General features: G+C 38.8%; 3 protein-coding genes and 1 non-coding gene across 4 annotated transcripts; 1 reads left to right on the plus strand and 3 right to left on the minus strand.

Moving 5' to 3' along the window:
• Nucleotides 1–19,302: 19,302 nt before the first annotated feature.
• Nucleotides 19,303–19,375, minus strand: Trnar-ucg. The gene has a single exon. It is a non-coding gene; the product is annotated as a tRNA-Arg (tRNA).
• Nucleotides 19,376–22,901: 3,526 nt separating this feature from the next.
• On the plus strand, nucleotides 22,902–44,710 carry LOC121377603 (MFS-type transporter SLC18B1-like). Its single transcript, XM_041505665.1, has 13 exons — nucleotides 22,902–23,219; nucleotides 24,088–24,183; nucleotides 27,271–27,344; nucleotides 27,746–27,905; nucleotides 29,040–29,108; nucleotides 30,386–30,476; nucleotides 31,301–31,464; nucleotides 32,726–32,824; nucleotides 33,667–33,767; nucleotides 35,471–35,566; nucleotides 40,049–40,123; nucleotides 41,870–41,963; nucleotides 43,706–44,710. Exons 1-13 carry the CDS (start codon nucleotides 22,935–22,937, stop codon nucleotides 43,886–43,888), a joined length of 1,587 nt encoding a protein of 528 aa, XP_041361599.1. The 5' UTR covers nucleotides 22,902–22,934; the 3' UTR covers nucleotides 43,889–44,710.
• A 9,425-nt stretch (nucleotides 44,711–54,135) lies between these two features.
• On the minus strand, nucleotides 54,136–55,332 carry LOC121377149 (neuronal acetylcholine receptor subunit alpha-4-like). The gene has a single exon (XM_041505047.1). The coding sequence runs from the start codon at nucleotides 55,330–55,332 to the stop codon at nucleotides 54,136–54,138; it is 1,197 nt and encodes a 398-aa protein (XP_041360981.1).
• Nucleotides 55,333–58,943: 3,611 nt separating this feature from the next.
• Nucleotides 58,944–60,137, minus strand: LOC121377150 (neuronal acetylcholine receptor subunit alpha-2-like). Its single transcript, XM_041505048.1, has one exon. It carries the CDS (start codon nucleotides 60,135–60,137, stop codon nucleotides 58,944–58,946), a length of 1,194 nt encoding a protein of 397 aa, XP_041360982.1.
• Between the last annotated feature and the right edge of the window lie 2,165 nt (nucleotides 60,138–62,302).

Consider the following 62,302-nt stretch of genomic DNA (forward strand, 5'->3'; position numbering starts at 1 on the left):
ACAATGGAGTGCCTTTAAGTGATTCCTGAACTGGACAATATACACATGTGCATGCATAACATTTTCACGAATGTCACATTTAGTCATACAGTCTGGTCGATGTTCATTCATTAATTAGTTATTATATAGAAAGTACAAGTATATATTTACTCATTTTTCAACGATATACATTGATATGAGGTTTAAATATTCAACTTTGAGGAGTCCAAAAATAGTTTAGACATTAACTCGTTTGAATATTTTGAAGAAAAAAAAACACGAATATCTGTAAAATCTAACGGTGGTATTATATTCTACTTCAAAAATAAAAACTGAAGCAGTATGTTCATATCATCTAAACAAAGTGTCCGTATTGTCTCTGGGTAAACATATCAGGAAAGCTGCTTCAGCTGCAAACAGATGTCTTGCTGGGATCAGTATATATACCACCAAGCAATTCTAGCTACAGTTTGACATGTATCACAGACCCTTTCTTACAAATAGAACATGATATCAATAGTTTAACAAGTAATGACTGTCACATTATTTTAGGTGGAGAGTTCAATGCTCACACTGCAGAGTCATCTAACTATAAACCCCAAGATGATGACTGGTATATTTCGGTTTCAGAAGACTACGTAGTAGACTCATGTTGTAACCGAAATAACAAAGATGCAATAATTAATTCAAATGGCACAAAACTTACCAATCTTTGTATGTCGACAAAAATTAGAATACTTAATGGTCGGACATACGGTGACACATTAGGCGCCTACGCTTGTTACACATACAATGGCGTTAGTACGATCGATTACATGATTGATTCAGAAGATTTTGTTGAAACTATATTGTATATGTGTGTTAAACCATTATCATTACTATCAGACCATTGTCAGGTAGTTGTCCATCCAGTTTCTAAAACAAACTGTACAAAATGAATGTAGAAATAAATATGATAAATGTAAGTGGATTGAAGAGAGTCAAGCAAGGGCTATATCTTCCGTTCAGTATCCAGATGTTGATTCTCTACTAAAATCCTTTACAATGAATAACTATAGCAATGATAAGGAAAGTGTTAATAAAAAGAAGCTCACCGCCATAATCCTAAAGTCCATGACATTTGTTAAATCTTCAAATAAACCAAACCGTAAGCGAAAATGGTTTGATCAGGCATGCAAAGAATACAATTTCTCTGCCCTTACTGCTTGTAAAAACAACATGCACGAATATCCCAATAACAGAATATTTCTTGAAAAAGTTTACTCAGCAAAAAAGGTATTAAGACGTCTATATAAATATAAAGCTCGTCAATATAAACACAATATAATATCACAAATTGAAAATCATATAAATAGTGATCAACAAACATGTTGGTATCTAATAAAACAACTGCAATTATCTGATAATAATACAAACATTCTACCTGATCCTGATAGTTGTTACGAACATTTAAAAAAAGTCATTTCAGATTATTCAAATGAAAGCCACATTAAAATGCCGCCTAAATGGAACATTCCTAAATAGTCACTAAATATGCCTATAACAACTACAGAGATTATGACAAGCACTAAATTATTAAAGAATGGCAAGTCCAGTGGAAAAGATTGTATTGCCAATGAATTACTAAAATCAATTATGAGGCCTATGATAGACTACTTTGTTAAATTATTTAACTTGGTATTACAAAATTCGTCATTCCCAGTAAAGTGAAATGAATCAAGCTTAAAAATGCTACATAAAAAAGGAACCAATACAGAACCTAACAATTATACAGGAATTGCAATAAGTTCATGTGTATTAACAAATATGTTGGCAATAAGACTCAAATATTATTTCGAACAATATACTTAGTTGTTTTCGTGAAAACCACAGAACTACTGACAGTGTGTTCAGTCTGCAACCCATAGTACAAAAATATCTCTCTGTTAACCAACCTGTATATGCAGCTTTCGTAAACTTTAAAAAAGCTTTTGATATAATCAACAGAAAAACTATTAATTAAATTAGTGAACACTGGCATACTGGCGACTTTGTAAAATTAATTCATTATATGTATATAGGTGACTGATGTCAGATTAAAACGTCAGCAGATACATCACCCATGTCCATCCTAGCCGTGCATGTTCCATCCTAGCCGTGCATGTTCATTCCTAGCCGTGCATGTTCCATCCTAGCCGTGGTGTACGACAGGGTTGTAATTTATCCCCTTTACTTTTTAATATTTTTACAGATGGCATTGTTAAGTATTTTGATGCACGATGTGAACCTATCGATGTGAATAATTTGAAAATCAATCTCTTATTCGCAGATGATTTGCTTCTTCTGTCCCCTTCAGCGCGAGGGCTCCAGAGTACGCTGAATGCTGTCAACCAATCGGCTGTGTGTAATGATATTCCCATTAATGTTGAACAATCCAACCTGTCCCCTTCAGCGCGAGGGCTCCAGAGTACGCTGAATGCTGTCAACCAATCGGCTGTGTGTAATGATATTCCCATTAATGTTGAACAATCTAACATTACTGTCTACAATAAGCGTTCAAAAACACACAGATCACCTTAAATGTACTATAGGGTCCTCCAAAATTAGCATCTCTAGTGACCACACATATTTGGGTATCACTATAGACAGCCATGGTAAATTCAACATTGGTGTAAAGTGTTTAAAAAAAACACAAAGGTCTTAAATCTTTAAATCATTTGTTAAAATCCATTCTCAAACACAATCCACCTATCAATATTTGTACTACGTCCACATACAGATATGCAAATGGTCCATTCTCAAACACAATCCACCTATCAATATTTGTACTACGTCCACATACAGATATGCAAATGGTCCATTCTCAAACACAATCCACCTCATTTGTACTACGTCCACATACAGATTGTCCATTCTCAAACACAATCCACCTATCAATATTTGTACTACGTCCACATACAGATATGCAAATGGTCCATTCTCAAACACAATCCACCTATCAATATTTGTACTACGTCCACATACAGATATGCACATGGATTCTGGGAGTCAATAAAGATACCAGTAATGCTGCAGCATTAGCAGAATTATGAAGATTGCCACTGACGTATGATATAATTATTAATGCCTTTAAATATGTATGACACATCCAGACTTCAAACAACCCACTGTTAACTGCTGCGTTTATTGATAGCTCAAAGTCAGCTCAGAACAACAAACCGTCGTGGGTAGCTAAACTTGTTAATGCTGCAAACCTAATTGGAATTCATACGCATCTATTTTCAACTCCAGAGTTACCGACTGCATGCACTTTAGGTGAAATCGTAATTAAATGGCAGCAGTACTTTATGCAGTATGCAATATACTAACATCAAACAATAATTCTAATAAATATGGGGGGGGGGGGGGGGGGGAGGGGTTAAAATGCGCACTTATATGTCAGTCAAACAAATTTCGAGTTCTGTTGAGACCTATTTATTACATACCAAAGACTATGACAGCAGGCTTCGTTTGAGTTCACATTCACTTATGATTGAAAAGGGAAGACACAAGAGACCACCTGTCCCTGCGAATGAGAGATATTGTCCCAACTGTTCCCTAGAAGTTGAAGACGAATATAATTTCATTATCAAGTGCCCTATATATAATGCTTTTAGAAATGAGTTACACCATAAAATAATAAAACAAGAATCACATTTTTCTTTTCTGACTAATAATTAAACATTCTTATTCCTTATACGCAACAATATTCCGGAGTTATGCCCTATTTTTGCAACTTTGTAAAGAAATGATTTAAGTTGTGTGAAAGCATATGAGTTGGAAATAATTTCAAAGTGTTTGCATTTTACATCTGTATTAACTAATGGAGAATGTACGAGGGTGTGTGGATTAGTGAACAATAATTTACGAACCCCGTAGGGGCGAATTGATGGTTTTTTATGGGTCTACACTTCCGAGTGCATTCTGCAACTTAATCCATTATTCATTAAAACATATTACGTGATTGTTAAATTAACTTCTTCTTTCTTCTTTTAAAAAAATGATAGGATCCTTTCGGACCTCATCAGTGGATGGATGGCTCGTGCTAAACATGCAATCTGAGATTTCCGATTTAGTTTCCGACAATGTTCGCGGTGTTCCGCCAGAATATACTACTATCACTAGTGTCAGGTTTATAAGGCTTAAATTACATGTGTATTTGTTGATGCAGATGTTTGTTCGTGTAATCAATGTATATTTATGTTATTGTTACTGTAGATAAATGTATATTTTGTTGTTGTTTTTGCTCTCCCCCCCCCCCCCCCCCCCCCCCCCCCCACAAATCCGCCTCTGATTATCAGGCGCGTGTTTATGGTTTTGTGAGGGGCAGGGCGCCGGGCAGGATAAGACGTGTTTGAACAGGCTGCTATTTATTTATTTTGTGACATCGGCGGAAAAAAAGGGCGCACCCTTGGATCTGACCATTATTATTGTCATCATCATCATCGTCATCATTATTATATAATTCCAATCTCTAAAAATCCCTTTATTATAAACCCTTGGATTGGTCAAATTCGTATCACGTGATGATAAAAACTGGCATGCATAGCACCATGAATCTCAGTTTAGCACTATTTTTGGCTATATAGCCGGAACTACTTTATGAATTATGTCAACAAAGGAATCCCCGAGGAATTTCCTTGAGATTCTATTTTTAGACATCAAACAGTAATCGTCTGCTGTCAAACTTCTAAACATATTCACATATAAATTATACCATACAAAATAGGTCGCTTCAGACATTTTTATTAAAGGTTAAAAGTTATTGAAATTACTTACGTTATATGTTTATAGTGAATTCAAAATCCCACAGCTAAAAATCTATTTTGCCGATTCAAAAAAAGTATATAATTCCAGTGGAATTTGGTATTTTACAAAAGCGATTTCAAAAACAAAATTCAGTCAGTTCATGCCAACCATTAGCAGTAACGCGCATTCAACGGCATTGTAGTATGACGTACACAACACATAGTTTCTAAGTTTGCGCGCCACTGCGATCCAATCTTTAAACGAGTCGGGTTTTGAAACTAGGCATATCATGTACATTTCGAGACACAGGAACGAAGCTTCAATTCGAAGCTACAACAGAGAATGTTCCACTTTCCAAAAACGAAACATGAGCATGGCACTGTCAAATCTCACGAATACTTGTGTCGCACCACTTGAAGTCACACATGCCAAAACCATCCTGTGTTGCCACTTCCACAATTACAAGGCCAGTAAACACAGAAACTCGCGACACACCTGTTTCATCCATTTCCGGAAACATTGAAACCACTTTCTCCATGTCAAATCTATCAACACATGGAATTATCACGCACTCAAAATTTTATAACTGTAATTTCAACGTCGTAATTGGTAAATCTGGACAGTAATCAAAAAATGGCGCCCATCCACAGTTCGTAGTTAAATATTCATACACCAACCGCTTCACATATAAATTATAGCATACAAAATAGGTCGCTTCAGACATTTTTATTACAGGTTAAAAGTTATTAAAATTACTTACGTTATATGTTTCTAGTGAATTCAAAATGTTTTTAGTTGGTATTGACATTTAATGCAAAAAATTAATATGAATTGTTTTAATGATTGTAACACTGTCATTCTCTCATTCGGCTATTGACGGAAAAAGCCGAACCACCATAGGGATTCCGCTAATGTTGAATATGAATTTCGTGTTAATAAAATAGTAAATAGTTGGAAAATAGAGCTCACTTTTTATTTTAAAGAGCTTTACAATAATGACATGGTTATGTGTTTGCAATTATAAGAATTGAACGTGAAATTGTTTGAGTTTCATGCTAGTATGAAACGCAAAACCGCTTTACACACTTTAGTATGAATGGCTTCGCGCTAACGCGCTACGCCATTGTTACAGTGTGTAAAGCGGTTTTGCGTTTCATACTAGCATGAAACTCAAACATTTTCACGTTCAATTCTTAAATATAGGACGATGTTAGTAGGGCTTCCAACTAGGCCGACGTCACTGAAATACTATGACGTCATCCGCAACATCAACGTTACTTGTATTTGCAAAGGTAAGTGAACTATTTAGCACACTACGACACCCACAGGTATTCCCAAAACACAGTCCGTGGAGACGAGCGCACAACTATACCGTGAAATACCGACCCATATTTCTTTTTTTTTTTTTTCTTTTTTTCATCATCATCTTCAATCTATAGTAACATCCCCCCCCCCCCCCCCCCCCCCCCCCCCCCCCGCTGAAGCAAATGGTCCGCTTTCGGAACTAAAACATACAGGTTTATACATATGGAGTTTCTGGTGGTGCAAAAACAAAATAGAAAAAGGGTCTACTTGGTTCATATTCGAACACACCCCCCCCCCCCCCCCCCCCCCCGGTCCAGGTCACGCTACGCCCCTGATTGCGTCTTTAAATGAAATACTTTCAAAAGCGGTGGTATGTACTGGCTGAGTATGGGAAAATGCATGTAAGATTAAATAAATAAAATATTAATTGCTGCTTTAGTATTCGGAGTAGCCTGTCGCTGTGTCTGTTCGGCTGTACTACAGGCATTTAACACAGATCAGTATACTTGAATACAATTATATAGTAGGGATCGATTTTTTTGTTTTTTGTTATATGTAAATACACGTTAAGTGGCAATACATTTGTCATGTATGAAGAGAGTATAAGCAAAATATTGCGGAAATATATCAAATTTACCGATATACAACAAATTTCCGAATTTGATTCATGTATACGAATCTGTGTCAGTGCCTGTGGGCTGTATGTCCGTATCTTTACCATCTTGTTTGGCAGAGGGGCGGGACGTAGTCCAGTGGTCAAGAGCTCGCTTGATGCGCAGTGTGTCTAGGATCGATCCCTGTCGGACTATTTCTCGTTCTAACCACTGCACCACGACTGGTATATGAAGGCCCGTAGCCCTGTGGCAAAGCGCTTGACTGTCAAAAGGCGGTCGGTCTAGGATCGATCCCCGTCGGTGGTCCCATTGGGTTATTTCTCGTTCTAACCACTGCACCACGTCGGTGGGCCCACTGGGCTATTTCTCGTTTCAAACAGTGCACCACGTCGGTGGACCATTGGGCTATTTCTCGTTCCAGCTAGGTTTCCACGACTGCAGGGGGTAGGAAGGTGCCAAAACGTGGGGGCGCGCGCGCGCACACACAAACACACACACACACGGATCAAGAAAAGAATATGTGTCTGTCCAACTATGTATTTCCATAACTTTCTTTCGTTCTATGAAATGTGTGTCTGTCCAGCTATGTATGTCCGTAACTTTCTTTCGTTCTATGAAATGTGTGTCTGTCCAACTATGTATGTCCGTAACTTTCGTTCTATGAAATATGTGTCTGTCCAACTATGTATTTCCATAACTTTCTTTCGTTCTATGAAATGTGTGTCTGTCCAGCTATGTATGTCCGTAACTTTCTTTCGTTCTATGAAATGTGTGTCTGTCCAACTATGTATGTCCGTAACTTTCGTTCTATGAAATATGTGTCTGTCCAACTATGTATTTCCATAACTTTCTTTCGTTCTATGAAATGTGTGTCTGTCCAGCTATGTATGCCCGTAACTTTCTTTCGTTCTATGAAATGTGTGTCTGTCCAACTATGTATATCCATAACTTTCTTTCGTTCTATGAAATGTGTGTCTGTCCAACTATGTATGTCCGTAACTTTCTTTTGTTCTATGAAATATGTGTTTGTCCAACTATGTATGTCCAGCTATGTATGCCCATAACTTTCTTTCGTTCTATGAAATATGTGTTTGTCCAACTATGTATGTCCAGCTATGTATGCTCGTAACTTTCTTTCGTTCTATGAAATGTGTGTCTGTCCAGCTATGTATGCCCGTAACTTTCTTTCGTTCTATGAAATGTGTGTCTGTCCAGCTATGTATGCCCGTAACTTTCTTTCGTTCTATGAAATGTGTGTCTGTCCAGCTATGTATGTCCGTAACTTTCTTTCGTTCTATGAAATGTGTGTCTGTCCAGCTATGTATGCCCGTAACTTTCTTTCGTTCTATGAAATGTGTGTCTGTCCAGCTATGTATGCCCGTAACTTTCTTTCATTCTATGAAATGTGTGTCTGTCCAGCTATGTATGCCCGTAACTTTCTTTCGTTCTATGAAATGTGTGTCTGTCCAGCTATGTATGTCCATAACTTTCTTTCGTTCTATGAAATGTGTGTCTGTCCAACTATGTATGTCCGTAACTTTCTTTTGTTCTATGAAATATGTGTTTGTCCAACTATGTATGTCCAGCTATGTATGCCCATAACTTTCTTTCGTTCTATGAAATATGTGTTTGTCCAACTATGTATGTCCAGCTATGTATGCCCGTAACTTTCTTTCATTCTATGAAATGTGTGTCTGTCCAGCTATGTATGCCCGTAACTTTCTTTCGTTCTATGAAATGTGTGTCTGTCCAGCTATGTATGCCCGTAACTTTCTTTCGTTTTATGAAATGTGTGTCTGTCCAGCTATGTATGCCCGTAACTTTCTTTCGTTCTATGAAATGTGTGTCTGTCCAGCTATGTATGCCCGTAACTTTCTTTCGTTCTATGAAATGTGTGTCTGTCCAGCTATGTATGCCCGTAACTTTCTTTCGTTCTATGAAATGTGTGTCTGTCCAGCTATGTATGTCCGTAACTTTCTTTCGTTCTATGAAATGTGTGTCTGTCCAGCTATGTATGCCCGTAACTTTCTTTCGTTCTATGAAATGTGTGTCTGTCCAGCTACGAATGCCCGTAACGTTCCGTCTTACTTGGCAGAGTTCACAGTGTTTCAAGAAGACAATATCACCCGCCTCGATATGTTGATGGATGACGTAGACGTTGTTGTCGTCAGCGCGCTGTCGTCACTCATAGCGATCACAGTGTTGCTGGGCACGATATCCGTAACACTGTACGTCCAGTACAAACTCCAGAGACAGAAATTCCAGAACAGACGGCGGACATGCCCGTTCTCAGACTACTCCGGACCATCGAAAAAAAACTATAGTTGTTCCGAGCTGTTGCAAACAGCTGGATCCTCCGACATTATTACGGCATGTAGCGGGGCGAAATATCATCAAAGACTGAGTCCGAGAAAGACATGCCTGGCTTGGCGACACAAGCGGTGAAGAAATCTAAATGTCCCGCCCACAGCCACGCCCACTGCCCTGAAAACGGGGTCCACAAACCAGTGGGTTTTCTGAGCATCACGACCTTGACCCGAGATCACGACTCAAAAATTCCTCGGTTGCTACGGCAGTCGTACGTCGGCAAAGAGGCCGTGACGAGTACAGCAGCTACAACAGCGGTATCAACAAGTTAGGCAGGCAATAACCGCGGCGTCAGTGACGTCATCAGAACAAAGATGTGAGCACATGGCAATGGCGTCCTTGGAGGAAAGCTGCGAGAACACGACAATAACGTCATCGGAAGAAAGCTGCGAACACATGACAATGACGTCATCGGAAGAAAGCTGCGAACACATGACAATGACGTCATCGGAAGAAAGCTGCGAACACATGACAATGACGTCATCGGAAGAAAGCTGCGAGAACATGGATAGTGTTTAGAGGTTTTGTTCCTGGGTCCGTGCTTATAAAACGCTTACAGTCCAGACTCAATCTCTAATGACGTCACATGCATACAATTCGTATAGGGTTGTCATGACATTAGTGTCTCAGACTATATTAGTCTCGAGTCCAGACTCAATCTCTAATGACGTCACACGCATACAGTTTGTATGGCGTTGTCATGACATTACTGTCTCAGTCTCTATTAGTCTCGAGTCTAGACTCTAAAGCTTTATAAGCACCAGGCCTGGACCCCGTTTTACGAAGCGATCTCAGCGCTAAGATCAACTAAGGAACATTAGGTAGTTATAAACTTAAGGTGATCGTAGACCTAAGATCACTTCGTAACAATATCCGGACAAGGAATTCCCTTTATTCTGTCGTTAAATACATTTACAAAGAATCAAACTGCGGGTGGGTGGATCATTAAAGTGACACTGTCATTGATGGATTTCAATGGGTTTTCTTTTCATTCGTTTCTTTCTTGTTGCTTTTTTTTGTTTTGTTTTGTTTTTGTTTTTTTGTTGTTAGGTTTTTGGGGGTTTTTTTGCTTGAATGTTCAATCTACAAGGCCACACACTAGAGTGGTCTCTCCATTTGGTCAACCAAAAAGGAAAAAAAAAACGCATGCGAGGAAATGTTGTTTTATTGTGATTCTTGGCTTGTGTGCCGTTGTGTATTTTGATTCTTTCCTTGACCTAACGAAACTGTACACATAGCAAAGCCGCGGCTAGGGTTTTATATCAGGGCCGTACCCTGAAAAATAGCATACACATCTCGGGATTTAATTTGTTTAGTATTTCATTTGTTTATAAAACGTACTGTCCCCTAGGATTTTGATCAGGGTACGGCCTTGTATATGGAGAGTGGGCAGCTGCATTGTTAAGGAAAGAACATGCAAGGTACGAGTCCGAGGCAGGTGTGTGTATAGGAAATAGTGCGGTCCAGACGGGTGGGCTGATATCGTGCGCAGTCAGAGGCAGGTGTGTGTATAGGAAATAGTGCGGTCCAGACAGGTGGGCTGAGATCGTGCGCAGTCAGAGGCAGGTGTGTGTATAGGAAATAGTGCGGTTCAGACGGGTGGGCTGAGATCGTGCGCAGTCAGAGGCAGGTGTGTGTATAGGAAATAGTGCGGTCCAGACGGGTGGGCTGAGATCGTACGCAGTCAGAGGCAGGTGTGTGTATAGGAAATAGTGCGGTCCAGACGGGTGGGCTGAGATCAGGTGTGGGTATAGGAAATAGTGCGGTCCAGACGGGTGGGCTGAGATCGTGCGCAGTCAGAGGCAGGTGTGTGTATAGGAAATAGTGCGGTCCAGACGGGTGGGCTGAGATCGTGCGCAGTCAGAGGCAGGTGTGTGTATAGGAAATAGTGCTGTCCAGACGGGTGGGCTGAGATCGTGCGCAGTCAGAGGCAGGTGTGTGTATAGGAAATAGTGCGGTCCAGACGGGTGGGCTGAGATCGTGCGCAGTCAGAGGCAGGTGTGTGTATAGGAAATAGTGCGGTCCAGACGGGTGGGCTGAGATCGTGCGCAGTCAGAGGCAGGTGTGTGTATAGGAAATAGTGCTGTCCAGACGGGTGGGCTGAGATCGTGCGCAGTCAGAGGCAGGTGTGGGTATAGGAAATAGTGCGGTCCAGACGGGTGGGCTGAGATCGTGCGCAGTCAGAGGCAGGTGTGTGTATAGGAAATAGTGCGGTCCAGACGGGTGGGCTGAGATCGTGCGCAGTCAGAGGCAGGTGTGTGTATAGGAAATAGTGCTGTCCAGACGGGTGGGCTGAGATCGTGCGCAGTCAGAGGCAGGTGTGTGTATAGGAAATAGGAAATCGTGCGCAGTGCTGTCCAGACGGGTGGGCTGAGATCGTGCGCAGTCAGAGGCAGGTGTGTGTATAGGAAATAGTGCTGTCCAGACGGGTGGGCTGAGATCGTGCGCAGTCAGAGGCAGGTGTGTGTATAGGAAATAGTGCGGTCCAGACGGGTGGGCTGAGATCGTGCGCAGTCAGAGGCAGGTGTGTGTTAGATAGGAAATAGTGCGGTCCAGACGGGTGGGCTGAGATTGTGCGCATTCTACAAGTATGGGGTGGGACGTAGCCCAGTGGTAAAACCCTCGCTTGATGAGCGGTCGCTTTCACTGGGCTACTTCTCATCCCAGCCAGTGCACCACGACTGGCATATCAAAGGCCACAAATATATACACAAACACATATACATAGGCCTACATACAATACATGCACACAATAGATACACAATACATACACACAACACATACACACAATACACACACAATACATACACACAATACACACACGCAATACATACACACACACACACGATGCGCACACAATACATGCATGATACACACACACGATACACACACACTACACACACACACGATACATACACACAATACACACGCGCACACAGTACATACACACAGTCCATACAAATATTAAATACACACATGATACACGCACACGATACACAATACACACACACGATACATACACACAATATATCCGCACACACAGTACATACACACAGTCCATACAAACAATACATACACACAATACACACATACACGATACACACAGTACATACAAACAATACATACACACACACACAATACACACATACACGATACACACAGTACATACAAACAATACATACACATACACACACAATACACACACAATACACACATACACGATACACACAGTACATGCACACAATACATACAAACAATACATACACACACACACAATACACACATACACGATACACACAGTACATACAAACAATACATACACACACACACAATACAGACACATAATATACACACACGACACACACGATACGCACACAATACACACGCACGATACACACACATGATACACACAATACACACGCAATACACACACAATACATACAAACAATACAGTACACACACACGATACAGACACAACACACACACACACACACACACACACACACGATACAGACACAACACACACACACACACACACGATACAGACACAATACACACAATACAGACACACGATACATACATACATACACACACACACAATACACACATACACGATACACACACAATACACACATACACGATACACACAGTACATGCACACAATACATACAAACAATACATACACACACACACAATACACACATACACGATACACACAGTACATACAAACAATACATACACACACACACAATACAGACACATAATATACACACACGACACACACAATACGCACACAATACACACGCACGATACACACACATGATACACACACATGATACACACAATACACACGCAATACACACACAATACATACAAACAATACAGTACACACACACGATACAGACACAACACACACACACACGATACAGACACAATACACACAATACAGACACACGATACATACATACATACATACACACACACACAATACACACATACACGATACACACAGTACATACAAACAATACATACACACACACACAATACAGACACATAATATACACACACGACACACACGATATACACACACGATACACACACAATACACACGCACGATACACACACACATGATACACACAATATACACGCAATACACACACAATACATACAAACAATACAGTACACACACGCGATACAGACACAACACACACACACACACACACGATACAGACACAACACACACACACACACGATACAGACACAATACACACACAATACAGACACACGATACAGACACACAATACATACACAAAATACATATGCAATACATACACAATATATACACACAATACACACAATACACACACAATACATACTACACACACAACATACACACACACAACATACACACGCAGTACATACACACAATACATATATACAATACATACACACAATACACACAATATACAAACACAATACATACACACAAACACACCAAATCCATTCGGTCAAGTCAAAATTTGCAGGACCCCCTAAATATCCCCTCCGCCTAGTATTTTTCTCGTTCCAACCAGTGCACCACAACTGGACAAACGCCGTGGTGTGTTTTTTGTGGGAAAGTGCATATAAAAGATGCTTTGCTGCATTACAAAAAAAATGTTGCGGGTTTCCTCTCATGACTACGAGTCAGATTTACAAAATGTTGCGGGTTTCCTCTCATGACTACGAGTCAGATTTACAAAATGTTGCGGGTTTCCTCTCATGACTACGAGTCAGATTTACAAAATGTTGCGGGTTTCCTCTCATGACTACGAGTCAGATTTACAAAATGTTTTACATCCGATAGCCGATGATTATTTTAATCAATGTGCTCCATTGGTGTCGTTAAACAAAACAAACTTTATAAACTTTGTTCCACCTAGTATATCAGTCTGTGCGCCGACGCAGCCCTTGTCTTGTGTGTGACGTTATCAGCTTGGTATCAGCGGTGTGTCACTCAGGCTAATCACAAGACGCCCTCGTCTCGCCACACTACACAGGTGAGTCCATCGTCCGCCTGTCCGTGCTAGAGTTACATTGTCCACCCGCTCGCCTGTTGCTGACGATCACTTGTGACCAGTCGTGTTGTTGTGGAGTACCTCGCCGTGATCAGCTAGTTTCGTCGTGTGGTCATCGTGAGAACAATAACATCAGTAGCAGTGAAGCCGCGACACGTAAACAACAGACAGGTTTGTCACCTTTAGTACGCAGTAATCAATCGTCACATGTCATCTAACCTCAGACATTAACCCGGCATTGTACTGCCCAACCACCCTGAACCAGTGTTCAGCGATCAGTGCAGGTGCACGGGGTGGGATTCGGAGGATTAAGATATTTGGTTTCAATATAATATTTTCCGTGAGAGCAAGTCCTCCACTCCGGTAAAGATTACAGCTAGCCACTAACTGTGACTTCCCTCAGTAGCCACTAACTGTGACTTCCCTCAGTAGCCACTGACTGTGACTTCTCTCAGTAGCCACTGACTGTGACTTCTCTCAGTAGCCACTAACTGTGACTTCCCTCAGTAGCCACTAACTGTGACTTCCCTCAGTAGCCACTAACTGTGACTTCTCTCAGTACTCACTGACTGTGACTTCTCTCAGTAGCCACTAACTGTGACTTCTCTCAGTAGCCACTAACTGTGACTTCCCTCAGTAGCCACTAACTGTGACTTCCCTCAGTAGCCACTAACTGTGACTTCCCTCAGTAGCCACTAACTGTGACTTCTCTCCGTAGCCACTAACTGTGACTTCCCTCAGTAGCCACTGACTGTGACTTCCCTCAGTAGCCACTAACTGTGACTTCCCTCAGTAGCCACTAACTGTGACTTCCCTCAGGAGCCACTAACTGTGACTTCCCTCAGTAGCCACTAACTGTGACTTTCCTCAGTAGCCACTAACTGTGACTTCCCTCATTAGCCACTAACTGTGACTTCTCTCAGTAGCCACTAACTGTGACTTCTCTCAGTAGCCACTAACTGTGACTTCCCTCAGTAGCCACTAACTGTGATTTCTCTCAGTAGCCACTAACTGACTTCTCTCAGTAGCCACTAACTGTGACTTCCCTCTAAGTTAACAACTGACCGTTAAGGCGGGACGTAGCCCAGAGGTAAAGCGTTCGCTCGATGTGCGGTCGGTCTGGGGTGGATCCCCGTCGATGGGCTATTGGGCTATTTTTCGTTCCAGGCAGTGCACCACGACTGGTATATCAAAGGTTGTGGTATGTGCTACCCTGTCTGTGGGATGGTGCTAATCGAAAAGAGTAGCCCATGAAGTGGCGACAGCAGGTTTCCTCTCTCGAAATATGTGTGGTCCTTATTCATATGTCTGACGCCATATAATCGTAAATAAAATGTGTTGAGTGCGTTGTTAAACATTTTCTTCCTTCTCTCTAAGTTAACTACTAACAACTGACCATTAACGCACTGCCCTGGTCCCGTCTTACGAAGCGAACTCAGCACTAAACTCACCTAAACTACGTTATACACTTAACAAGATCGCTTCGTAACATGAGGCTCGGAGAACGACAGCCCAGTCAGTTGAGGATTTTTTTGTGTATCCTCCCCCTCTCATAAACACTGGAAGTTAAAATGAAGAAATCACACAGAGGTGTGCGAATGCTAAGATTATGTTCAGCGCAACTTGCAGCGCGGGTACCATGTCATCCCTTCTTTTTCCTATTATTGTTATCAGAAGGTGGATATACAGTATTCTGATATTAAAAATATCATGGGGGGGGGGGGGGGGGGGGCAAACTGGAATCCCCTTAACAGGTTAGGGCTCTGTCTGAGTTTCAGGACCTCAAATACAACACTAACATTATTGTCATGAAATACGTCCCTAAGCATTTCTTTTTATTTCAAAATGTTCCGGGGAGCATAGATCTGGCTCATTAGCCTTCGATGAAGTTTAATTTAATTTTTTGGAGCGCCCTTAACAAAATCCGCCCCTGGAATGCTTCGTTAAATAAAACATGCCTTCCTTCCTTCCTTAATACATAATACGCCCCTGGAATGTCTCATTCAATAAAACATACCTTCCTTCCTTCCTTAATACATAATCCGCCCCTGGAATGTCTCATTCAATAAAACATACCTTCCGTCCTTCCTTAATACATAATCCGCCCCTGGAATGTCTCATTCAATAAAACATACCTTCCTTCCTTCCTTAATACATAATCCGCCCCTGGAATGTCTCATTCAATAAAACATACCTTCCTTCCTTCCTTAATACATAATCCGCCCCTGGAATGTCTCATTCAATAAAACATACCTTCCTTCCTTCCTTAATACATAATCCGCCCCTGGAATGTCTCATTCAATAAAACATACCTTCCTTCCTTCCTTAATACATAATCCGCCCCTGGAATGTCTCATTCAATAAAACATACCTTCCTTCCTTCCTTAATACATAATCCGCCCCTGGAATGTCTCATTCAATAAAACATACCTTCCTTCCTTCCTTAATACATAATCCGCCCCTGGAATGTCTCATTCAATAAAACATACCTTCCTTCCTTCCTTAATACATAATCCGCCCCTGGAATGTCTCATTCAATAAAACATACCTTCCTTCCTTCCTTAATACATAATCCGCCCCTGGAATGTCTCATTCAATAAAACATACCTTCCTTCCTTCCTTAATACATAATCCGCCCCTGGAATGTCTCATTCAATAAAACATACCTTCCTTCCTTCCTTAATACATAATCCGCCCCTGGAATGTCTCATTCAATAAAACATACCTTCCGTCCTTCCTTAATACATAATCCGCCCCTGGAATGTCTCATTCAATAAAACATACCTTCCTTAATACATAATCCGCCCCTGGAATGTCTCATTCAATAAAACATACCTTCCTTAATACATAATCCGCCCCTGGAATGTCTCATTCAATAAAACATACCTTCCTTCCTTCCTTAATACATAATCCGCCCCTGGAATGTCTCATTCAATAAAACATACCTTCCTTCCTTCCTTAATACATAATCCGCCCCTGGAATGTCTCATTCAATAAAACATACCTTCCTTCCTTCCTTAATACATAATCCGCCCCTGGAATGTCTCATTCAATAAAACATACCTTCCGTCCTTTATAAATATGAAACATTAGCAGCAACCCTATAGCGATATTATTGGAGAGCAAACCTATTCCAAACACCGTCGGTGGGCCTATTGGGCTATTTCTCGCTCTAGCCAGTGCACCACGACTGGTATATCATAGGCCGTGGTATGTGCTATCCTGTTTGTGGGATGGTGCATATAAAAGATCTCTTGCTACTAATGGAAAAGATGAAGCGGGTTTCATCTGTATGACTGTGTCAAAATGACCATATGTTTGACATTCAATAGCCGATGATTAATAAATCAATGTGCTCTAGTGGTGTCGTTAAACAAAACAAACTTTTTTTATTATTCCAAACATGTTACCTCAAAAGATTACTACATGTCACAATTACAAGCTATTTAACAGCCAACAGCCAGTAACAAAACTTGTGGTGTCATTAAAAAACAACCTCCCCAACAACTAAAAGAAACAAACTAAACCAAACAAGCAAAAAAAAAAACGCTGAAAAAACCCGTTTAAAAGGCTCACAGAAGTAATTGTAGAGGAGTTGTTATACAGGAGTTATTATACCGGAGTTATTATACAGGAGTTGTTATACCGGAGTTATTCAGGGAAGTAGGGAGCACATCAGTGCCTACAATATACTGATTTAAAAAATGTACTAAGGTTTTCAGCTGTGCAGGAATGTTTGCGGTGTGTGTATGTGCGTGCGCGCGCGCGCGTGTGTGTGTGTGTGTGTGTGTGTGCGTGCACGCGTGTGTGTGTGTGCGTGCGCGTGTGTGTGCGTGTGCGCGTGTGTGTGCGTGTGCATGTCTGTATGTGCGTGCGTGTGTGTGTGTGTGTGTGTGCGCGTGCGTGTGTGTGCGTACGCGCATGTGTGTGTATGCGGGGTCCGTGTGTATGTGTGTGTGTGTGTGTTTGTGTGCGTGTGTGCGTGTGTGCGTGTGCGTGCGGGATGTGTTTGTGTGTGTGTGTGTGCGTGCGTGTATGCGTGTGTGTGTGTGTGCGGGCGTGTGTGTGTGCGTGTGTGTGCGGTGTGTTTGTGTGTGTGCGGGGTGTGTGTGTATGTGTGTGCGTGCGTATGTGTGTGTGCGTGCGCGCATGTGTGTGTATGTGTGTGTGTGTGTGTGTGTGTGCGAAAGAAAGAAATGTTTTTATTTAACGACGCACTCAACACATTTTATTTACGGTTATATGGCGTCAGACATATGGTTAAGGACCACACAGATTTTGAGAGGAAACCCGCTGTCGCCACTTCATGGGATACTCTTTCCGATTAGCAGCAAGGGATCTTTTATTTGCGCTTCCCACAGGCAGGATAGCACAAACCATGGCCTTTGTTGAACCAGTTATGGATCACTGGTTGGTGCAAGTAGTTTACACCTACCCATTGAGCCTTGCGGAGCACTCACTCAGGGTTTGGAGTCGGGTATCTGAATTAAAAATTCCATGCCTCGACTGGGATCCGAACCCAGTACCTACCAGCCTATACACCGATGGCCTAACCACGACGCCGCCGAGGCCGGTCATGTGTGTGTGCGGGGCGTGTGTCTAGACTGTGGGGATCATAATTTATAGGTGGGTCGAGATATGCTCCCCTGAAAGCCTCCCCCTGCATACGCGCTTGGAAAAATTTAAATTTACATTCACAATATACATTATACAAGCAGTTACATAATATACTGATCTGTCATACCCCCCCCCCCCCCCCACACACACACACACACACACACACACACGAGAAGGCTGTGTGGGGCGTGGTCGTCAAAAATACTTGGAATCTAATAATTATCATTTAAATACTAGGTGCTCTAAACCTAAGTTCTTGCAAACTTAAGTTTAAAATAAATGAATAAATAATTAATATTTAAAAAATAACGAAAAATTAACGAATGAATCAATACAACAAAAAAACTACAAAAAAACCCCAACAACAACAACCTTTCTCATTGAATACGTTGATTATGGTGGAAAATGAGAAATGAATAACATAACAAAATCAATCAGTTGAGCATGGTGGAAAATGTAAAATAAATAAATAATTTAAATAATTAAATAAATAAATAATTTAAATAATTTAAATAATTAAATAAATAAATAAATAAATAATATACATTCGTAATTGGGGAAACCAATAATAAAAATTTTAAAAAAAATAAAAAATTCGACCCCGACGAGACTCGAACTCGCAATCTTCTGATTCGAAGTCAGACGCCTTATCCATTGGGCCACGGGGCCTACATACTACTCTTTTCAAATGTATCTATATATAGAGGAATAATTTATTTCCGATATGATAACATTTCATAACTACAGACTGTGACATCAATTAGCAATTTTGTTTTTATTTTGTTTTTGGGTGTGTTTTTTCTATATAACTAATTAGTGCGTGAATAGCGTAGCTTATATTTTGATATGACATCGTTCGAAAGATAAAATGTGTTTAGATCACATGACGTACGGCCGCGAGCTGAACACAAAAGCTGAGTGCAAACGTTCGGAATAGCCACCGGACGCTGCTTCCATGGTAGTGGGTAGTGGGTAGGGGAGAGGAGAGGAGGCGAGGAGAAGGGGATGGTCATCGCCCTCTTTGAAATAAATTTTAATACACACATTAATATTTCTTTTTTATTGGTATATTATTATTATTATTAAATCATAGTTACATGTGCCCTATATTTCGCTAATTTTACATTTATTTGTGAGAAATAACGGGAGCAGGCCAACTCGTCCCAAAACCAACTCGCTCCCTACCAACTCGCCCCAGCGGTTGGACTACAGTTAGTGTGTTCCAACCGTGCAAATGTTTTCTTTTAACCAATTGTTGGAGGAAGAAAAATGGTCACTTTTAACTGCCGAAACTTGCTGTTATATTTTTAAAACACGCAAATTGATGATGTATGACTGACTATTGTATATAATTATATAGGCTGACTATTGTATATAATTATATAGGCTGACTATTGTATATAATTATATAGGCTGACTATTGTATATAATTATATAGGGTATCTACAGGACTACACTTTTATGAACTTTGGTTTACCCCCTTTTTAGCATTTTTTTATTTTATTTACTTATTTTTTAATTAATCCCCTTATGTGATAAATGCAATAATATGAATGTGTTTTATTGTGTGTAGTCTCTCATAACTCTATAAATAGTAGCCTGTATATGATTTAATGGTAGGCCTATATGTTAGCATTTTCACAATGTTTAAATACAATATCTGTCAGTAAAATGCATCGTCATTACAAATGATTGATGCACGGTCGGTCTTGGATCGATCCCCATCAGTGGGCCTATTGCGGGATTTTTCAAGGTAGTTGATGCAACGCTTAAAAGGGACATTTACAGTATTCACAAGTAAACTAACATGTATTATCCGTATAGTAATCATCCACCGAAGTATTAAGCGAAACTGTGTAATCGCCGCTAATCACCAATAATTAATTGGATTAGGTTCATTTGCTAAACACTAGAGTTTTCGAGACACTTCAGATTTCGGGTGTGTGGGTGTGTGGGAGATTGACCCTCAAACACCTTCCTCTTCGATCCACGCTTGCAGTCCCTCGGGAGCAGTCCTTGTGCTTAAACTGGAAATTGGACTGAATTAACCTAGCAAACATGTCTTGTATTCTTTATTAATATGTACTGGCGTAGCCGTGTGAAGGGGGGGGGGGGGCATGGGGGCAATGCTCGTCAATCGTCCTTCTCCCCACCCCCACCCAAAACATTTTTATATGTACCCATCGCCCCATAACGCGACTCATTCACAGTTCCTCCTCCAGTGGTGAAGGAAGGTGTTAAAAAAAGGAGGGGGAGACACACACACAGATATATATAATATACTGAATCAAGAAAATTGATACTTCCACCCAACTTTTGCAGGAAATACTGGAACAGAACAGCACAGTAGTTAGATGTCATCATTAGGTGATATTGGATTCCATACGCAGATATTTTATAGTTATAGGGCCTACACATTTAAAATAAATATGATTATAAATGTCAAACAGCGATCTTTTCGCACATTTCTGAAGTTAAACTGTATTCAAACGAATATGCGTATTATCGTTTTGACATCAATAAGCAAATTAATAAAACGTCAAAGCATTGTTGACGTCACGTCTAAGGAATGTTTATGTTTTTTATGGTAATGGCTTCGGTAATTTTCGTTACTTGACGGAAAATGTCGAAATATCATTGAAATACGCAACTCCAGCACCCTCCCACCGGATCCGCCACCGGCAGAATTAATGATGGGAACAGAAATATTAAGTACATACAAAATATTCGTGCACTAAAATTGCAGCCAGTTCTTTGTGAAATTCCAACTGAAGTGTCACGTCTCAACGTGTCGGTCATTCTTATTGGATGTTTTAATAAAGTACAAAATATATGTAGTAGTAAATAAAATTATTTGGATTTATTTTTATTTTTGGCTGGAATAGCGGCATTTAATTCAAGGCAAAATCGTTAAATTTCACAAGAAAAAAAAAAAAAAAAAAGAATATATATATATATATATATATATATATATATATATATATATATATTTATATATATAAGAATTGTTTCTCATTTTTTAGGAATTTATCGATGTATAAAAGTCACAAATGTCATTTCTGACTTTTATACATCGATAAATTCCTAAAAAATGAGAAACAATTCTTATAATTACAAACAGTACAAGAAGTATACCTTAAAACACTCAAAACATAATTTCTTTCGTTCTTACCGTCAACCATGTTCTTGGTCTTCCGTGATGACGTATTTTTATGAGGTTTATGGAAGGATAACGCTTGGTTTTTTAGTGACGTCAGCCAATCAGAATACAGTAAATCGTATAAATTCGGAAAGTTTGTAATATATATATATATATTTGCCATTTATGCACTTATAGATATGGGACGTGACCTATTTATTTTAATTTGTCTAGACTGTAAACCGGAATATTCCATTGGTCCCAAGTTATTATGAAGCCGGTTTAGGCAGAGTATTTTATGCCAAAATTACAAAATTACGGACGATGGATCACTTAAGGAGAAAATAAAATAACATATGCGTTTAAAACTGTATTTCTTGTAAAACTAGTCTTTAAATAAATTGGGCCCCGAATGTTTCTTTCATCCTCTTAAAGCATGTGTTATTTGGTAGACAAAATGTGATAGACTCGTTTCGGTTACACTTAGAACATAATATCTTGATTTTTGTTTTACAAGATGTTGATTTTTATTCAAAATTTAAATATTTTTTGGCACAGCCTTTTATACTGTTATTCGCTTTAATTTCACTTTATAATTTTTACATCCATAAGCGTATATGAGAAAGGGGGCAAGGGATGCGCACTGCCCACCCCCTCCCCCCAGTGCTGGAGAAAATCCTCAAATTCGGGCAAAAACGATAGCGATATGGTAAAATGAGCTGACCTGAAACCTTTTCACAAAGTATTCTGCACGCAATATTAGTTGTATCCCATGTCAAAATGTGTAGTGAATCGTTTACAACCTTATATAGCTCTTGGCGGTAATGCTAATATGAATAAACATTTGTTTTTCAAATTCGAGCATTTTCGCTTTATTCGGGCAAATATCAGCCTCTCTCCACAATATCTGTGTGGTCCTTAACCATATGTCTGGCGCCATATAATCGTAAATAAAATGTGTTGAGTGCATCGTTAAATAAAACATTTCCTTCCTTCCTGCCTCCACCCGTGTTCGATGTATATATATTCGTTCTGTACTATTTTCAGTGAGTACCTTGGAAATCGTAAAAGACAAATGGCGGACCGGATATGGAATCAGAAACTGATGAACGCTCTCGTTTTGTACCCAGTAAACGGGCTTGTGTTGTGAACGCCAAACGCTCGTGCGTGGTGCATGATGGTCGTAGTAACGATGACGACACGGACCTGCACGCCGTTCTGTCAAACTCACTCAACACCACGGACGCACAGACGGACGGGTTTTCATTCCGACGGTTACCAAGGCGACAGAAGTTCCTGCTGTACAGCATATGTATAACTCGACTGTTGACGGTGATGAACGAAGCTCTACTGGGTCCTATATTCCCGGAAGAGGTTGGTGCAATCTTCCAAAAATGTCCCCCTCAAAAAAAAACTACTTCAAAACACACACAAAACAAAACAAACAAAACAAACCAAACAGAAAGCAAAACAAGCACAGAAACGGGGGGGGGGGGGGGGGGGGGGGGTAGGCTGCTCCAACCTTTCTTCATGATTGTCCGCCCCAAATAATACGGCCAAACTTCATTAGATCAAAGTTCAAACCTCGAGGTGAAAGAATGTGATGGGGTTGATGTAGTTCAAAGGGAGGGAAGCGTGCACGTTTTAATCCTCCATGTTCTAGTATACTGAGCATTTATATTTAATCTCTTTCAAGTATTTTTTTTTTTTTTAATAAGAAGAAGAAGAAATAAAGTAAAAATAAAAATAAAATGCTAAAGACGACTAAAAATCATTCTCTTTGACCTAGTTTCAGGGGAGTCAGAAATATGGCTCCCTTCAATCCGCGAGGTCTCAACTTGTTACTGGTTGCCCAGAGGTAAAGCGCTCGCTCGATGCGCAGCCGGTTTGGGATCGATCCCCGTCGGTGGGCCCATTTGGCTATTTCTCGCTCCAGCCAATGCACCACGACTGGTATATCAAATCCCGTGGTATGTGCCATCCTGTCTGAGGGATGGTGCATATAAAAGATCCCTTGCTACTAATGGGGAAAATGTAGCGGGTTTCCTCTCTAAGACTATATGTCAGAATTACCAAATGTTTGACATGCAATAGCCGTCACGGCGTGGTATTGACAGTCAGGTGGTCGGGTGGGTGTTTGTGATATACGTATTGTATCTTCATTACAGGCGTCACGGCGTGGTATTGACAGTCAGGTGGCCGGGTGGGTGTTTGTGATATACTTATTGTATCTTCATTACAGGCGTCACGGCGTGGTATTGACAGCCAGGTGGTCGGGTGGGTGTTTGCTGCTTACGCCTTTGGACAGGTCATCATATCACCGATGATTGGCAAGTTTGTGAGTTGTCTGTCCTTTTATATATATATATACTACTCAAAAGAATTTAAGGGTCAGACGATATTTTTGACATTATTTTCTGAATGTCAATTATATTAGCTAGACCATAATGTCACGCATGGTATTGTTCCATTTTGACGAACGTGGGTCTAAGCAACCCATAAATGAATTAAAATCCACTGTCATTGACACTGTCGACTAGTTCTAATGGCGAAAACATGCTTACATTTGCACGTAAATTAGGGCGAAAGCGAAAGGTCTGCTAAGTGCCCATAACTTGCTTTTTCACAAAACGCTTCATTTCCACGCTTTGCACGTGTATTCCATGTTCCCAATGCTGAATTTCCTTATAATTGGAGCTTGCGTTCGTGTACGGTGCACACTCCAAATTCGACAATGGTACGACTTCAACTGACTATCGAAGATCGAGGAAGGGCTATTGCTTGGCTTCAGGATGGCAATACGCAAAGAAATGTTGCTCTGAGACTTGTTGTCAGTCAGAGTGTCGTTGGCCGACTGTGGCAACGGTACCAAGCAACGAATTCTGTTCGAAATCGTCCACGTTCGGGAAGACCCCGAAGCACTACAAATAGAGAGGACCGCTACATCACCAATATGGCTCTACGTCAACGCACAACCACTGCACGCCGATTACGTGACAATCTGCGGACTGCGACTGGAACTCGAGTGTCTGATCAAACCATACGCAATCGTCTGAGAGCCAATAATCTACGCTGCCGTCGCCAGGCTGTTCGACCACCACTCCTACCACGTCACCGAACGGCCAGACGTCACTGGTGCACGCTTCATCTGCGGTGGCAACGTGTTCAGTGGGGTCGAGTGATGTTCACTGATGAGTCCAGGTTTAGTCTCCAGTTCAACGACGGTCGGGTTCGTGTCTACAGACGTCCTGGGGAGCGCTTCGCTGACGTTAACGTTAGACAACGTAACCGTTTCGGTGGTGGCAGCGTCATGGTGTGGGGCGGCATCTCTATCCACCACAGGACCCCCCTCTATGTGGTGGATGGCAATCTGAATGGAATCCGCTATCTGAATGAGATTATTCGGCCGTTGGTTCTCCCAGGCCTTCAGCAGATTGGCGGCGGGGCAGCTCTGCAGGATGACAATGCCAGACCTCACCGCGCCAGGGTGGTAACGGACTTTCTCAGACAACAAGGTATCGCCAGGATGGATTGGCCAGCATATTCGCCTGACTTGGCCCCAATAGAGAACGCCTGGGACGAATTAGGCAGGAGAGTTCGGGATAACCATGCCCCTCCGGCCAACCTTCATGATCTGGGTCAACTTCTTATGGCAGAGTGGAAGGCCATTCCCCAAGAGTTCTTCAGACGTCTGACCAACAGCATGAGGCAACGATGTGTCGAGTTTATTCGCGCCAGGGGTGGATTCACACACTATTAAACGAATGTTCTAATGTGTAAAATCCATGTTTGACAACCTTCAACTTTGACAGCATGTCATGTGACTTTCTTGTATACAGTGACGTTTATTTGTGTTTTTTTGTAAATATGGAACAATAAATAAAAAATTTGGTGTAGTTTACATCATCAATCTAATACACTCTGAAACTTATTTGGTTATAAATTTTTGACCCTTAAATTCTTTTGAGTAGTATATATATAATGTTCTTAGAATATACCGCTTGGATAGTGCATTTTACTGGAGTGTGTGTGTGTGTGTGTGTGTGTGTGTGTGTGTGTGGGTGTGTGTAGGTGGGGTGTGTGTGTTACAAATAAAATTATTATTACGTATAATAATAGCATATAACTTGTTTTAAGAAAGTGGTAAATTCCTTTTCGTGGCCGATATGATGCTGCCATGATATTAAAATCTTGAATATTTGTATATGTGTAAATTATATGCCACCATTCCAAGTCAAATAAAGGTTCGTTATTGCAGCAAGCGCAGGCTTTACAATCACTTCTCATGTTGTATCCCAGGATTTACGATCACATGTCATGGTGTATCTCAGGCTTTACAACCACATCTCATGTTGTATCCCAGGCTTTACGGTCACATCACATGTTGTATCTCAGTCTTTACAATTACATTTCATGTTGTATCCCAGGCTTTACAATCATATCTCATGTTGTATCCCAGGCTTTACAATCATATCTCATGTTGATCCCAGGCTTTACAATCACATCTCATGTTGTATCCCAGGCTTTACAATCATATCTCGTGTTTTATCCCAGGCTTTACAATCATATCTCATGTTGTGTCCCAGGCTTTACAATCACATCTCATGTTGTATCCCAGACTTTACAATCATATATCATGTTGTGTCCCAGGCTTTACAATCACATCTCATGTTGTGTCCCAGGCTTTACAATCACATCTCATGTTGTATCCCAGGCTTTACAATTATATCTCATGTTGTATCCCAGGCTTTACAATCACATCTCATGTTGTATCATAGGCTTTACAATTACATCTCATGTTGTATCCCAGGCTTTACAATCACATCTCATGTTGTATTCCAGGCTTTACAATCACATCTCATGTTGTATCCCAGGCTTTACAATCATATCTCATGTTGTATCCCAGGCTTTACAATTACATAGCATGTTGTACCCTAGGCTTTACAATTTCATCCCATGTTGTATCCCATGCTTAACAATCGCATATCACGTTGCATCCCAGGCTTTACAATCACATCTTGTAATGTTGTATCTCAGGCTTAACAATTGCATATCATGTTGCATCTCAGGCTTTACAATCACATCTCATGTTGTATCTCAGGCGTGTTTTGTAATATCGTGCGTAGTATCATGTTGTAATATCGTGTATTGTAATATCGGCGTGTATTACAATATCATGTCTTGTTATATCGTGTTGTAATATCGGCATGTGTTGTTATATCGTGTCGTAGTATCGTACTGTAATATCGGCGTGTGTTGTAATATCGTGTGTTGTTATATCGTTACAGTATCGTGTTGTAATATCGGCGTGTATTGCAATATCGTGTGTTGTTATATCGTTACAGTATCGTGTTGTAATATCGGCGTGTGTTGTTATATCGTGTTGTAATATCGGCGTGTGTTGCAATACCGTGTGTTATTTCAGCTTATGCAGATTGGACTCAAGTTCACGTACCTGTCAGGAATATTTGTCATAGGAGTGTGTACCTCGTTGTTCGGGTAAGTCACTCGGGTTTTGTTTTTGTTGCTGTTGTATTTTATGCTGTTGTCGTTTGCTTCTTTTGAGGGTTTCTTTTAAAGATTTTATTTTATTTTATTTTATTTTATTTTTTTTTTATTTTATTTTTATTTTATTTTATTTTAAATTTATTTATTTATTTATTCATGCTTTATCTATTTTTTATTCATTTATTTATTCATCCTTCCATCCATCCACTCATTTATTTATTTGTTAGTTTATTTGTTTACTATAACTATATATATAACTATATAACTATATATATATATAACTATATACATATAACAATATATATAACTATATATATAACTATATAACTATATATATATAATATGCCAGCAAACGTCAAGACGTCTATTATAACAATATATTCTTTTTACAGACTTCTGGCTCTGTCACCAGCAGACGGTAAGATGTCGGCCAGTTTTGTCGCCCTGTGTTTCATCATTCAGATCTTTCTGTCGGTCGGGCTGACCGCGGTCGACACGGCCGCCATTGCCGTCGTCTCCAACGAGTTCCAGTCCAACTTCACGTCTGTGTTTGTAAGTCTGGATTCCAAAGGCCACGCCACACGATACGACTGTCTCAAACGAAACTATCGACGAGAATAGCCGACTGACAGGTGAACACGTTACGATTTCATCGCTTGATATGCAGCCGGTTATTCTCGTGGCTATTCTCGTAAGAGGCACTCGTATAGTGTGGCTTCGCCTTTAGTCTAACTTATGACATTTTAGTGTAATAATTTTGCCTCACCATAGCATAGGCTGTGCTACAGTAGAAGAGCATACGCCAGATGTGTAATGGGTGGAAAGATCGATCGTCCTCAGTAGGCTGGCTTTTTTCTATCCTTACCTATGCTGTGGTATATACTATCTTGGCTGTGGGAAATGTACATAGAAATGTCTTGTTACTTTGGCATTAGGCAGAGGGTGCACTGCTCTGTCTCGTTTTGTGACTCTACTCTGTCTCTGTCTATTTCTCTCTCTCTCCGTCTCTTTCTGTATGCCTCTCTCCCTCCCTCCCTGTCTCCCTCTTCATCCCTCCCTCTCTCTCTCTCTCTCTCTCTCTCTCTCTCTCTCTCTCTCTCTCTCTGTATGCATCTCTCTCTCTCTCTCTCTCTGTATCTCTCTCTCTCTCTCTCTCTCTCTCTCTCTCTCTCTCTCTCTCTCTCTCGAACTAAATTAACATTAGTAAGTTATTAGATCTGAAATATATGGTGAACGACGTATATACATAATATACAGAACAGCACATAACTTAATAACTAAACATCTGAAAACACCAACCAGAACGCGAACGTCCTCGATTATCGGCTTCTACCTTTTCCCATAGAAGGGCAGAATGACGTTATTTTGATCACTGCGCATGTGTTTTGTGAAGATAGTTCTATGGTGTCTGGCTATATTATGTTGATGCTTATTTAAAAGAGCTCAGTTTGTATACGCACATTTTATTATAACCGATTGTCACTTACTACCTTTTGTCTTAGCAGAGAACAAATGGTCGTAGTTTAAGATGTACTGAGGTGTCGTTAAACGAATACCCCCTGTCCTTTCCAAAACAAGGAGAGAGCTGTCCCCTTGATCTCTCTGGATCCTCCAATGTGTACGCGTATAAGCCAGTCTATTGCATTATGAACACATTAATCTTACATCCTGTCCTTTATGTTTCAGAGTTTGACGGAGGTGTGTGTTGGTTTGGGATTGTCGATTGCACCGGGAATTGGCGGATTTTTCTACATGGTTAGTTTGTCCTTTCATTGATTTAGTGCCTGATTAAACAATCCCCTCCCCTCCCCCTCCACACACTCCACTACCATAAACCTATATAGTGACACAAATAAAATAACCTCTAATGTGTTACATTGGAATGAATCTGTTTGATACATCATTCACAAATATTGACGAGTTCTTCTACTTGGGAATTTGGATGCATCTGTTGATTTGATTTTGCACATCACTTGTGTAATGGTTTTTAACATGATATAAGTAAGTTAAAGTATATTTCTCAAAACACGTATTCAGTAATGGACAATCTATATTAAAAATACCTTAAAGGGACATTCCTGAGTTTGCTGCATTGTAAGATGTTTCCGACTAATAAAATATTTCTATGACTAAACTTACATATTAAATATATTTTCTTATTTAGAATTACAGTGTCGGTATATTCAATGTGTTTCTGGTCGTGTTAATATTTGTAAGAAGCCCAAATTGGATTTTGTCTTCAAATAATTTCGTACGTATGACAAAAACAATATTTTAGGAAATAAGATGAAATTTAACCTAGTACAAATATTAGAACGATCAGAAACACGTTTAATATACACCCACTAATATTTTATACAGACAAATATATTTGATATGTAATTACAAACGTTAAAACGTCTTTGTTAGTCGATAACATCTTAAAAAGTGCAGCAAGCTCAGGAGTGTCTCTTTAAAATAGATGTTAATTGTTGTATGTTATAAAAACACATTCACCACAGGATAACCAGCTGATGCTGACCTAGTTTCTGTTATAATATATCACAGTGAGAGATGAATCAGTCATCCTAGTTATAGAAAACTCGTCATCTTTCCTCTTTTCATCGGGCATACGTTGAATATGACGAAAAATTCCGGTTTGTCTCATTGTAAAAGTTACTTAACACACAACCAATCCACCACCCCAGTTTATCGCCAGTTGACGTTATTGTTGATTACTGTGGTTTGGTTTCCCTGTTATTTTAGCTTGGTGGTTTCCTGTTACCATTTGTCGTGCGTTCTCTGTTATTTCAGCTTGGTGGTTTCGTGTTGTTATTTGTCGTGTTTCCTCTGTTATTTCAGCTTGGTGCTTTCTTGTTGCTATTTGTCGTGTGTCCTTGTTATTTCAGCTTGGTGGTTTCGTGTTGCTGTTTGTCGTGTTTCCTCTGTTATTTCAGCTTGGTGGTTTCGTGTTACCATTTGTCGTGTTTTCTCTGTTATTTCAGCTGGGTGGTTTCGTGTTACCATTTGTCGTGTTTCCTCTGTTATTTCAGCTTGGTGGTTTCGTATTACCATTTGTCGTGTGTGGTTCTCTCATACTTCTGTCTTTACCCATCAACTATCTGCTGGTTCTCAACTTGACAGGTAATACAATAATCATTTCGTTATAACAACAACAACAACAACAACAACAACAATAACAATAATAATAATAATAATTTGTGGATAGCAGTTGGAAATGATCTGTATCCGGTTGAAAAGCTAGCTGATTAATGACTAAACAATAATACTAAGGAAACATTAGTATTTTTTGTCACTATCTGTCACTATAACGAGTGTCTCATTCACGTTTATCGTAGTAAGAATAGTTCAAGGATCCAGTAGGTCTCACTACACATATATCACCTGACATTGAAATTATTGTAAAATGGCCCAAATGAAATAAGGATTGCTAATAGAACGGATTCTCTTTGTCACTAACATATATAGTTGCGAACATATATTTCACACCAAACAGAACATTTACGTCTCTCTCTCTCTCTCTCTCTCTCTCTCTCTCTCTCTCTCTCTCTCTCTCTCTCTCTCTCTCTCTCTCTCTCTCTCTCTCTCTCTCTGTGTGTGTGTGTGTGTGTGTGTGTGTGTGTCTTTCTTTTTTCTGGGGTTTTTTTCTTCTTCTTTGCTATATGACAGTATTCGGTAGTACCACTCCGAGCTGGTGTTGCAGAAACCGATTGACTCTGGCCGCCTGCGCCGTTGTTCCTCCGTCATAGGGGCCCCATATTCCAAAAGGTCAATGCAGAATATTACACAGTAACATGGGCAAACTCCTGCCAGTGGGCCTACCATTGAAAAATACAAATTGCTTTAATTCTTCTTGAAAGTACGTGGACCATAATGAATGAACTCTCACCCAGAAGTGAACTGTGTAGCGAGGCCGTATATATTTTGTTTTTGTTGTTTAATTTCAGACAAACCCGTGCGCAAGGATTCGATCACTGACGTCATCAAAAAGAAGACGTCTTCGTGGCGTATTCTACGTCATCCGTCCGTTATAATTACGTGCGTGTCCGTGGCCTTGGCGGCAGGGTCGTGGACCGTCCTTGACCCGATACTAGAACCAGAGTTGTCTGAAGTAGGTGAAAGAACATTTTACAGTCCCGGGTAATCTAGTGGTTAACCCGTACAACTTAAGGCTGATAGTTATGGCACCCAAAGTGACTTTTAGGTTCCAGCGGCCCAAATAAATTCCTATTGCCGATAATGTTAAAGTTTACTAATAAAACTGATATAGGCTAAGCAGCGTATCAACGCACTCAGGCAGTACATCAATAAAAAGTGTGGCACCTCACATTTATTTTGGTCTACCTCCAAAAGCTGCTGGATGGTGGGTTAAACCATAAAAATAAAATGTTATTAAATCACAAACAAATGTCATTATAAGCATGGGTCTCATGTTGATTTTAAGATATTTGTTTTATTTATGCATCAGATGTTGTTACAGAGACGTGGGGTGGGTGTAAGGTGCGTTTTGTACCAGTGGATCGTGTTCCTTATAAAGGATAATTTGTAGAACCTATTTAGTTTTGTTCTGCTTTCAGTATGGTTTAACCCCCAAAATGGCGGCATTTTACCTGTTCTGTTTATGTTTTCAGTATGGGTTAACCCCCGAAATGGCGGCATTTTACCTGTTCTGTTTATGTTTTCAGTATGGGTTAACCCCCGAAACTGCGGCATTTTACCAGTTTTGTTTTGTTTTCAGTATGGGTTAACCCCCGAAATGGTGGCATTTTACCTGTTTTGTTTATGTTTTCATTATGGGTTAACCCCCGAAATGGCGGCATTTTACCTGTTTTGTTTATGTTTTCAATATGGGTTAACCCCCGAAATGGCGGCATTTTACCTGTTTTGTTTTCAGTATGGGTTAACCCCCGAAATGGCGGCATTTTAACTGTTTTGTTTATGTTTTCAGTATGGGTTAACCCCCGAAACTGCGGCATTTTACCAGTTTTGTTTTGTTTTCAGTATGGGTTAACCCCCGAAATGGTGGCATTTTACCTGTTTTGTTTATGTTTTCATTATGGGTTAACCCCCGAAATGGCGGCATTTTTCCAGTTTTGTTTATGTTTTCAGTATGGGTTAACCCTCGAAATGGCAGCATTTTACCTGTTCTGTTTATGTTTTCAGTATGGGTTAACCCCCCAAATGGCGGCATTTTACCTGTTCTGTTTCAGTATGAGTTAACCCCCGAAATGACGGCATTTTACCTGTTCTGTTTATGTTTTCAGTATGGGTTAACCCCCGAAATGGCGGCATTTTACCTGTTCTGTTTATGTTTTCAGTATGGGTTAACCCCCGAAATGGCGGTATTTTACCTGTTCTGTTTATGTTTTCAGTATGGGTTAACCCCCGAAATGGCGGGATTGGCGTTTCTCCTGCTGTCAGCATCATACTCTCTGGGTTGTCCGTTCTCTGGCTGGTTTGCCGCCAAACTGGTATGCCAGTTTACTTCTGTTCTTTACATGTTGCTATATACAACATTATAACTAGTTGAGTAGTAAAGTCAGTATTTGTTTTGTTTATCGACATCCCTAAAGCACACTTGTTAAAGTAATCATTGGTTATTCAGTTATAGTATTAAGAGGAAGGCAGGAAAGAAATGTATTATTTAACGATGCACTCACAACATTTTTATTTACGGTTATATGGCGTAAGACATATGGTTAAGGACCACACATATATTGAGAGAGGAAACACGCTGTCGCTACTTCAGGGGCTACTCTTTTTTGATTAGCAGCAAGGGATCTTTTATATGCACCATCCCACAGACAGAATAGTACATGCTACCGCCTTTGATGTACCAGTCGTGATGCATTGGCTGGAACGATATTAAGAGGAAGAGCTCTACCTTTTCCCATTGGCAGCAACATATCGTTTATATCACTTTTCTACAGACAGGTCATCACATATCAAAGCCTTTCATATACCAGTCGTGGGGCACTGGTCGGGTTAGAGAACACAAAACATTCAGACATTCAGTCCACAGAGGTGGTTGGTACCTGCGACCAAAGCACCTACGGTAGCGCTATATCGACTGAGGTAGCCCCCTCTTCTCTATAATTAGTGGTGCTAATACAGTGCAAGTCAGTATCTCTACCTGTATATTTATATACCTATTTATTTATTTGTTTATTTGTTTATTAGTTGTGTTTCATTTTGATTTGTTTATAATAATACATTTTATTTATTTATTTATTTAATTTGTTTTGTTATTCGCATCATCATCATCATCATCATCATCATCATCATTATCATGTTTTTATTTGCTATATTGCAGAGTGATAGCCGCATCCTGATGATAGCGGGTTTACTAACAATAGCGATTTCTCATCTTCTCCTCGGACCCTGTCCACTGTTAGACATTCCCACAGAATCGGGGTATGTTGAATGAACACAAACATTAGACATTCTAACAGAATCGCGGTATGTTGAATGAACACAAACATTAGACATTCTAACAGAATCGGGGTATGTTGAATGAACACAAACATTAGACATTCTAACAGAATCGGGGTATGTTGAATGAACACAAACATTAGACATTCTAACAGAATCGGGGTATGTTGAATGAACACAAACATTAGACATTCCCACAGAATCGGGGTATGTTGAATGAACACAAACATTAGACATTCTAACAGAATCGTGGTAGGTATGTTGAATGAACACAAACATTAGACATTCTAACAGAATCGGGGTATGTTGAATGAACACAAACATTAGACATTCCCACAGAATCGGGGTATGTTGAATGAACACAAACATTAGACATTCTAACAGAATCGCGGTAGGTATGTTGAATGAACACAAACATTAGACATTCTAACAGAATCGGGGTATGTTGAATGAACACAAACATTAGACATTCTAACAGAATCGGGGTATGTTGAATGAACACAAACATTAGACATTCTAACAGAATCGGGGTATGTTGAATGAACACAAACATTAGACATTCTAACAGAATCGGGGTATGTTGAATGAACACAAACATTAGACATTCCCACAGAATCGGGGTATGTTGAATGAACACAAACATTAGACATTCTAACAGAATCGTGGTAGGTATGTTGAATGAACACAAACATTAGACATTCTAACAGAATCGGGGTATGTTGAATGAACACAAACATTAGACATTCCCACAGAATCGGGGTATGTTGAATGAACACAAACATTAGACATTCTAACAGAATCGCGGTAGGTATGTTGAATGAACACAAACATTAGACATTCTAACAGAATCGCGGTAGGTATGTTGAATGAACACAAACATTAGACATTCTAACAGAATCGCGGTAGGTATGTTGAATGAACACAAACATTAGACATTCTAACAGAATCGCGGTAGGTATGTTGAATAAACAGTTGAATAAACACAAACATTAGACATTCCAACAGAATCGGGGTAGGTATGTTGAATAAACAGTTGAATAAACACAAACATTAGACATTCTAACAGAATCGGGGTAGGTATGTTGAATAAACAGTTGAATCAACACAAACATTAGACATTCCAACAGAATCGGGGTAGGTATGTTGAACAAACAGTTGAATCAACACAAACATTAGACATTCCAACAGAATCGGGGTAGGTATGTTGAATAAACAGTTGAATCAACACAAACATTAGACATTCCAACAGAATCGGGGTAGGTATGTTGAATAAACAGTTGAATAAACACAAACATTAGACATTGCAACAGAATCCGGGTATGTTGAATAAACACAAGAGTTGGGGTATGTTGAATACACACAAGAATTGGGATATGTTGAATAAACACAAACATTAGACATTGCCACAGAATTGGGGTATGTTGAATAAACACAAGATTCGTAGTATTTTGAATAAACACAAACATTAGACATTCCAACAGACTCGGGTACGTGTCTTTAAACAGGAATAACGTGCGATGTAAAGTGTATTATGTAAATATATTGTATACTCTGTTCGAAGGATTCTTCTTGTATTTAAATACTTCAATAACACATGTCTCGGTTGGTTTTAAATTTAGAGTCTCACTTATGTCTTCAGTTGATTTCCAGTTTCACTGCAAATTGTGTTGTTTTGTTTTGTTCAGAGAGCTGTGGTTGAAGATTGTCTCCCTTGTTGTTCTGGGTGTTTCGATCAGCATCACTGTGATACCTACGTACGGAATTCTCATGGAACTAGCACTGTAAGGCTACTTCTCTTGTTTAGGTATTTGCGCTGCAAGATTACCTCCCTTGTTTCTCTATTGCACAGTAAGATCTAATTATTTCCCTTGTTTTGTTCTTTGTGTTATAGGATTACCTGTCTTGTTTGTGTTGCGTCAGTAGTGTGTTCAGACTACCAATAGTATTCAGAGTATTATCAGTTTTTTCTGGACAGACATGTAAGGTATTTGAGGTGTGTGCCCATTAAAATGTATTCACCGACTTAAACTGGAAACTAACTGAAAATATTTCTGAGTAATATTATCTCCCTGTTTGGTGTTTCAGCAATTATAGTCGCCAACACATTGCATTAACCTGGAAACTAAATAAAAAACTATCTGTATGTTTGGTGTTTCAGCGAGTACAGGGTTCAGGATAACGATAAGGTGTGGTGTATTTGTATACTATCTCTGTATAATACCTCTGTATAGGATACTATATCTGTATACTATCTCTGTATACTCTGTATAGTATCTCTGTATACTATATATGTATACTACCTCTGTATACTATCTCTGTATAATACCTCTGTATGCTATCTCTGTATACTATCTCTGTATATTACCTCTGTATACTATCTCTGTATACTATCTCTGTATATTACCTCTGTATGCTATCTCTGTATACTATCTCTGTATAATATCTCTGTATACTACCTCTGTATACTATCTATGTATAATACCTCTGTATGTTATTGCTGTATACTATATCTGTATAGGTAGTATTAAACCAAATAACTTCCGGCTGGGTCAAAGTTCGAGGTGCACCGAACTTTTGATAGAGAAGTGAACACTACAAGTCCTGTGATTGGTTATAAATGTGAGTGTGTTGGTAGGAGTTTTAGCCACATATGTTACTATTGTCGTCTATGGGATTTGATTTGGTAGTATACACCCTATAGCACATATTCAGTGTATAATAAAAAATATTATGATTTTGTCATTTTATTTAATTAAACTATACTGGTTGATTAATTAGCCATCACTCGACCATGCAAGTTCACAATGACCTTGACCGTGACAATAATCTCTGTGCATGGCTCTGAATGGAGTTTGAATCAAAGTTGGTTTTGGGCTATAATTCATACTGTAAAGATTTCAATAATTTCTTTTTACATGGTATTTGACTTGCCATATACAACTGCTCTTAAATATGGTATTATATATAGGCAACCTGAACTAAGATTTCCATAGCAATTTATTTTTATATTAAAAAGAGCATGTGCCAATAGTGGGTTAATGTCTTTAGTTTCCATTAACATCGTTAATTTTTTATGTATGAAATTCTGAAAACTCAAATTTGTAAAGAACTTGATTTTTATTGTCATTTTGACATATTTATAGGCAGCTAAGTTATATTTTAGACAAATTTGTAGTTTTATGCAAAATTTAAAGTAAATTTGAAGAAAAACTTTACCAAAAAACATAAGTAAATTTGTTGTCACTATTGTGCGTTCTGTTTTTATTCGTACATAACAATAAGGTTGTTAAACATATACTTAGATCTCCATATCATTTTTTTTCTTAATAATCGCTTAGTTAGCTCTCATGAAAAGCATTTTGAGTTTATACTAGATTCAGAACCAATTTTTTCATATTTGATTATCTGCCTTGGATTAAGTTGATAATTTATTTTATTGTTAAAGCTGTATTACCTAATGTTACTAGCTAAATAAAATGCTGGATTACAGATTGTAGGAATACATCTAATATACATATTGTATTCATCCAGATTAGAACATAATGCAAGAAAATAGATGTTCGGGTAATTTTGTCATTTAAAAATAGTTTTTTTCAGTAATTAATCAAATATAAATGTGTGAAAGCTGCATGATAATTCCAGATATCACAACTATTAAAACCTCCAACTACAGTAGGCTATAAATAAAATATAGTCAGGAATATTGGTGGCTGCCAATAGTTTTGATGGTTCATTATGAAAATCAGCGTGGCCGATGGATTTGAAATTCCCACACCTGGTTACTTGAAGACACCCACACCCAGGATACAGAATTTCCTCCCAACACTAATGTTCAGGACATTAAGTCATTACTTCATACATGTACAGAAATGTTTGTGTTTCCTTCCTCAGACAGTGTATTTTTTTAATACTGATATTTCTTTGATATGCCTGTTAAGGTCTTCATAATCTAGGGGTCAATCAAGTGCATGTGTTTTAATGGAATTCTTTAAAGGGGTAGAGGTACTCTATCTTTGTTGTCTCTACATATATACCCGAGTACACACACCCAACTGAAAGTAAATATCTGCAGGAGTTTTATTTTAAAACATTTTGTTGTTTAATATGACATATTGCATTTGTACAAAACTATATGCAATATATATGCTTTTTGAGGTGTACACTATGATAAGTTGCACTGTAGAAACAACAGTTTCAGTGAGGTTGTCAGTTTATGTCAGAATACACCAGATCCTTGTTGTCATAAAGACACATAGCTGGACACTTTTTAAAAATGTATGTTATCAGTATAGGTAGTATTAAACCAAATAACTTCCGGCTGGGTCAAAGTTCGAGGTGCACCAAACTTTTGATAGAGAAGTGAACACTACAAGTCCTGTGATTGGTTATAAATGTGAGTGAGTTGGTTGTAAAAAATAATAGTTTCATCTGGGTAAAAAAAAAGATGCAATTTTATTTCATTTTGTACCAATGTGTCAAGTAGCCTTGTGCTTGAAACATGTATGGGGTACCTGTAAAAAAAAGTACTCAAATTTTGTGCCGAACTAGGGTAGTCATAGACGCTACCTGTTATCTCAGAAACGAGCAGCTTGACCCCCAATTTTTTCTGATTCACTTTAAGTGTGAGGGGTGGTAGTATTTATATCCGTGGCGTTTATGTCGGTTGATACGTTGCAGGTAGGAGTTTTAGCCACATATGTTACTATTGTCGTCTATGAGATTTGATTTGGTAGTATACACCCTATAATACCTCTGTATACTACCTCTGTATACTATCTATGTATAATACCTCTGTATGCTATCTCTGTATACTATATGTGTATAATACCTCTGTATGCTATCTATGTATACTATCTCTGTATAATACCTCTGTATACTATCTCTATATACAACCTCTGTATAATATCTCTGTATACTATCTCTGTATAATACTTCTGTATACTATGTCTGCATACTATTTCTGTATAATACCTCTGTATACTATCTCTGTATAATATCTCCGTATACTATCTATGTATACCCTCTCTGTATAATACCTCTGTATACTATCTCTGTATAATACCTCTGTATACTACCTCTGTATACTATCTCTGTATACTATCTCTGTATACTATCTCTATCTCTATATACTATCTTTGTATAATATCTCTCTATACTATCTCTGTATATTACCTCTGTATACTACCTCTGTATACAATCTCTGTATAATACCTCTATACTATTTCTGTATAATAACTCAGTATAATATCTCTGTATACTATCTCTGTATAACACCTCTGTATAGTATCTCTATCTCTGTATACTCTCTCTGTATAACACCTCTGTATGCTATCTCTGTATATTACCTCTGTATATTACCTCTGTATACTATCTCTGTATAATACCACTGTATACTACCTCTGTATACTATCTGTATACTATCTCTGTATACTATTTCTGTATAATACCTCTATATACTATCTCTGTATACTCTCTGTATAATACACCTGTATACTATCTCTGTGTAATACATATGTATACTATCTATGTATACTCTCTGTATAATACCACTGTATAGTATCTATGTATACTCTATATATACTATATCTATATACTATCTCTGTATAATACATCTGTATACTATCTCTGTGTAATATCTCTGTATACTATTTCTGTATACTCTCTGTATACTATCTCTGTATACTCTCTGTATACTATCTCTGTATACTTCTATGTATAATACCTCTGTATACTATCTATGTATAATACCTCTGTATAATACTACTGTATACTATCTCTGTGTAATATCTCTGTATACTATTTCTGTATACTCTCTGTATACTATCTCTGTATACTCTCTCTGTATACTTCTATGTATAATACCTCTGTATACTATCTATGTATAATACCTCTGTATAATACATTTGTATACTATCTCTGTGTAATATCTCTGTATACTATTTCTGTATACTCTCTGTATACTATCTCTGTATACTCTCTGTATACTATCTCTGTATACTTCTATGTATAATACCTCTGTATACTATCTATGTATAATACCTCTGTATAATACTACTGTATACTATCTCTGTATACTATCTCTGTGTAATACCTCTATATACTATCTCTGTATAATACCACTGTATACAATCTATGTATACTCTCTGTATACTATCTATGTATACTATCTATGTATACTCTTTGTATAGTCTCTCTGTATACTATCTCTGTATACTATATATGTATAATACCTCTGTATAATACCCCCATGTTTGGTGTTTCAGCGAGTATGGGGTTCAGGCTAACGATGAGGTACATGGGGCGGTGGCCGGTCTGTGGTGTTCGGCGTACGCGCTCGGGTAAGTGAATACTTCACTACAGCTTAACAAACCATTGAGCTGATTGGTGGCTAAGACAAAAAAACTACAATACTTTCAGAAAGCAATAATAGTATCCAACATATGTGAACAACAAAGCTGTATTCCCTGATCAAAATCGTATCTCTTCCAAAGGCTGTCGAAAGAACGTTAGGCAAGTCGTGATCGCGTCCATAATCCTCTATCAGGTGCTCGTCCTTAGGATGACCACCAGTGTTTAGGAGAGCCGTAACGGGATTTTCCATACCTTCGCACCGACAGTAGGTGGACTGCCATTCACAGTACTAGCTTCGGAAACCGAAACTTGCACAGGGTGGAATATATAGAGCTGTTCTGACGCCATATAACCGTAAATAAAATGTGTTGAGTGCGTCGTTAAATAAAACATTTCTTTGTATATAGAGCTGTGATCGCATGCACTCATGAATCACTGTAAAAAGAGTGATTATATCAGATGTTCGCGAAAGTTCAGCATATCCTGCCCGACCGGTGTCACCCGTCATGAACTCAACCCAAAGCCACCAAGTCGAAATGATCTATATTTCTACCTCAAGCCAGTCACGTCTGCACAAACCAAGTGTTAGTTTTCCCGTTCTGTGAAAGATTATACCATAAAGGTACACGTGAAGTAGGGATTTGTAGCATGTAAAACATCCTTTGCAACTAACGTAGAAATGTTAACAGTATTCTCTCAAAGACGGTATGTCAGAATTACCAAATGTTTGATATCCAATAGCCGATTATCAATAAACCAATTTATTATATAACATTTAGTGAAATATCTTAAAATATCAGTGAAATAAAAGTGTTATCAGTAACTCAGTGATGATAACACATTTTAGAGTGAACATTTCACTATTTCACTCTAAAATGTATTTTCGTCACTGTAGAAAGTCTTATCTTCACTGTAAGAAAGCCGGAACTATTTTGTTGCTGGCATTTTAAAAATAAAGGTAAATTATCAAAAAGTTATATAATAAATAGATAATTTCATGTTTTTAGTCAAATATGATTTATATCTGATTTAGTGAATTTTGCAATCATATCACACTCGTCGCGCAAGGAAGGATGGAAATGTTTAATTTAACAACGCACTCAACACATTTTATTTACGGTTATATGGCGTCAGACATATTGTTAAGGACCACATAGATATGGGGAGAGGAAACCCGCTGTCACCACTTCATGGGCTACTCTTTTCGATTACCAGCAAGATATCTTTTGTATGCACCATCCCACAGACAGGGTAGTACATACCACGACCTTTGATATACAAGTCGTGGTGCACTGGCTGGAACGAGAAATACGTGAGATATGATTGCAAACTTCACTCGATGAGATATAAATCATATCTCTGACAAAGAAACATGAAAAATACTCTATATGCTATAGTGGTATCGTGTTTGCGTGTTGTGTGACTGATTATGTTTTATTTGTTTTAAACTCTCATAGGCGAGCGAACTCCTGTTTTTGTAGGGGTTGCCAAACAGCTATATAGAGGGTTGCAAAGAAACCACTACGCATTTTTACAGGGATTACAACTAATTCGGGCACATTTTGCCCGAATATCTGTTTCTGCCCGAATTTGAGAATTTGCTCCAGCACTAGAGGGGTAATTGCGAAATCCCCCCTCCCCGTCTTATGGAAACACTATACCACCTGTTATAACCTTTATTGACTTTTGCCTGTGTTTATTGTTTTGTGGCTTTTGTTTAATCTTTTTTTCAGCGACTTCTTCGCTCCTATGTACGGAGGCTGGGTGGTAGGTGTGTCTGACTTCGGGGCTGGTCTGAGTTACTACTCCATTGTCGTGCTCATTGTGGTATGTACGAGGACTTTCTAAAGTTAATTACATGTATCTGAGACAAATTACGCAACTAACAATGACCTTTTTAATGTGTATGTAAACTTAGTAATGTCTTGTTAATGTCAGTGTGCTCTAGTGGTGTCGTAAAACAGAAAAACACTATAACGGTTTATTGTTCATACGTATTTGGCAAAATTGAATGGAATAGTTATAATGTTAAGACGTTGTCGAGTTTTAACTTATCCTTAAAACAGAATGAAACTATCTTAATTCAAATTTATACTGTGTCTATGATATCGAAATGAATAAATGAATGAATGTTTAACGACACCCCAGCACGAAAAATACATCGGCTATTGGGTGTCAAACTATGGTAATGCAAATAAATAAAGTGATGATCAACATCAATATAAAAATTCAAGGTTTAAACAAAAACAGTGTAAAGAACTGTGCAAAAATACAAATACAAATATCACAGAATTTTACGGACACTGAATTTTACTCTAAACTTCGATGCTGGTGAGCTTATGTTGGTTGGTGTGTTTCAATCTCTCCACCCTTCATTCATATATATATATATATATATATATATATATATATATATATATATATATATATATATATATATATATATATATATATATATAAATTTATACTGTGTCTATGATGTTGAAGGCTCGATGCTGGTGAGCCTATGTTGGTTGGTGTGTTTCAATCTCTCCACCCTTCATATATATATATATATATATATATATAATTCAAATTTATACTGTGTCTATGATGTTGAAGTTTTGATGCTGGTGAGCCTATGTTGGTTGGTGTGTTTCAATCTCTCCACCCTTCATTGATATAAATAAATATATATATATATGAAGGTTCCACGGGAATTACGTATGATGTCCAAACAGATAATCAGTGTCATAACGGGCATTTATGTCAAGGTCGTAATGACACACTAAATTAAAAACCTATAATTATGGTAGGTCATTAACAACAGTTGGTAAATTATGTTTTCTTAGGAATAAATTACCAAATATGTATACGTATATATGTTTTTGGCGTTTTTCTTTGGGTTTTTCAGGGGGCTTTCTTTGCTGGCTTTCGTTAAACACACATACATATATCTTACATTTCCAGTGCAATCAAAGTATGAAATTTTCCAGATCAAATACTTTAAGAATTTGATAACGTGGCAAATAAATGTAAGTAATGGAGGTCATGGCACTAGGTTTATTGACATTTAAGCAAACGTACTAGGGTGATACTCAGTAATTGACGTATCCATTCATAGTAATCAAACAAAAAACAGTTCAACAGCAACCTTACACTCTGAAAGAAGCCCAGCGTTCAGAAAACGAAAAACGTTAAGCACTAGTTTATTTTTATGTAAGGATATCCAAAATGACATCATTCAAGTTAACGTCGTTTCCATTCAAAAAGACACAGCATCTCATATTATTACGTCATTTGAATATCTAGTAATGGCGGACTGGAATTAAAGTTGCGTTTACAGTTTACAAAAACATGTTGCATTAAGTTTGAAATTATATGATAAAGAAATTATTACCCTCGTGTTTCGGTATCGTCAATATCATACATTATGAATAAAAATAATGTATTATGCTCGCCAGAGGCTCACAGAGGTTCCCCTTAATATATGATATTTGACAATACTGAAAAGCATTTTGACGATGGGTGTCGTTAAACGTTCATTCATTGTTGCTCTATTGTTGGGTCTTGTTTGTTTTTGGTTTCAGGCTCTGCTATTAACTATGGACACAATCGCTCGCCACAAGTGTAAAACACACAGACAATCAGACGAAGAACGACCAAGTGAGACGGAACCCTCGTTAAAATATTCCGAGGACGAGACACTTGGTGGCTGGACGTTCCGTGATTTTTACAGGATATTTTTAACACCCACCACCCAGATAGAGTGAATTACAAAGATGGTGCTTGGTATCGTACTTGTGTGTTTATATATGGAGCTTCGGTTGGGGATCGATTCCCGTCGGTGGGCCCATTGGGCTATTTCTCGTTTCAGCCAGTGCACCACGACTGGTATATCAAAGGACGTGTTATGTGTCTTCCAGTCTGTGGGATGGTGCATATAAAAAATATAAAAGTGATTGGTCAAAACATCAAGTCTTGAAGATGAAGGAAATTGCTGTCAAATAGCACTATGATGTCATCATTTATATACTACGTGAAGTGGAATCCAGACGCGATTGGTTAAAACAGCGCTGTTTTGTTATAAGTGAAACGATTGGTCGAAGTATCAATATGACGTATACAGTTGTCAAACGGGTTACTCGTGAAAACTCCAGGTGGAAATTAACAGACTCTTTCTCAGGGTGACCAACCTAATGGAAATATTTTTCCGGAATTTTCTGGTATTTTCATTTTAAGCGCGCGAACGCCCCTTTCAAAGCAATAGTTTAAAGCACGCGAAAACGCCATTTTCAAACATATAAAAAATAATTTAAACAGCGCCATATTTGACATATTTTAAAAATAACAACAACCAAAGAGATACATAACAATAAAAAACACAATTGTATTATTTATTGGAATGTTATGTATTCAATAATAAAAGTATAAATCAATCCACATACGTGGCAGAATTTTCCTACTTCCTTTTTAAGCATAGCCATACTTTATGGCTTGTCTAGTTTACAAAACATGATAAATATATTCATCAGTGTAAACAAAGCTGACTATACCTAGTACAGCAATTAACAGCATTATTACACACACACACACGCGCACGCACGCACGCACACACACACACAGACACACACACACGCACAGACACACACACAGAGACACACACCCACACACACACCCACACACACACAGACACACACACACACACACACACACACACACAGACCAAACATAAAAAATCATCAACAAAAAAACCTCAGCAAATAGTGTAGTACAGTTTCACTCCCACCTACAGATTAGTAATAAAGTGACAAACTTGGGACCAATGTTATTTGTATGTAGGTACATTTGCACTATTTCATCAATGGGGTCGAACTAATTTGCGGTTAACTGAATTCGGGAACGAAACGTCTGGTATCCATATTAAGACTGGCTATCGTTTTGCATTACGCTAACATTACTATTAGAGAATAACTTTTCGCGGCAAAATCTAACAATGGTTTGTAAAAATGTACATTTTATTTTTATAGTTTAACTTACTTGAATAAAACAAGATTGGTAGGTATGTTAATTAATTAATATTAATGTCATGGATGTGTCACAGATTACTGGTAGCCAAATAGTATTTAGTGAAATGTTGCACGTGTAAACATACAAAAAGAAGAGAATTGTGGATCCGTTTCTTTTGTTTTCGTACGATCGCAAATGTTCTGTTATATGTTCAGGGTTTTACACACCGTGGCGAAGTTGCATGCATCGTCATAGAACTGATGTCTGCCCCGTAGTAATTACTATATGATATTTGAAATATCTTTAAAATGCATACATAAACTACATAACAAGTAAGACAAATTTCATGCATGGCTTCAGTTTATTCGATTGTCAAACACATTTTCATTGGTCGGCTATTGACAAATACAGCCAATAGACAAACGTCTTAGCAATATCACAAAACAGTCGATAATACCAAGTTCAGGTTGCAATGGAGAATGCAGAATGATAAACTCTGTTTAATAAACTCTGGATTTAATTCAGAAATATATTCAGAAGTTTTTGCTTCCAAAAAAAATAATGATGGTGAATTTGGAGAAAAAAATCCGGATATTTGGCATTAATTCCGAAATTCTGGATATGGGTTACAAATTCCGGATTTTTCGGAAAATTCCAGAAAGTGATCGCCCTGCTTTCTTAACAAATGATAATAATTATGTTTATTTATATATCGATGTTATCAAACGGATTACTGGTGAAAATTAACAGGCTTTTTCTTAACAGATGATAATAATTATGTGAATTTATATATCGATGTTATCAAACGGATTACTGGTGAAAATTAACAGGCTTTTTCTTAACAGATGATAATAATTATGTGAATTTATATATCGATGTTATCAAACGGATTACTGGTGAAAATTAACATACTCTTTCTTAACAGATGATAATAATTATGTGAATTTATATATCGACGTTATCAAACGGATTACTGATGAAAATTATCATACTCTTTCTCAACAAATGATAATAATTATGTGAATTTATATATCGATGTTATCAAACGGATTACTGGTGAACATTAACATACTCTTTCTTAACAGATGATAATAATTATGTGAATTTATATATCGATGTTATCAAACGGATTACTGATGAAAATTATCATACTCTTTCTCAACAAATGATAATAATTATGTGAATTTATATATCGATGTTATCAAACGGATTACTGGTGAACATTAACATACTCTTTCTCAACAGATGATAATAATTATGTGAATTTATATATAGATGTTTAATTACAAACATTTGATTGTCTACGGCGGGACATTTTCACCATCATGGACGCACTGGCGTAGCCAGCAGTTTATATTGGTGTGTATGTTTGCGTGTGTGTGTGTTGGGGGGATGGACCCCGTGACTTCCCATCGCTACGCCACTGCACCGATGTTACAATTACAGATTGTAGATAAAGATAATATAACGGCATTTGTATGGCAAAAATAAAGAATATATATATATATATATATATATATATATATATATATATACTCTTCAAAAAAAGAAACGCAAAAGGGTACAAATGGGTTATAACTCCGATTTTATGTTTCCTACCGGTTCATGCTTTGTGAATATAAGGTCATTGCATGTCCCAAACACATTCCCACGGTTACATTCGATAAAACGCAGCTACTGTACAATAAAGTTCCAAAATGTGAATATTCGCAAAAACGCAGCCACGTGCAAACCATCTCACCACTGCACGTGCGTTGTCTGCACGTGCAACATGAACACCGACAGTATAAAAGTGTAGGGTGTTCGCTTGCCTGGCCTCTGTATCTGGCCGACAGTTGACAATCCAGGACATGCCACGTCTCAGTGAACCGCAGAGAAACAATGCCATCGGCCGACTAGACGCAGGCGAATCCAGAACGGCCGTTGCCAGGGCATTCCATGTGTCCCCAAGCACCATCTCCAGACTGTGGGACCGTTACCAGCAACATGGATCAACACGTGACCTCCCTAGATCCGGTCGACCACGGGTCACTACCCCCGGGCAGGACCGCTACATCCGGGTACGCCACCTTCGGGAACGATTGACTACTGCCACCTCCACAGCCGCAGCAATACCAGGTTTGCGCAGGATATCCGACCAGACCGTACGGAACCGCCTACGTGAGGTAGGAATTCGTGCCAGACGTCCAGTTCGAGGTGTCATCTTAACACCACAACACCGTCGACTCCGACTACAGTGGTGCCAGATTCATCGACAATGGCCTCAACTGCGATGGAGACAGGTGTGGTTCAGTGACGAGTCCCGATTTCTGCTCCGACGTCATGATGGAAGATGTCGCGTGTATAGGCGTCGTGGTGAACGTTATGCGGCAAACTGCGTGCAGGAAGTGGACAGATTCGGCGGGGGTAGTGTCATGGTGTGGGCAGCCATCTCACACACTGGCAGAACTGACCTGGTCCACGTGCAGGGCAACCTGAATGCACAGGGCTACATTGACCAGATCCTCCGGCCACACATTGTTCCAGTTATGGCCAACGCCAACGCAGTGTTCCAACATGACAACGCCAGGCCTCACACAGCACGTCTCACAACGGCTTTCCTACAGAACAACAACATTAATGTCCTTCCTTGGCCATCGATATCACCGGATTTGAACCCAATTGAGCATCTATGGGACGAGTTGGACCGACGCCTCCGACAGCGACAACCACAGCCCCAGACCCTGCCCGAGCTGGCAGCAGCCTTGCAGGCCGAGTGGGCCACCATCCCCCGGGACGTCATCCGTACTCTGGTTGCTTCAATGGGCAGGCGGTGCCAGGCAGTTGTCAACACACGCGGAGGCCACACCCGGTATTGACTCCAGATGACCTTGACCTTGGTGGTGTGTCCTATCACTTACTCACAATGGACTAGAGTGAATTGTGAACAATCCTGCAACATTTGGTAATTATCGGACTCACCATTCAATAATTAAATCAATTCTGTTACGACAATGTGGTTTTGCGTTTCTTCTTTTGAAGAGTATATATATACAGTCAAACCTGCCTTCGCGGCCACCTCCATATGGCGGCCACCTGTCCATGGCGGCCACCCTGAGGTCCCCCCAATGAATTTTACTATATATTTTACCTCTATATGGCAACCACCTGCTCAACGCGGCCAGCGGCCACACTTTTGTCATAAAAAAAGCGAAAATGAACCTGCTATCGCGGCCACAATTGTTTTTTAGTGCAAGTTATAAAGAAATGTCGGCAATCGTAAAACAAACCGTAAGATGTTTTTGTTGATATAACCAATTGGCTTGATAAACAGCGGTCCTTTAAAGGTCGTCGGTCGCTTAGCTGTGTTCGTTAATTAACAAGTGTTTTTAATCTGGATTAACGGTGCGATGTACTAGTCATCGGCGGTGGTCATTAAACGCAAGATACGTGACTTCTTTAGCAAGTGAACATTAAAGGATAATCAGTGACTTTAATGCGCAGAACAGTGCTCCATTATTCTGTTTGTTAAATATTCTCTTTTTCACTTAATAAAATTTCATATCGATGATAATTTTTTGTCTTGTTTTTCATTACGTTTTTGCACATGTATATGCCTCCTTAATAGTTCTATTGCAACATACGTGTAATTGTTTTTAAAAATTCGGACTTATATATGACCTGCATACGGCGGCCACCTCTCTATGGCGGCCACTTTTATCATGTCCCACGAGTGGCCGCCATAGACAGGTTCGACTGTATATATATATATATATATATATATATATATATATATATATATATATATATATATATATCGGATATGAACTTGGCAGTAAGAAATACTTGGTTGCATAAGAGACTAGTAAAGTTAAATTTGAAATAAAAACAAATTGGCTGAAAATGTAACGTCATCGTGTGATTGCCCAGAGTGAATTTTGATTAGATATGTATGTAAAAGCAAATATGATCAAACAAGGAAAACAAATAATGATAATAATATGACGTGATAACATATTTATTTATTTATTAAATAAATAACTTTAAGAGTTTGTTGTTTTGTCTTAGATCGACGTTTGTAGGCTAAATATTAGGAATATAAAATACATTTTATGCTCAGTAATAGCCAAGGATTTATATTTTAAAATTACATTTGTTTTTGTTTTTGTCACAAGGAGTGCTAACTGTTTGGCCCCCAATTGGTTTCATTTTTAGACAAAAGTGGGGCGCAAGTAATTTGGATAATGTCGAAACAAGCTGATTTTGTAACACCCCCCCCCCCCCCAAAAAAAAAAAAAACCATAAAAAAAATCCTAAAAAAAACTGCCAATAAAAAAAACAAAAAAAACAACAAAAAAACAACAACCGTATATAAATATTAAAATAAAGATTTTGAAAACGTGTGAGAAACAAAATTTTCATAAATATGTCTTATCCACAAACTTCCGTTGTGGTGTAGTTTACATAGATTCAGAGGTTGTAAAAATGCACCCAAATCATGCATTTAAGAAAACATTTTGGAATTTCGAAAAGATTAATATATCTTAAAACATTTAAAGAGTCATGTTTATAACTATAACCCTATTTTAAATTCCTTGAGACTGAAAACTAATTTTTCTGGTAATTATAAATTTGAATTGAAGACAGGTGGTCTTGGGTCCACACGCCCCACAATTGTCTACGGGTATAATCCCCACAAACACCTCAACAGCTTTGGCCCGTAAATTTCCCCGGGTATTGGAATGGAAACCACACCCCGTCCCCAACCTTTAAATCCACTCAACGTGTCCTGTAAAAGTCACAAATAACTGGCCTTCTACCTTATCTTCTACAGCAGTGTTGAACGTGAACATGCAAACCATGGTCGCCTTTTTAAATTCAGTTCTGTATGTATCTGTAGTAGGGTTGAACAGTAACACATTGAAAATTAACTGCGCAACCAAATTCAAAACTAGAATGTTCTTTGTTAAATTGTAACCATGTGATCACATTATATTTCCATTGGCGTCAAAAGGAAATCGATAATAAATAAATTAATAAAGTTACAATTCATATCAAATCAATAAAAAATAAATGAATAAAGTTAAAATTCATATGAAAAAAGTTTTATTACATTTTAAAGCCATACCACCTTTGGAAAAATAAATCCAGTGTAAATAAAAAAAAATTCTTTACAAATTCCCATTAAATTATATACATATTAAACTTTATTTTTAATACCGGTGTGAAGACAAAATGCTAGAACAGCCAAGGTATGCAGTTTGACTTGCATTGTCACTGAAGTATAATATAATGCAGTGCAGAGACTAAAGGTAGAAATGCGCGTGCATTAATAAACAGGTCTGGGAGTGGCACACCTCTTACTGGCGATGCAAGAGAGGTGGAATACATTTTGTGGCGATGCAAGAGGTATTAAAATGTCCAGTAAATGATTTCCTCGAGATTAGTGGTACTTCTATAGACGAGACACTAGATAGAGATCCGTGGAATCGTCCACTATTTTGTCAGGAGTGGCTGTCCTTCTATAGACGAGACACTAGATAGAGATCCATGGAATCATCCTCTATTTTGTCAGGAGTGGCTATCCTCCTATAGACGAGACACTAGATAGAGATCCATGGAATCATCCACTATTTTGTCAGGAGTGGCTATCCTCCTACAGACGAGACACTAGATAGAGATCCATGGAATCGTCCACTATTTTACCGAATACGCAATCGACTCTTCTTTGTGCAGAGATACGGCCCTGATCATGTATTGCGGTTGTTTTGTTCACATTACCTTGGATGGTCCATCAATTGCCTTAAAACCTGTATTAGAAAAGAAGATTTCACCTATGCAGTTTGATGGTAATGTGTAAAGAATTTTCTTTTTAATTTACACTGACACCCCCCCCCCCCCCCCCCCCAAATGTTATTTGAGATAGTATGGGAGTAAAACTTAATAAATTAATATGTTTTATATTAATTTTTTCTTTGTTCATTATGAAGTTATATGCCAATTCATCAGTTCCCTTTTGACGCAAACGGACAATAGTGTCAACACTAATATTTTCTGCTTCAGTAAAATGTAATAATGTGTGTGTGTGTGCGCGCGCGCGTTTAATTTGGATACTGTACTAATAAAATAAATATCGCAAGAAAAATAAATCTGAAAAAAACATAAAACAAACATTTTACCAGAATATATGATGTACTCTTCTTTTTTTAAAAATCATATTACAAAACATAAAAGCGTACTATTGTTTATTAAAGCAATATGTGGACAGCTATGTCATCATGGAAGTAGTGGTGTCAAGACTAGATCTTATCTGTTCTCATGTTATGCTGCCAGATCTGTAGTTCGCGCCAGCACAGACGCGGTGTGTTTTGTCACATTCGATTCAGTTTCATTGCATTTATTTTTTATCTGGTACCATACTCGCCAGACCCTAAAATCGATAGTCGCCCAACGGACTATCTTCGTAAATTTCTTAGTCGCCTTTTGCCAATAAAAGTCGCCACGGGCGACTAGCTAATGTTCAACCCTGCTACAGATACATACAGAACTGTAGTTGACCTATTAAATTGTTGCACTGCTTCCCTAAAAATAGTTTTTATTTGTTTAACGACACCGCTAGAGCACATTGATTAATTAATCATCGGCTATTGGATGTCAAACATTTGGTAATTCTGACAAGTATTCATCAGAGGAAACCCGCTAAATCCCCCCCCCCCCCGACAGGAAAGCACATACCACGGCCTTTGACCAGTTGCGGTGCACTGGTTTGAACGACAAAAAACATCAATCAATTGAATGATCCACGGAGGTGGTTTGGTCCTGTGACGCAAGCACCTCAAGCGAGCACTCAACCGACCGTGCTAAATCCCGCCCCTTCCTCTTGTCCTAGAAATATTCTGCATTGAAACCCACCTTTTAGGCCGAGCATTCAAAAATATTTTTTGGATTTAATTTCTCAGTCCAGACATGTGTAGGATCAACAGGTTTTTCACTTTAGGACTAAATTTTTTATTCCAAATTCTGCCCACCTCAAACTTATCACTGCCCCCTCCTGGCCCGGACTTAGTCACTGTCGAAAGTCAGATATTAAGCCCGTGACAGGCGTGCCTGAAGCCTTCGTGGCATATACACACGTAAAAACGTTATCAGATCAGATGAGATTAGCATTCAACCTGGTGCTTTGATACTAAAACGTTTGCTTTATTTAACGACACCACTAAATCTACTTTACAATATGTATTATCTCGAATCCCATTAGCCGGTATGTCAAACAGTAAACTCGACGTCAATCTATTGTCTCATTATATGTGTTTTGACTGAACAATAGCAGTTTAAGGTATCGGCATGATCGATGATCATCCACCAGAGAGTAAAAGCTAATACACTGTTTTTGTTAATTCAATAATAGCAACTAACTTTTAATGGAATCGGCTAGTCACGTTCCATTTATGTTACTTAATCAATAACTATTCTTTTTCGTTCTGTTTATTTTTATTTTCAATATCACGTCTATGAGAGGGGGATTCCCGGGGGTAAAAATTACATATCGATAATGAACCATATCTATACCCTGGCCCTGATATGTACTACCCTGTCTGAGGGGTGGTACATTATTATAAAAGCTCCCTTGCTACTGATGGGAAAATGTAGCCCCTAAACTACCCCTTGAAGACTATGTCAAAATATGCAAATGTATGATGAGAAGAAACGCTAAGTGACTTGCATACAGACATGGGGAACCCTGGGTCCCGCTTCACGAAGCGATCATAGAAGAAACGTTAAGTGACTTACATACAGACATGGGGCATCCTGGGCCTCGCTTCACGTAGCGATCATAGCGCTAAAATCAACTTCAATCAACCATCGAACTTGTGGCATGGCAACCATGTTGTTTTTTCTATTGTTCTATCTGCCCGATCTGATTAAAATCAGCTTCACTATTTACTAACTATGACATGTGGATCTCACAGCATCCAGCTGGAGCTCATGTCTTGTTGACCTTTCATTCGACAAATCAAAAACTAATTCTAGAATCATGCCAGCGATTTAAAAATAACTTTGAAACATTCGGAATTATGAGAAGGGTATACGGAATTCTTCATAATAATAGTCATTTTAGAGTGTAAAAAATTAAATGCAATCAGCAACTTTCGCAAATATAAGTAGATATCAGTTTATTTACTTATTTACTTGTTTGTTCCTTTCTTTCTTTCAGTATTTTTTCATTAATATATTTTTAAAAATTGTAAGATGTTTCTGACTAATACAATATCTCTACGATTAAAGTTACATATTAAATATATTTTCTTATTTAGAACATCAGTGTTTGTATATTCAATGTGTTTTTGGTTATCTTAATATTTGTAAAAAGCCCAAACTGGATTTTTTTCTTCAAATAATTCGTACGTATGAAAAACAAATGGAAATGAAATGAAATGAAATAAGATGAAATTGAACCCAGTACAAATATTAAAATGACCAGAAACACGTTTAATATACAGCCACTAACATTTTATACAGAAAACATATATTTGGTAATTACAATCGTTAAAAAGTCTGTTAGTCGATAACATCTTAAAAATTGCAGCAAACTCAGGTATGTCCCTTTAATAACAACAACAACAATTTGTGCTGTGTACATACATGTACGTTCATAAATTTCTGATACGTTTTAATAAATATCAAAACGTGTGTCCGTCTGTGTGTGTGTGTTTTTCATACGTAGGTAATTATTAGGAGGTAATATCTGGTTTGGAGTACTTGAAATATTAGGATGACAACAAACACTTTGTTTAAACGTACTGATATACTAAATAAGAAAATCTCTCCAATATGTAACTTTAGTCAACAAAACCTTTCTGTTCGTCGGAAATATGTTACACAGGCAGAAAACTCAGGGTAGTCCCTCTGATATGCAAAAAAAATACATGGCAGTGAGCTTATTTGTCGCGACCGGAAAGCAGCTGCAGTGAATGCTCCGAACGCATGAGGCAGCCACAACAGGTGCAAATAACTACAGTATGAATGCTTCCTAAACGTCGACAAACACCAAAAGCGACACCAAAGCCGTCGACAGAAACACAAAGAACATGAATCGATCCTGACTCTTGATGGACGTCTTCTCGTCTGACATTTCTCCATCTGCAGCAGCAGCAGCAACTTGTTTCCCTCCGTCAACTGCTGCTACTCCCAGGTCCAAAGGACGGATCTTCTTTTTGTAGCCTTCCCGAGACGCGGTCGAATTTCCAGAAGTGTGATACACGTTCAGCAGGTAGACGGTGACGGCGATGGACAGGGCACTCTGCGACACGATCAGCATCAGGTAGAGGGTTAATCTGGACAGAGAATCCGACTTGGGCATGACGGTGAATATGAAGTTGAGGAACATGGCGTACGAGACGAAGATGGATACGAGGAAGGAGATCTTCTCCCCGGTCTCTGCCGGAAGGAGGAACACGCATGCGTTCATCACAGACAACAGACCAATGGGAGCGAGGATACTGATGACGTAGAAGGAGCTGTACCGTTTCAGCTTGAAGCGGATCGCCACGGTGTGTATGTGAACATCCCGCATCATCAGCGTCTGTGTGTAGCTCCTGTTTTCCATCGTCACGTCCACCAGCTGCCACTCGTTGCTGCTGAAGAAGAACTCTGACTCAGTGATATCTGCATGCAAGGCGAAGAAGTAGTATGGTCCGTTAGGAAACAGCAGTACGTCGCACGTCTGCTGGTCGAACGGGAAGAAATGGGTGTTGATGTGACAACTCGTCTGGAAGGTGTCGGCGTAGAAGGTGTTGATGAAACCGTTGGCGAATATTATTGCCTCCTCCTTCATTGGTGTGGCTAACCTCTCGACGGAGTTGGTGGCGGAGATTGTTGGCGTCCACATGAGGTCAGTTCTGAGAGACACGACAACGATGTCGTCGAAGTCTGACGGAATCCAAGCAGCTGCTTTGTCCTCCCACCCGGCTACGATGATGCTGGAGAATGAGAATACCTGATTGGCCTCGCTTAAGCCAATGATGGCCACGGGGATAAAGTCTATGGTAATGTTGAAGTAGCTGTTCTCGCCATTGAGGATGTCGATCTCTCTGATGCCGATGTTTTGTCGTGTAATGATTTGAGTCTTCAGTTTTTCTAGGAACAATGTTTTGTTGGTGTCACAGTCTATCACAGACACCGACAACAGAAGCAGAACACAGGACATCTGCTTAAAACTGAGATACATTTTGTTGGACTGAACAGTTCGTCTGAACAATAGTATTTCTAGATTCTCTTATACAAGCGTTGTGCGTCCTGCATTTGATGACATAATTGTAATATGCAACTGATAGTTATTGTTTTCTTTTGAACTGTCTTTTTCCTTTAACAAGAACAACTTACTTCCAATATTAGTACATCTAACAATAACACGTATGACACTAAGAATAAACAGCAGAATACTATAAGAAATTGTCCCTGAATTACAGTTTGAAGAAATCAGTTTCAATCGTTCTCTGAACAATATATTTCTCATATATATCCATATGTAAAGCACGTGCGTCAAACAATTGATGACTCAAACAACGTAGTGGAAGGAGGAATTATTACGTCGTAGCTTCTTTTTGAGAAAGCCTCTGTGAATGTATGTACACACAAAAAAAAGAATTCTAATTATTTGAATGCAAAATATATCGTACACTGCACAACTATGCATTTATGGTGTAATAATCTTTAAAATCTCCATAATCGTTCAATAATTGTACTATGGATTGCGTGGACAGCTATGATCCTAATCCTCAAGCGTTCCTGTACTACAACTTGTGGTTAACACCGTTATGTGATTCCTCTACATCTTGTGGTTAACACAAAGATGACTGTCTTTGTTACCAAAAACACAATTTAACAAATGCAATGCCCTCGCTTTCAAGAGTTCGTGACCATCAGTAATCACAAAACATGTATGTAGTTCCCTTTGAAGCAAAACAACAGTAGAATACTTCCAGAAATTAGGTTATAGTTAAAAATAAAAGGCAAACAATGAGAACATATCTTTTGTATAAAAAAAATGTCTAGAAATATTCATCCATTCATTAAAAAAAGATGTAGAAAAAAAGAAGACCGTTCTGCTGAAGAAATTATTAATAGTGTATCTGGTAACAGTTTTACTATTGTTCTTTGGTCTTTTCTGATAATATCTAGTCCAGAAGCTGCAGCGTATATTTTCCAACCATTTCGTAAGACTGCCCGTGTTCTAGTTTGTGCACAGTAGATGCTAGAGTCAGGACAGTATTCTAGACAAATGTTGCAAAATCACATACATTCCCGATTACAACTGCACAAAGAACACAGCGTAGATTACCATATACACCACACAACAAGTAATGATAGGTGACATGCATCCGTTCATATAACCACTGTCCTATCCCATACAATCGACGGAGACCTGTTGTATCCAGCAGATGGTGAGCGAAACACGCAAACTATGTCAAGCTTCTACGAGTGTAGGCATTTTATACATGCATATATCATAAGTGTAATATAGATTCAAGGAATTTCAACCAATCGTATGTTCCGTGTTGTGAATATTGAACACTAGTCTAAAAGCTTTCGTAGATTAGCAACACACAGTTGACTCTATAGCTGAACACAGAGGTAATTAGAACACGCATCCACTTGTGTTTATTTTTCGGGTAATGACTGCGTGATGCGCCTTTGTTCAATACACATGCACCACAAAAAGGAATGGGAAACAGTATTAGCGATGTAAGCTCAATAAAAAAAACTACCCGTGGGGTATTGGATTAATCGACGTCATTAGTTAATGCCGTCTGCTAATGGTGTTGGTTGGGAATGTAGGATAATTGGTGTCAGTTTTGAAACCAATAACGTAGTTCATAATCGACGTAAAACTGTTACTTGGTAATGATAGCATTACTTTTCATCGCGTTTACTCAAACATTCTAATTGCAAAATGTCGGTTCATTTATTTTGTCTGTGATTATGGGATTTATTCACATTAATGCCGCTATGTTATTACGCATTTGGGAAATGAAAACAGGCGAGTATTAGCGATGAATATCATCCCTATCATCGTTTACTTAACGGGTGTGCCAAACAAGTAATAACAGTAACACTAGTTCGACCAGAACATACAGATAAAACGTGCACTAGACAGATTTTCGCGATTTACTATTGGTTGCATTGTATCAAAGAATAAAGTTACATGTCGGTGTTCGAGGTGCAAATAATTACGAACAAAAACCAGCTGCCGCTCCGATTGACAGTAATATGTGACATTAATTATTAAAGAAAAATTAATAATAATAATAATAATAAAAAATAAAAATTATACACTTTGTTATAAATTTCCTATGCAGTAGACACAATAGGTTGAAACTAATGTAAGACACCTCCAAAAATGGAACTGCGATTTTTAGCCTCGAAGACTATGTCAAAATATGCAAATGTATGATGAGAAGAAACGTTAAATGACTTACATACAGACATGGGGAACCCTGGGTCCCGCTTCACGAAGCGATCATAGAAGAAACGTCAACTGACTTACATACAGACATGGGACATCCTGGGCCCCGCTTCACGAAGCGATCATAGCGCTAAAATCAACTTCAATCAACCATCGAACTTGTGGCATGGCAGCCATGTTGTTTTGTCTATTGTTCTATCTGCCCGATCTGATTAAAATCAGCTTCACTATTTACTAACTATGACCTGTGGATCTGACAGCATCCAGCTGGAGCTCATGTCTTGTTGACCTTTCATTCGACAAATCAAAACCTTACTTCTAGAATCATGCCAGCGATTTAAAAATAATTTTCAAACATTCGGAATTATGACGAGGGTATAAGAAATTCTTCGTAATAATAGTCATTTTAGAGTGTACAAAATTAAATGCAATCAACAACTTGCGCAAATATAAGTAGATATCAGTTTATTTATTTATTTACTTGTTTGTTCCTTTCTTTCTTTCAGTGTTTTTTCATTAATAGATTTAAACAAATATATTTCATTTATTATAAGAATAATAAATCTGGTTTTGGAAACGGATCGCTTTCCGGAAAGCCCTCCAAAAGAGAGAAAATTATTCATACATGTAAATTAAAACGAAACAATAAAACAACATTCCAGAGTTTGCTGCATTGTAAGATGTTTCCGACTAATAAAATATTTCTACGATTAAAGTTACATATTAAATATATTTTCTTGTTTAGAACATCAGTGTTTGTATATTCAATGTATTTCTGGTTGTGTTAATATTTGTAAAAAGGCCAAACTGGATTTTGTCTTCAAATAATTTCGTACGTACGAGAAAAAAAAGGGAAATGAAATGAAATGAAATAAGATGAAATGAAATAAGATGAAATTGAACCTGGTACACATACTAGAACGACCAGAAACACGTTTAATATACAGCCACAAACATTTTATGCAGAAACATATATTTGATATGTAATTACAGTCGTTAAAAGGGCTCTGTTAGTTGATAATATCTTAAACATTGCAGCAAACTCAGGTATGTCCCTTTAATAACAACAACAACAATTTGTGCTGTGTACATACATGTACGTTCATAAATTTCTGAAAAGTTTTAATAAATAATAAAAGTGTGTGTGTGTGTGTGTGTGTGTGTGTGTGTGTCCGTCCGTCTGTGTGTGTGTGTTTTCCATACGTAAGTAATTATTAGGAGGTAAATCTGGTTTGGGGTACTTGAAATATTAAGATGACAACAAACACTTTGTTTAAACGTACTGATATACTAAATAAGAAAATATCTCCAATATGTAACTTAGTCAACAAAACGTTTCTGTTGGTCGGAAACAACTACAGTATGAATGCTTCCTAAACGTCGACAAACACCAACAGTGACATCAAAGCCGCCGACAGAAACACGAAGAACATGAATCGATCCTGACTCTTGATGGACGTCTTCTCGTCTGACATTTCTCCATCTGCAGCAGCAGCAACTTGTTTCCCTCCATCCACTGCCGCTACTTCCAGGTCCAAAGGACGAATCTTCTTTTTGAAGCCTTCCCGAGACGCGGTCGAATTTCCAGAAGTGTGATACACGTTCAGCAGGTAGACGGTGACAGCGATCGACAGGGCGCTCTGCGACACGATCAGCATCAGGTAGAGGGTTAATCTGGACAGAGAGTCCGACTTGGGCATGACGGTAAATATGAAGTTCAGGAACATGGCGTACGAGACGAAGATAGACACGAGGAAGGAGATCTTCTCCCCGGTCTCTGCCGGAAGGAGGAACACGCATGCGTTCATCACAGACAACACACCAATGGGAGCGAGGATACTGATGACGTAGAAGGTGCTGTACCGTTTTAGCTTGAAGCGGATCGCCACGGTGTGTATGACAACATCCCGCATCATCAGCGTCTGTGTGTAGCTTCTGTTTTCCATCGTCACGTTCACCAGCTGCCACTCGTTGCTGCTGAAGAAGAACTCTGACTCAGTGATATCTGCATGCAAGGCGAAGAAGTAGTATGGTCCGTTAGGAAACAGCAGTACGTCGCACGTCTGCTGGTCGAAGGGGAAGAAATGGGTGTTGATATGACAACTCGTCTGGAAGGTGTCGGCGTAGAAGGTGTTGATGAAACCGTTGGCGAATATTATCGCCTCCTCCTTCATTGGTGTGGCTAACCTCTCGACGGAGTTGGTGGCGGAGATTGTTGGCGTCCATATGAGGTCAGTTCTGAGAGACACGACAACGATGTCGTCGAAGTCTGACGGAATCCAAGCTGCTGCTTTGTCCTCCCATCCGGCTACGATGATGCTGGAGAATGAGAATACCTGATTGGCCTCGCTTAAGCCAATGATGGCCACGGGGATAAAGTCTATGGTAATGTTGAAGAAGCTGTTGTCGTCATTGAGGATGTCGATCTCTCTGATGCCGATGTTTTGTTGTGTAATGATTCGAGTCTTCAGTTTTTCTAGGAACATTGTTTTGTTGGTGTCACAGTCTACCACAGACACTGACAATAGAAGCAGAACACAGGACATCTGCTTAAAACTGAGATACATTTTGTTGGACTGAACAATAGTATTTCTAGATTCTCTTATACAAGCGTTGTGCGTCCTGCATTTGATGACATAATTGCAACACGCACTTAATAGTTAATATTTCGTTTTGAACGGTCATTTTCTTTTAACGAGTCCATCTAACAATGACGCGTATGGTACTAAGAATAACAACAGAATACTATAAGAAGTTGTCCATGAATTACAGTTTGAAGAAATCACTTTCGACAGTTCTCTGGACAATAGGTTTCTCATATATACCCATATGTAAAGCACACGCGTCAAACAATTGATGATCCAAACAACGTAGTGGAAGGAGGAATTATTACGTCGTAGCTTCCTTTTGAGAAAACCTCTGTGAATGTATGTAGACAAGAACAACAGAATTCAAATTATTTGAATGCAAAATGTATCAAAACTGTATCATACACTGCACAACTATGAATTTATGGTGACATAATCTTAAAGATCTCTAAAATCGTTCAATAATCGTAATATGGACTGCGTGGACAGCTATGATCCTAGTCCTCAAGCGTTCCTATACCACAACTTGTGGTTAACACCATTCTGTGATTCCTCTACCACAACTTGTAGTTAACACCGTTCTGTGATTCCTCTACAACTTGTCGTTAACACAGTTCTGTGATTCCTATACAACTTGTGGTTAACACCGTTCTGTGATTCCTATACCACAACTTGTGGTTAACACCGTTCTGTGATTCCTCTACCACAACTTGTGGTTAACACCGTTCTGTGATTCCTATACCACAACTTGTGGTTAACACCGTTCTGTGATTTCTCTACAACTTGTGGTTAACACCGTTCTGTGATTCCTATACCACAACTTGTGGTTAACACCGTTCTGTGATTCCTCTACCACAACTTGTGGTTAACACCGTTCTGTGATTCCTATACCACAACTTGTGGTTAACACCGTTCTGAGATTTCTCTACAACTTGTGTTTAACACCGTTCTGTGATTCTTATACCACAACTTGTGGTTAACACCGTTCTGTGATTCCTCTACCACAACTTGTGGTTAACACTGTTCTGTGATTCCTATACCACAACTTGTGGTTCACACCGTTCTGTGATTCCTCTACAACTTGTGTTTAACACCGTTCTGTGATTCCTCTACCACAACTTGTGGATAATACCGTTCTGTGATTCCTCTACCACAACTTGTGGTTAACACCGTTCTGTGATTCCTAAACCACAACTTGTGGTTAACACCGTTCTGTGATTCCTCCACCACAACCTGTGCTTAATACCGTTCTGTGATTCCTCCGCCACAACTTGTGGTTAACACCGTTCTGTGATTCATATACCACAACTTATGGTTAACACCGTTCTGTGATTCCTCTACCACAACTTGTGGTTAACACCGTTCTGTGATTCCTATACCACAATTTGTGGTTAATACCGTTCTGTGATTTCTCTACAACTTGTGGTTAACACCGTTCTGTGATTCCTATACCACAACTTGTGGTTAACACCGTTCTGTGATTCCTCTACAACTTGTGGTTAATACCGTTCTGTGATTCCTATACCACAACTTGTCGCTAACACCATTCTGTGATTCCTCTACAACTTGAGGTTAACACCGTTCTGTGATTCCTCTACCACAACTTGTGGTTAACACCGTTAGATGTGATTCCTCTACCACAACTTGTGGTTAACACCGTTCTGTGATTCCTATACCACAACTTGTGGTTAACACCGTTCTGAGATTTCTCTACAACTTGTGTTTAACACCGTTCTGTGATTCTTATACCACAACTTGTGGTTAACACCGTTCTGTGATTCCTCTACCACAACTTGTGGTTAACACTGTTCTGTGATTCCTATACCACAACTTGTGGTTCACACCGTTCTGTGATTCCTCTACAACTTGTGTTTAACACCGTTCTGTGATTCCTCTACCACAACTTGTGGATAATACCGTTCTGTGATTCCTCTACCACAACTTGTGGTTAACACCGTTCTGTGATTCCTAAACCACAACTTGTGGTTAACACCGTTCTGTGATTCCTCCACCACAACCTGTGCTTAATACCGTTCTGTGATTCTTCCGCCACAACTTGTGGTTAACACCGTTCTGTGATTCATATACCACAACTTATGGTTAACACCGTTCTGTGATTCCTCTACCACAACTTGTGGTTAACA

The sequence above is a fragment of the Gigantopelta aegis genome, chromosome 7 (assembly GCF_016097555.1).
Source record: "Gigantopelta aegis isolate Gae_Host chromosome 7, Gae_host_genome, whole genome shotgun sequence".
NCBI classification, from domain to species: Eukaryota; Metazoa; Mollusca; class Gastropoda; order Neomphalida; family Peltospiridae; genus Gigantopelta; species Gigantopelta aegis.

Coding starts and splice junctions, on each gene's coding strand:
- LOC121377149 (XM_041505047.1), bottom strand. CDS start 55,332: ATGTATCTCAGTTTTAAGCAGATGTCCTGTGTTCTGCTTCTGTTGTCG.
- LOC121377603 (XM_041505665.1), top strand. CDS start 22,935: ATGGAATCAGAAACTGATGAACGCTCTCGTTTTGTACCCAGTAAACGG. Junction 33,768..35,470: donor GACATTCCCACAGAATCGGG/GTATGTTGAATG, acceptor TGTTTTGTTCAG/AGAGCTGTGGTTGAAGATTG. Junction 40,124..41,869: donor TGTTCGGCGTACGCGCTCGG/GTAAGTGAATAC, acceptor TCTTTTTTTCAG/CGACTTCTTCGCTCCTATGT.
- LOC121377150 (XM_041505048.1), bottom strand. CDS start 60,137: ATGTATCTCAGTTTTAAGCAGATGTCCTGTGTTCTGCTTCTATTGTCA.